The 72,089-nt window shown below is 34.7% G+C and overlaps 2 protein-coding genes across 2 annotated transcripts; one reads left to right on the forward strand and one right to left on the reverse strand.

Moving 5' to 3' along the window:
• Positions 1-37,302: 37,302 nt before the first annotated feature.
• LOC110925545 (protein DETOXIFICATION 14) lies at positions 37,303-40,619 on the reverse strand. Its single transcript, XM_022169478.2, has 7 exons — positions 40,343-40,619; positions 39,095-39,639; positions 38,910-38,996; positions 38,776-38,832; positions 38,442-38,680; positions 37,829-38,034; positions 37,303-37,747 (listed from the first exon to the last, which is right to left on the reverse strand). Exons 1-7 carry the CDS (start codon positions 40,535-40,537, stop codon positions 37,676-37,678), a joined length of 1,401 nt encoding a protein of 466 aa, XP_022025170.1. The 5' UTR covers positions 40,538-40,619; the 3' UTR covers positions 37,303-37,675.
• Positions 40,620-45,092: 4,473 nt separating this feature from the next.
• On the forward strand, positions 45,093-46,166 carry LOC110921042 (heavy metal-associated isoprenylated plant protein 21). Its single transcript, XM_022165306.2, has 3 exons — positions 45,093-45,426; positions 45,549-45,624; positions 45,730-46,166. The coding sequence occupies exons 1-3, from the start codon at positions 45,349-45,351 to the stop codon at positions 46,020-46,022; spliced, it is 447 nt and encodes a 148-aa protein (XP_022020998.1). The 5' UTR covers positions 45,093-45,348; the 3' UTR covers positions 46,023-46,166.
• The last annotated feature ends 25,923 nt before the right edge of the window (positions 46,167-72,089 follow it).

Genomic DNA, 72,089 nt, shown 5'->3' on the forward strand with positions numbered 1-72,089 from the left:
AAGTCTAGACATAATCGTAGTAGTATTCAATCCAAATGAGGTTTTTCAGGGTAATTATAGCATGTACAGTTAAAGGTTTGAAAACATAAATGGATAAAAAATCGTAATAATGGTGACGCATTAGAGACAACCCAATTTTGACCAGCAACGAATAGAAAAAAATATATTGAAAACAAACCAAGTTTGACCCATTAGAGAATGCAGAACACACCAAAATTTGTCATGTCAACATACAATTAGACTAAACTATATAACTATATATTATTTCTATTTTAAAATATCAAAACTGTTCAAACAAAGATCAACACAACAATAAGGAATAATCATATAAGTTAAACCATACACAAAGGAAACCCACAACAGTTCAAACAAAGATCAACACAACAATAAGGAAGTAACAAACAAAACAAAGATGAAAAGGGTTGCAACAAATAAGATACCTTTTATGGTAAAGGTCGAAAACCAGCAACCACAAGAAATAACACAACTATAATCTGCAAAAACATAATATGAAAAACAAAAGATTCAGTTTTGACTAAAAAAAGATGAGACTTTAAATTCTTGCATACAATAACCATAAATGACAAATCTTAGGCTAAAAAGTCCTAACAAAATTGAATTATCATGGTGAAGATTAAAAACTAAACATACCAACAAAAACTTCAATTTTGGTTAAAACTCACATAAAAGAACCGGTAATTCAATACATACACCAAAAACTCCATTACCTTTCATTACAGAATTCTTTGAGCGTTCATTTGTAATAGTCAATAACCTCACAATCACCTTGTAAACTCTGTTTCTCCAAAGTGATATATATACTTGAAAATTCTGTAAGTTGTGTTTCTTGAAAGTTTGATTTCTGGTTCTGCACAATATTTCCATACTTGTTGAAATCAATTGCCATACTTAGTCAAAGAGCAACTTATCTGGGATCAACAATTGTAAACATCAGATTTGTTGGCCGGTTATATAAAAAATCCACATGTAATGAGAATAATGATCAACACAACAAAACATATTAATGACCATTAGAAGGTAAAATAGGGGCATGGCCCATACATCACTACAAGATCAAATGGTTATATGCTACGAAACTAGAGACAAGTACATGCATTTTTGTTAATTTGCCTAAGGGTTAAGCGGTACATGACATGGAACTAGATGTCTTAGGTACAGGTAAAAAACAATTAGAAAGCACAGATATGAAGAGACTCGTGTTTAATGCCAGGAATGAGAAGATGCGAAGGTGAAGTGTGTAGAGGCCATTCACACTACGCCCGTGAGGAGGGTAGTGCATGTAGATTTGTCTTTTATAATGAAAAAAGAAGAGTGAAATTCAAATAAAACATTGTTGTCTAAGAAAAACTATTGGACATGATAGAAGTTGCTTGTCAATTTAATGAACATATAATATTAGAAATGTTAAATGATTTGTTTAAGGAATGAATTTCTTTTGAACCAACATGAAGGATAGGAAAATCGTTCCCATTACCACCATGAAGGAATTCATTACCATGATATACCTTAGAATTGTCCAAACTTGCCAAGTCTTGGGTGACATGTTTGGTGGCTCTTGTGTCATGATATCGTGTATTATGACCAGGCGAGCTTGTTTGTGACTGCATATTAGAAAGGTTGCCATTTGGATGATTACAGAAAGTAGATGGATCATGATAAGGGCAGTTAAGGGACGTAATGAGGAGTTATGGTGGCAACAAAGGTCATGGCTGAAGTTGGTGGTGAGGGCATTGTAATCATATAGTCATGATTGGTGAGTAAATTCGTTGAAAGCCAAAGGGGTATTGAACAGGTATGCACATTGGATTTAAGATTGTTGTATTCCTTCCGTAGACCAGATATCACATACAACACAGGGTCCATGTTTTTGATCGGTTCACCAATGTTAGCAAGTGAAGATGCATATACTTATGCCTGGCTGAGATAAGCAAGAGGTGTTTAATCCTCTTTCATTTGTAGCATAAGGATTTAGGCCTCAATTGTAAATTCTCTTTGATGAAGTGTTGGGAGCATAAGCTCGAGCAAGGGAGTCCCGTAATTCACTGCCAATAGTTCCTTGGGCATGAGAAAAAGAGGCTTCAGATAGAATTGAGATAATGATCATGAAAATGTGTGCATGATTAGCAATCCAAGCCTGAAAGTTCGGATTAACAGTGATAACAATCTTAGAGTCAGAAGCAGTAGAAACAGTAGGATTTGGGCGTGGAACGAAACCGTTATTATAGCCAAATGACTTGTTTGTTATCAATCGTTGTTTTCTAGTACACCTAGTTTGTTGGAGAGAGGGTAAATTTTTTTTTTTGAATTTTCGGATGCTTTCTCCTATGGAGTTAACATGGTAATTGTGATAATTTTGTTAACTGTCGTTTCTGAACTGGGTCTGTCGTTCGAGATTCCCGCCAAGCAACAAAGAGTGTCGTAGACAATTAGGATGATCACCTGAGAGTGTCGCTGAGCAAATGTTGCTAAGGTTGGACATTCAATCAGAGAGAATCACAAATTGTGAAGTGTCCCACTGTTTGTAGATTGTCGCACTCTTTATGTAGTGTCGAACGACCGATGATGGCGGCGCTGCGATGGTCATGGTGACTTGGCCCTCATGGCAAGTAAAACACATTTAGTATGTGTAATTGTGATTTATATCAAAATGTTGAATGAAATGAGGATACAAAGGATTTGTATTTATATAACCCATGCTTATATAATATGACATCTATTATTTATGTAATGAATCTCTAACTATCCATATACTCTCTTGTCTAAAAAGAGGCTAAGTCTCAAGGAGCACCATATATGGGTAGATCTAAGGTTCAATCCTAGGCAAGTGTAATATATTTAAATTGTAGTTTAATTAGGAGTATGAGTAAGATAGATTGCCACTTAACCATAACAATAATCGGATAATAAGTGTTATAGAATAATACCAATGGGGTGGTGGTCCATTGGGAGGAGAGGGGGGAGTCTTGGGTTCAAGTCCCACTGATAACAGAGATTAAAAGAATTTTGTCGCTACAAAAATATAATAGAATAATACCATAATAATAAGCCAATAAAAGTGGTATGAGCTATTATTAAAGAGTAAATTGCCATTTTAGTCACTGAGGTTTGTCCAAATTTGTTATTTTAGTCAAAATATATATTTTTTTCTTCCCTGTGTCCCTGACTTTTCCCTTTTATTGCCATTTTGATCACATTGTCTAACTCCGTCCAAAAACTCAATTTTTAACTAGAGGTATTTTGAGGATTTTCAATTTAAATCTTTCAAATTCCCATTTTAATCCATTCTTTTTTTTTATATTGAAAAAATAAAAGAAAAATATTTAATTACTGGGACCCACCCCTCCCTCCCCTTCTTCATCAAACCCGCTCTCTCTCTCTCTCTCTCTCTCTCTCTCTCTCTCTCTCTCTCTACCTTCACTTCACTTTACATCTCCCACCCATCACCACCATAAATGTTAGATTAGGACTCTTGTCTGTTACTGTGTGATTGTTGATGACAATTGTATGGACATAGGATGCGTATTGGATGCAGTAAATGATTATACCTTCATTTTAGTACATGAGTTTAGTGGCAGATCGAAGATTTTTAGATAGTTTGGTCACTGTAATCTTAAGTGTGTACTTGGAAGGGTATGTTGATGAAACAAATTAAAGTTTTCTCTTCAATGGTGGTGGCTGGTGTTGATGGTGGTGGTGGCTGGTGTTTATGGTGATGATGGGTGGGAGATGTAGAGAGAGAGAGAGAGAGAGAGAGAGAGAGAGAGAGAGAGAGAGAGAGAGAGAGCAGGTTTGATGAAGAAGGGGGAGGGTAGGGGTGGGTCCCACTAATTAGCTATTTTTCTTTTATTTTTTCAATATAAAAAAAGAGTGGATCAGAATGGAAATTTGAAAATGTAATTAAAATGGCAATAAAAAGGAAAAGTCGGGGACATAAAGGTGAAAAAAAACTATTTGGACTAAATGGCACTAAAATAACAATTGACTCCTTAGTAAAAGATACCGAAGAGAATCTTAGAGACGACATACCTTTGCACGTAAAAGAACAATTAATTAAGGGCATGTTTGGCTAAGCCTTTTGAAACCAGCTTATTGATTTATTGACTTTTTGAAAAGTCACGATGGAGTGACTTTTTGGAAAAGTCACTTTTCCCTCTCACATACACTCTCATTGCCAAACACCATTTTAGAGCTTATGACTTTTCGAAAAGCCAATAAGTCAATAAGTTGTTTCAAAAAGCTTTGCCAAACATGCCCTAAATAACTATACTAACCAATAATCTCTAGATCAAGTGGTGGAACACTTGTATTTCTCTTGTGAGATGCAGCTTCAACTCTCACTTGGTGCAGAGCGAAATACTGGTGAGCAATGATTTGAGATCAATGCAAACTTGGGTTCGATCCTTGAGGCAACTGGTTTTACCGGTAATTTCACCGTCGTGCTTATGGGCGGGTGGGTTACCCGGTTTTCCCCGGAATTTGGCGGTGGACTCGGGTTACTCTCGGAATATTCCATTTGGTCCAGTGGGTGACCCGAGAGTGCTCGGGATTGATTCTGTTGGCCATTAAAAAAATAACTATACTAAAACGTTAATTATGTATTTAGTGGGAAAATAGGTTCCTTCAATAAAAATTTAAGAAACAAAACCGTTTTATTTGATAATCTGAAACTTATTATGTAAGTTGATTAGACTGTCTTCAACGCAATATCCGTAATCCGGTCCGAGATGATGTGGAATTTATCCAAGTTTCCAGGCGCATTGGAGCAGATTCGAAGGCGAGAGATCCGAAGGGAATATCCGACGGCAAGGGCACCCTTTTGTTTCGGTTCTTGTGCCAAACTAAAAAAAAATTATTTAAATGTTGTATACGCACACACACTCATACTTGCATTTTCTTATTACTGGAAGAGAAAGATGAGATGTGAAGTGGTGGAGTTGTTGGTAGTGCTATACGCTGATGGTGGTGTTGGCCGATAACCGTCGTTGCTTCTTGTCGGAAGAGAAGGATGCTTGATGGTTTCAAAGTGATAATATATACTATGGGGATGTGAGCTATTATGGAGATATATCAATTAAAAAATTACGAATATATCATATTTAAGTAGTTATATTAGTTAAATAGTTATATTAAATACATTTTAACAATTGAAGTAATTAAATTAAAATAAAAATAGAGGAAGATTTGGAAAATGTAAGGATGTTTGTAGGGTTAGAGGTAAAATTGAGTGTTTTAAGGATTTGTAAGGATTTATAAGAATTTGTAAGGATATGATGTGGCAGCTGAGTAGGCAGTTAAGGGTGCCTAAGGGCGTCCTTAGCATTGAAGATAGTCTTATAACAGTTAGTCACATTTAAGTTATGGGTCTATAAACGAATATATATGATTAATATGATCCATCATATATTCTATGGCTAGGTGCGAAACAGAACTAATTCTATTGTTGAGATTCTAGATATGTTCGGGGTGGTCACTAACACATCTATTGGTAATATTCATTGGATATGAGAATTGAATGACGCATGTCATTATAGCGTCACAAATAGTAATATGAGCCAAAACTTTCCCTAACCATTAGATCTAGCTTCTAACCCATGATCCAGTGGTCTGGTGAGATTGTGGGTTCAAATCCGTGTAAGTACAAGATAAAGATGGAATTAAGGTGTTTAAAGAAAAAAAAAGTTATTGGTTTACAATTAGTAGTAAAACTAGAAAATATCTGCTCTATAAATAGAGGATACATGTTATCTTCCTATTCATTAGGAAACTTCACCTATTCATCCCTTACTGTTCTCTGAGATGCTAGTAGTCATGAAGATATGGTGGTGGCTGACGAGAAAGAGTAACATGCTTCTAAATTGTTTGTGTTCTTGCCTCTTTTATTTGTTGCATAATTAAGTTTAGACCATTTATTACAATCATATATGCCTAGCACATGTAACACACACATGTGATATGTACATATTTCTTCTTTTGAACAAGTGAGCATAGGTTTAGTTGGGGTCTTCAAGCTAGATACACAACCCATGACTATGAACGAAACTAGAAACTCTTGTAAACTGAATTATTACTTTTATTTTCTATTTTATCATTTCATCCTTCTCATTCTAAACTTTTTGGTATATTGTTGGCCACTTGAAAGCAGTGTTTGCATTCATCCCTATGTAGTTAGTTAAGAGTAAGAGATAAGGATGGATGTTGACAGAAGATAGAGAGCACAGAGAAGAACGAATTGCATCATGGATATCGCATTTCACTCCTTCGTGCTTTCTATTCTTCTGTCATTACCATGTTCCCCTCTTACTCGCTCTTTGTGCTTCTATGCATTACAAAAGCTTCAAAGTTCATATACATACACATGGCTGTCCTAAGATGTCGGAGGCTAAGTGCGAAAAGTAAAAATTGACACCTTAAAATAGAAACTTGTATATATTAACAAAAATTATTGGTAGATGTTTATTGACTTATCGACCCTTCTCTAGAAAGCGTATATTTTTTTTTTCATGGTGATAATAGACCTATGTTACCTAGATGAGAAAACAAAATTTTTTGGGCACCTCTAGAACACGGCTTTCATCTTACACACCCTCTAATTATGATGTCCATGTACATACATGAATTTTATGCGCTTCTGTTGAGTTCTGATCTTTATTTTGTTTTGTATATCTTTATTTAATATTCTATCATGACAGGATACTCGGGAAAAGAAATTGAGAAGTAAATTCATGTATGTTTGACTTAAATAGTAGACTTTGCAACACCCTTGAACTTTAAAAATCATCATATTGGGAACACAAGTTATACTGCTTGATTTTTATGAGAATCAAGATAGCAAGCAAAAGTGCTGTAAACGAACCGAACGTTCAGCGAACAGTTCGTGAACCGTTCGACGGGAGGTTCGTTTATGTTCGTTCGTTTAATAAACGAACGAACATCAACAAGAAATTTCGTTCGATTAGTTAAATGAACGAACATGAATAGAGGTCTCGTTCGTTCGATTGTGTTCGTGAACGTTCGGTAAGATGTTTGTGAACATGTTCGTTAACATTCGTTGATTTGCGTTCGTTTATGTTCGTATGTTTGTGTTTAAATTGAAGATCTTTTTACTTTCTTATATTTTATTTGTACTTTTTATATTGTTAAACTTTTATTTATTTTATTTCTCTAACAATTAAACTAGGAAACTCACTTTCCCCTTGTTTATATCATTTCCCTTTCATTTGTCATTATTTACATCCACGAATACGATCAACCTCCGTTCCACAATAAAGGATTCAAGTTCGAGTGCTACTCTCTGGGCCATCTATCTTTATCCTTCGTTGCATTCGCCAAATTTATTTGTGTTCGTTTGTGTTCGTGAACCGTTCGCGAACACGCATATTTCCTTAATGAACGAACACGAACATAAAATCTCGTTCGATAAGTGTTCATGAACCGTTCGTGAACACATTTATTTCCTTAACGAACGAACACGAACAAGGCCTTATTCGTGTTCGTTCGGTTCATTTACAGCCCTAAGCAAAACCATACCCAAAGATTGGCAAATCAATATAACAGTGACGTGCTAAGTTAATTAAGTATAACCCTAGGGAATTAACTTGCTTAGAGAAACCCTAACAAGAACATATGGCAGACATAGTTTTTATATTAAAAGTTTACAACCGAACAATGGTGGATGAAAAGAAACACTAATCTTGTAAGTTCTAACACTCCATTCCATGTACCTGTATATAAGCGTGTGTAGTGTTGATACATGATTGTGGACGCGACTCGAAGCGACTTGATTCGATCAAGAACACGATTTTCCTCCTTCGTGTATAAGAAGATCTCAAGTGGGCCTGAAGACTTAAAAGGACTTGAATTAGTCCTTGAGCTGAATAAAGAACAAGAAACAAGTACTGGGCTTAACAATTGGCGAAAGAGACTTGGGCCTAAGCCCAAATTGGCGAAACAAGTGGATCTTGGCGAAACAAGTCAGTTTCATCAAGCATGATTCAGTTTCGTCGACCATGTTTGTGTTTCGCCAATGATCTTGTGATTCGCCAAGCTTTGATACGCCAAGTATTCGTTGTGTGCTGTGACTATAAATAGACTGCCTGTGGATAAGAAAAACATAGAACACATAGAGAGAACACATTGTAGAGAGCACACACACACACGAGAGTTAGAGAGAGTTTGCAAAATACATTTGTAAACATTGAGCTTGTAACCGAACCTTTCATACGTATTAATACAGTGGTGTTAATCGGTGAATATTGCGTGTCGTGTTTGTGCGTGTTCTATCTCGGTTTGCCTTTCCGGTTGGATTCCGCACAACCGGGTTGGTTAGTATACAAGGATTAGGCGACTAGATCCTCCTAGCCGGACCTACAATTGGTATCAGAGCCTTGGCTCTTCTCCTTGTTAAAACCGAGTGTGTTCTTGTTGTTTTTCGGGTTTGAAAAGTTTATATTTTTCTGAAACATTGTTATTTTGGTTTAAATCCTGTTGTTTTGCTGGAAGTTCTTATAAAAATCACTTTTTCTTTCATGTTCACATATTAGAAGTTGATTTTTAGTGAAGTTTCAAGCAAAACCGGGTTTTCGGAAGTTTGTGAGTTCACCGGAAAACTCATATTTCTGGGTTGTGTTCTTCATACCTTCAAGTTTTTCTTCATAAAAACAACTTTTTGATCCTTAAAAAGTATTTGTGTAAGTTGTTTGTGTGTTGGAAACTGGTAATTGATTATAATATTTGCAACCATACTTGTTTGGTGAAACAAGTATGCTTTAGCCGAAAGGGTGTCTGCTGTGTGTCAGAACAGGATAAGGGTTAAAAAGTTTACCAACCCACTGACAACTTTTTGACGAAACAAAAACTCAACGAAACAGAGAAACAGAATCTTTGGCGAAACAAAATTTTATCAATATTTTTGGCGAAACAGGAAACTCTTTCATAGTTGACGAAACACTTGATTTAAGTTTCTCTTTCGTCAAACTAGTGGGCTTGTCAGTTTCGTCAAAGCCCATTAGCTCCTTAATCAGTTTCGTCAAATTGAGTTGTGGCCTAAGTTTCGCCAAACTTAAAAAGTAAAACTTGCCATTTCCATTTCGTCAAATCAAAGCCGATAAACCTTTAAGATTCTATTTCGTCAATATTAAAAAAAAAATTGGGTTTCTTTTAAGTCTTGGGCCAAAAATTCATTTCGTCAACTGGAAGGCCCACAACACCTTCTGTTTCGTAAACAGTAAATTGTATCAAATTGTGTTTCGCCAATTGTCTATTTGGGCTTGTAAAATTGGGCCTTGTTTCGTTGATCACTAAAAGTAAAGATAAAGATAAGCCCATTTCGTCAATCAAGTTTACATAACCTGTTTCGTAAAGCTTAAATTTGTTTAAAATCTGTTTAGTAAAAATAACCAAGTTTGTTTCGTAGAAACTTGTTTCGTCGAAACACTTGTTTATTTTTAATAGAAGATTTGCCAAAGAAGTTTTGCCAAAGAAGTTTAACTTTTGATTTGAGTGTGTTTTTCAGGAATTTATTCTCACGTATAAAACATGAATCCGAACTGGTGGGGTACTCCGTCTGTAGATCAAGGAAATCCGAGTTGGTGGGGAACTCCGGCTCCGGATGAGGGAAAGTACAGGAATACAAGTTTATCGCCTTCATGGGCCGAATCTCCCACACGACCTCGAATTACGGCAGAAATGTGGGCATCGGTTACTAATCAAAAGCAAAGTGAACCGAAAATGACAACAGATTTATATGGAAATCCGATACAAGCTCCTGTAAAGCCAGCTCCAACCACAGACTTGTATGGAAATCCATTATCACCAGTTGCCTCACAATGTCATCTTTCTACTGAAGCACCATCATCTCCTGATCCAAGGAACAGTAGTCAGACAAAAACGGCGTTGTATGCTGAAATTGTCAAAGATGTCAGCAATGGTGAATCCTCGGGATGTAATGACAGTTCTGAACATAGCAGTAGTTCAGATGAAGATGTTTCAACTTCAGTTGAGGGTGATACAACTTCAAGTTCAAGCGAGGATGGATCTGAATGTGAATCATCAAGGGAGGTTATTAATTCTGATGCAGAAAGGCCAACACCTGTGAGTGATTCCAGTCAGGTATGTGTCGATGAACCCACTGTTGTAGATTGTGATAATTGTGCTAGATTAAGAGTTAAGTGTGCTGATTTAGAAGCAAACATGTCTGAGTTGCAAGGGAAACATGATGCTTTACAAGCTAGTTTGTTTGACTTGCAAGACAAACATGTTTCTTTGAAGGATAAGTGGTGTGAATTGCAAAGCAAACACGAGGCTTTGCAAGAGAAATATGATGTGACATTCATCCACAATCAGAAGTTGACCGTGGATCTTTCAAAGTGCACTGAAGCCAACATGTTTTATGAGAACCATGAAAAAGAGTTTAAATCGGTAATTGAGAACTTGAAGAAAGATAAAACCGAATTAACAAAAATGGTTTCCAGAAAACAAACTGACATTAATTTGTATATAACTCGCCTTGAGATTATGCAAAAAGGGATGGCTTGTGTCAAAACTGAAAGTGAGGCGATCCAGCTTAAGCTAGACAGTTATTTGAGCTCTAGCTATGTGTTGGATCACATCATTGATGTTCAGAAAGAGAAACAGGATGTCACATGCATAGGCTACAAGAAATGTCCACCACCAGTGAGACACAATTATGGTGCTATGCCTGACGAAGAGGATAGAACTTTCTTTGAACCATCTGTTCCTCTAGATGTGAAGGAATTTGCTACAGGACTCGGATACAAGAAAGAAGTATCATCAGATTCAGATGTATCAGCAGATACGTGTGAGTCTTCTGCTGAACTGAATTAGGATCCTCCAGTTATCATTGAGGATGCTGATTCTTCTGATGATGAATCCGATGATACTATACCAGCAAAGTCTGATGCGGAAATCAAAGAACAGGACATACCTCTTGAGAATCATATTCTATGTGATCCTCCTGCAAAACCCGCTAAGACTGTTGCAATCCAGTCCACGTCTGCAAAAGAGTCGGAGAGTGTGAATTTGCTGTACACTCTTGTTGGTGATGATAAAATCTACTCTGACAAAGATTTTCCTATTAAGAATGTTAATCAATCTTTAATAAGTAAAGTCTTTGAAAATTCGACAAGTAAGTTTTTGGGAAAGACAGGATCACATGTTACTGTAACACAGTGCCCTCCTATTCCAAAGGACGAAGTTCGAAAACAATACGGCAATCAGAAGCTACCAACGGTGCAAAAACAGCAAAATCATACCAAACTCACAGGAAAATCAACGACTCAAACTCAAAGGAAGCCGAATCAAAAGAAAAACAAGAATGTGAACTTTGTGAAATCTAAGGGAACGGACAAAATCGAAACTTTTGAGAACAAATCTAACTTAGATTTTGTTAAACAAGCAACATTGTTGAAAAGAAATGAACCAGACTGTTCAAAACCTAGTACCTCGGGATCACAAAGTTCATCATCGGCAAAACGATCACATGATACTTCGGGGATTGTTGAACGAAGATCATGTTTTGAATGTGGTACAATTGGACATATAATTCGAAATTGTCCATATCTTCATAAGTTGAAAGCAAAGGTTGATGATCCCCGTGAACAAAATCATGCCGCCCAAGAGAATGGAAAAGGCAAACAGGGCGAAAACAAAAAAAAGGTTCGGAAGATAAACTTCGTGAAATCAAGAGGGATTGATAAAATTGATACTTTCGAAAACAAATCCAACAAGGATTCTGTTAAACAAAGTAAAATTTTGAAAAGAAACAGTCAAAACAACTATACACAACAAATAAACGGTTGTGATGTAGGATCAAGTACCTCAAGATCACGAAGTTCATCATCCAGCTATTACAGTTATGATACTCCAAGGTTTGTTGAGCGGAGATCATGCTTTGAATGCTGTGAGTATGGCCACATCATTAAGAATTGTCCATATCTCACCAAGGGAAAGTCAAAAGTTGATGCCCCCCATGATAACAATTACCATAAAAGATCTATTTCACCAAAACAGGACCCTCGTCTTGTTAAACAACGAGAAAAGAAACAGAAAAAGAAACAAAGAAAAGAAGTTGAAAAGGTTTTAAAACCGGAGGTCATCCAAACAAAATCTGTTAAATCGGATGTTAAACATGAAAAACAGAAACAAATTTGGATACCAAAACCGGTAACTGTTTCAGGGGGAGCTACATCAATTCCGAATCATCAGGAAATGGATGTTACAATTCTCGATGATGACGGACGACCCAAGTCTGTGAAGGCTTGGGTCCCCCTCTCCAACTAATCTCTAAATGAGTGTGCAGGATGTTCCAGGAGGAACTATTGATAGTCTTAGGATTGTTGATAGTGGAGCGTCCATGCACAAGTTCGGCGACATAAGGCTCCGAAATATTGTTACATCTAGGAGAATGTTGTTGCCATTGATGGAGAGAAAGGAAAAAAGAAAAGAAGACAAAAATGTCTGATGAAAGAATGTGGTTGAATGAAGTCGCAAAATTCGACCAGATGAAAAATGTACCAAAATTTGGTTGTTATGGTTTTTGATCGGGTCCTCAGGAAAGATTCCAATGAAATGTGTGCGGATGCCTTGGCATGGATTGAACAACCGCACACTACTTCTCAAGAGGAAGACAAAGACCTTCGCTGGTGCAATGTGGAAGACCAGTCGGAACCAAAGGTTTTTGATCGTGTTGCTGTGAAGAGATTTTTCAGTAGCTACAAAATCGACTTTGAAGTCCACACCGGGTGGATATCCAGCTTGGGAGAGTGCTCAGATTCCTTGCAATGCACGAAGCAGTTGCAGGATACGGTTTTTAAATTTCTAATCTCTCCTATACTTGTTGATTTTTAAGCTGCTTTATGAATTATTATCATTTCATACAACACTCTTTGACCTGACACGTTGAACTTTAATATCACCTCACACGTGATCGTTTCAATATGAAACTCATCAATGTTGTCATGGTCCACACCGATGACCAACGTGCCGACCTTTTTACCAAAGCATTGGACAAATCAAGATTTGACTTTTTATTATTGGTAAACGGCATTAAGCTCAAGCAAGAGTAAAACCAACATCGGAAAATCATTTTTGTAAATACCTTTGTGTTTTAAATTTGTCTTAGTTTATTGATTTTAGGGGGAGTAAATCCAACATTTGAAAAATCCAAAAACATCGAAAAATTTCAAAAACACAAAAACAATAGAAAATCAAAAATGAGTTTCCTGGCGAGCAAAAGAGAAAATGATAGTACATCAGTGGTCTATCCAAACCTCTTTAAACCCTAAACTGAAAAACGATAAGCAGCTCTATATAAGATGTATCGGTAGGCTCACAATCATTTTAAAGTGTGCAGGGTGATATAAATCTTAAATCGACTGTAGACCAGGTGGGAACCATTCATTGGCATATGGTCTTAGTACCGAAATTTTGTTTGATAGATTGCCGAGGTTCTGAGATATTCGGTCTTTATGCTGCTTATCATCTGGGTATCATGGTTGTATCTTTTTCCGAAAAATAACGGGGACGCAAGTCTAGATCTTCCATGATACTATACATACGTGTACATATTGCATTCGACCTCAATAAGTGATAAACAATCACATGTCCAAACAAATAAGTGATAATATATCACATTTATCCGGGAGTCAAGTTCGTCTCTCTGCTGTACGAAAGTATTGACCTGTTCACGGACTTGCTCCTGTGCCCTCATGCATATGAAAACCAAGTTCCTCATCAATAAGTGATTATATCACAAAGGGCTTGTTTTCAAATTAAAATAAGTGAGAATCTCACATCATATACGGTCAAACATATGATAATCGGTATACTCACCGGTAAGATGAACCCTCGTGCATACCTTGATACGGGAATGTGTCGTGATGTGGATGAACACCGGTCGGTAAGTATAAATCATACCTTAACGTATCCCCTCGCCATGATTACATCTGATAAGTTGAGCTTAAGTGGACAACAATACCGATAATTGTTATAGGATGCTTATCTTAATGTTAACTAATTGAACAAGAAGAGCGTTTTGGCATGACCGTACACTGATATGATTCTCTTACCCTCGAAACTCACAAAAAGAATGTCTGTATATATTTGTTTACCGCTTTCAGTCTTTATATTTCAAAATATTCAAAAAATACCAAAAAGATTTTAGGTGTGTTTTAATGTAAACTTTATAAAAGCCAAAAAGATTTTATTTCTACTTTATTTTCGATCGTACGATGTTGGAACTTGAGTCTTCGTTGCCTGAAACCTGAACGAAAACCGAATTGACTAAACCTTCATAAACGGTCGAAATTTGCAAGTTTTTGAAAGTTAAATCTAAAATTGACAAATTTATTAAACTTTCAAACTGTCGGACGGTGTTCGATTGTGACATGGTCATTCGTGTGTCATTTGTTTATATTAACTATATTCCAAGCAGTTGTTCTCATTACGCGTTTAGATTTCTTGCATGTGCAGATTCTAAAGGCAAGGAGAACATGGTCGATGACAAGCTTCGGAATGAAGACACGACGTGAAAGGCACTCAAGTGATGAAGATGATCGAGTTGCCGCTGACCATCATCAATACCACAAGGATCTCAAGCTATAAAGATCAAGTCTTTCACGAGCATAACTCAAGGGGGATCTTATGTTAAGGGGGAGTTTGTCAACACACTTCCTACATGAAACGGGTAGTTTGTTGATACACTTTCTGCTTTCAAGACGTGAAGACTTTGGAGATCCTCCGACATAGAAGACATCAAAGGCAAATCTCGCGAGTAGCGTCCAAGGGGGAGTTTGTTGATACATGATTGTGGACGCGACTCGAAGCGACTTGATTCGATCAAGAACACGATTTTCCTCCTTCGTGTATAAGAAGATCTCAAGTGGGCCTGAAGACTTAAAAGGACTTGAATTAGTCCTTGAGCTGAATAAAGAACAAGAAACAAGTATTGGGCTTAACAATTGGCGAAAGAGACTTGGGCCTAAGCCCAAATTGGCGAAACAAGTGGATCTTGGCGAAACAAGTCAGTTTCGTCAAGCATGATTCAGTTTCGTCGACCATGTTTGTGTTTCGCCAATGATCTTGTGATTCGCCAAGCTTTGATACGCCAAGATCTGATTCGTTGTGTGCTGTGACTATAAATAGACTGCCTGTGGATAAGAAAAACATAGAACACATAGAGAGAACACATTGTAGAGAGCACAAACACACGAGAGTTAGAGAGAGTTTGCAAAATACATTGTAAACATTGAGCTTGTAACCGAACCTTTCATACGTATTAATACAGTGGTGTTAATCGGTGAATATTGCGTGTCGTGTTTGTGCGTGTTCTATCTCGGTTTGCCTTTCCGGTTGGATTCCGCACAACCGGGTTGGTTAGTATACAAGGATTAGGCGACTAGATCCTCCTAGCCGGACCTACATGTAGCAACTAATGATTGTTTGTAGTGTAGGTGTTGTGTCATTCAATTTTTGGTGCTTGTCGCTGATTACCATTCAAGAGAAGGATTGTTGAAGGTTTTAGTAGTTGAGATTTTGACTTAGATCGATGTTCGGTTAGCGATCTAGCCCAGTTCAAGATTTAAGGTAGATTCAGGAATTTTTTCTACCGGGTTCCTTTTGTTAGATTTTAACTAATTCTCACTATCTTTTTTTAAATCATATAAAATTTCCTCTATTTTATCATTTTTTTTCCAAACCGAGGGGGTTCCCGGGAACCCCCAAAACACCCCTGGATCCGCCATTGAATGAAAAGTCTTATATTTGTTTGAACAGTACACATTTTTGTTAAGAATGTCTTTAAAATCTGATATAATCCAATCAAATTATAAATTTGATGACATGAACTAGAAAGAGAAACCGTTTATAGAAATACCGTTATGATATATCAATTTGGGTTGACACAAATGGAACCGACTATATTAGATACAAAGATTTCTATTTTTACATTTCAAAAGTTGCAAGTCACTCTTCGTCCTTGTAAGAGAATATTAGACACAAGCCCATAGATGAGGATAGAAATTCTAAATGTAACTTGTATATAATACCCACTTGTAACTCCAGTTTGATAACAATAATACAAAAAGCATTCCGTTACCTCAAGTTTCTCTCAATTGGTTATGCTGCCTGTGATTATCATAGGTTTGCCTTAAAAGTATATCTGGGTTCAATAAACACATCATAAAATTTTAGCTGTGCAATTAGAACTCTATTTGCAAAAAATCTACGAAAGTTGAGTGGTACAATATCATTTCACACACTCGAACCATTAGGTGTTGCTCGGCCCATAACATCACTGACGGAATGAATATGTCAAATACATAAAAGCAAGAACTAAATTATTTTTGTATGTCCGTCACAGATTTCAAACAAACGGTTTAACGCGTGTTGCGACGGGGGCGTAAAACCGTGCCAAATAACACCAATGTCACACCACCGCCAGCGACCACCAAAACTGAAGTTGAGGCGTGTTAATGCGAAGAAATTAGACCGAAACGTAAAACAGCTTGCCCTGTTCCACGACCTGATCAGTGAGGCGGTGAGCTAAACGAATGACTTGCTGAATCGTGATGAGATTGGCTGAAGTCACCAAACTCTGAATCTCAGGGACTAAACCCTTGATGTACAACTCGATTCTTCGATAAGCAGGCTGAGACATGTTGAGACAGAGAGCAACATAGTCGATGGATCGCTTGGTGTATGTCTCGATTTCTGACCCAATCATCTTGAGCTCGTAGTACTCGTTCTCGAGCTTGTGGATGTCATCCCTGTGACAATACTCCTCTTTGATCAGATTCTTGAAATCTTCCTAAGCAGCAGCGTTGGCATTCTCCAATCCAAGCATTTGAACTTGTGCTTTCCACCATGAAAGCGCGTTCCCTTCAAGCGTACCGGTAGCAAACTTCACCCAATTACAGTGGGACATTCGCATACAGCAAACACAAATTTGACCTTCTCAATCCAGTGCACAAGGCCTATGGCACCTTCGGTGCCATTGAAAGGGAGAGGTTGCAATCCATTAAGGTTTTGAATGTGCAGACACGTGGTTGCACAGGTGCAGGTTGGCCTATTGCGGAAAACGAAGGGAACAAATTTAAGAACGATGAGACGATGCGGGAGTAGAATCTGAACATCCTAGAATGACGAGTTTTACATCCAGGGTGGGCTGCAAAAGCCGCAGCCACGGTGTTGATCAGGTTTGTGAACTAATCCTGTGTCATGTTAACGTTTCCTCTTCCGCGTCCACTCATTATCTTCATATCCAGAAAACACAGTATGATTGTGACGTCGTGGTGTCGTAAGAATAAGTAGGAGGAGGAATGTATATATTCATGTATATATAACTAGTCACACTAGTACGTGTAGTATCACATAAGCACTAAACAAGTAAACACATGTCCGAGCTACGAGGTCTAATATGTTGAGCCTTGCACTTGGAGTGTAGTGTCGTCGGGAGTCACGGGTTACGGTCTGGTTTCTCTCAAAAGACTTTTCATTTTAAAACCGAGTTCACTATAACCAATGGCTCTCATACCAATCTGTCACACCCTCAAATTCCACATGCGAAGTACTACCGCAAGGCGTGTGACTGACCAGGATCCAGCCACCAATCACAATGAACAATTAGGATAATAATATAGTTCACCAACCAAAATGATTAGCGACTACTAAAGTTTAAGTTCAAAAGTTTTCAAGTTCAAAGCAACAGTTTAAGAAAGCAGGGAAAGCATAAGGAAAATAGTTTAAACATAGGTTCATAATCCATTATTAAAGAACCCAACACACGGGTTAAGACGTCCACTACACTTCCCCAAGCTGCCAGCTCCTAAGTCACTGGGTACCTACAAAGCATGCAGTAGGGTGTCAACATAAAGTTGGCGAGTTCACGAGTTTGTCCAGTTTTAATTCCAAAAACTTGTTTAAGTAGTTAAGTTACTCATTTATATCATGCCATGGGGAGCTACCCCATATGTAAGCTACTAAACTGCGTTATACAGAATCCTTGCGACTGTACGTTTCCGTAGTATGCCCCGTTTGTCAATGTCTATCATCATAGACGGTTTGCCAGAGTCTATTAGTTCACGTCCGATCCTATCCAGGCACGGTGTGAGGCTGGTGAGACCTAAATAGCGCTATCAACTAATAACCCGTTCACCAGGCCCCGACGACTAATCGGTATATGTAAGTAGGGACTTCCGTGATAGAGTTTCGTTTAGTACACTTGTTGCATCTAATATAAATAGTGATTAACTGTACGTCCTGCACCAGGGGAGAAAAGTATGTTTGTACCCCACACAAGGAGGTAGCGTTGTTTGTTCCGTTTCCCAACCACCGGGAACGCATGCTTGTAGAAAAAGTTGTGAACTCACCTCAGTTTGCTCGGCAGACAGTTTACTTGGTCAGGTGTGCTTCTCAACCACGCTCTATTATGGTTACCAGTATGGGTCAGGTTTTGGGTACAAATAGTTCACGTATACCCTACATGTATCTAACACATAGCATGCATGTCATATTAACATCATATATGTTATAGGCCATGTCCCATCACATGTATCCTACAACTGCTTCGTGCATTTCTTCGCTGGTGCAATGTGGAAGTCCAGCCGGACCCGGAGGATCGAGTAAAACCTCTATTCCTATTTTCTGACAAACCCGAGAGTGCGGAATCCAAACGGGTAAGTTAAACCAAGTTACGAACACGTAAATCACAAGATTCACCGATTAACACTCCAATGTATTAATCAAGAAAACGGTTACAAAGCAATGTTTACAAGATGCTCTCATAAGCTCTCAGTGTGTGTGTGTTTACAGTGTGTTCGCTCAATGAAATCTATTCAGACTTCACTAAGTGTTTCTGTCTGTTGTCTTGGTATTTATACAAACAACATGACGAAATCCAGTCCTGGACGAAATCCCTCGGCGAAATCCAAGAACTCGACGAAATCCCTTGGGTTTCGTCACATGTAGTGTTTTCGTCCCATTTGGTCTTCGTCACATGAGGTGTTTTCGTCACTTGTGTTTGGGCTTGGGCTCCAAGGGGACTTGTCTCTTGGGCTTCTTCAATGTTGGGCCAAACATAAGCAGACAACATCTAAACATAATATAACATGTATACTGCACACACGCAGTTACATGTATATTTACAATACAAAGTAAATAGCATACCGAGTCAAGAAAGGAGGTTGTCTTGACTACGGCCTTCACTTCGTAGCCGAGTCGAACCGAGCCGAGCCGTATCCACATAATATGTATCAACAAACTCCCCCTTGGATGCTACTCGTGAGGTTCGTAATCTCGTTCTCCATCTCTTGATGGTTCTTTTTCTCGGAAAGGATCTTCAAAGTCTTCACGTGTTGTAAGTAGAAAGTTTATTAAAAAACTCCCGCTTTCATTTAGGAAGTGTATCAATAACTCTCCCTTTGATTATGCTTGTGAATCTTTTGATTTTCGATACTTTAGATCCTTGTGGTGTTGATGATTGATCAGCGGCAACTCGATCATCTTTATCATTTGAGTGCCTTCACGTCATGTCTTCATTCCGCAGCTTGTCATCGAACATGTTCTCCTTGCCTTTAGCATCTGCACATGCAAGAAAGCTAAACGCGTAATGAGAACAATTGCTTGGAATATAGTTAACATAAACAAATAACACATATGTGACCATGTTTTCAACTACCGTCCGACAGTTTGTTTGTTTGAAAAGTTAACAGATTTTTCAATTTTGATTATTAACTTTCAAAACTTGCAAACTTTGATCGTTTATGAAGATTCAGTCGTTTTGGGTTTTCATCAGATTTCAGGCAACGAAGACTTGAGTTCCAACATCGGTTAATCAAAACTAAAGCAGAAATAAAATCTTTTTGACTTTTATTAAGTTTAAATTAAAACACACCGAAAATCTTTTTGGCATTTTGAATATTTCAAACTTAAAGACTGAAAGCAGTAAATAAATATATATATACAGAGTTGCAGAAACTAAGAAAAGTAAATATATACAAACATTCTTTTTGTGAGTTTCGAGGGTAAGAGAATCATATCAGTGTACGGTCATGCCAAAACGCTCTTGTTGTTCTTTTTGTTAACATATATATAAGCATCTTATAACAATCATCCGTATTGTTATCCACATAAGCTCAACTTATCAGATGTAATCATGGCGAGGGGATACGTTAAGGTATGATTTATACTTACCGACCGGTGTTCATCCACATCACGACACATTCCCGTATCAAGGTATGCATGAGAGTTCATCTTACTGGTGAGTATACCATTTATCATCTGTTTTGACGTATATGAAAATGTGAGATACTCACTTATTTTGATTGAAAACAAGCCCAATGTGATAGAATCACTTATTGATGAGGAACTTGATTTTCAGATGCATGAGGGGCACAGGAGCAAGTCCGTGAACAGGTTAGTACTTTCGTACAACAAAGAGACGAACTTGACTCCCGGATAAATGTGATATATTATCACTTGTTTTTGTGGACATGTGATCGTTGATCACTTATTGAGGTCGTATGCAGTATGTACACGTATGTATGGTATCATGGAAGATCTAAACTTCGTCTCCGTTTGTTTTGGTAAAAGAAACAACCATGATACCTAGATGATAAACAGCATGAAGACCACATATCTCAAAACCTCGGCAATCTCTCAAACGAAATTTCGGTACTAAGACCATATGCCAATGAGTGGTTCCCACCTGGTATTTGGTCGATTTAAGTTTATATCACCCTGCACAATTTAAGATGATTGTGAGCCTACCGATACATCTTATATAGAGCTGCTTAACATTTTTTGTTTTGCATTTCAGTTTAAAGAGTTTAGACAGACCACTGATGTACTATCATTTTCTCTTTTGCTCGCCAGGAAACTCATTTTTGTTTTTCTATTGTTTTTGAGTTTTTGAAATTTTTCGATGTTTTTCAATTTTCAAATTTTGGATTTACTGCCCCTAAAATCAACAAACTTACAATAATTTTAAAAACACAAAGATATATACAAAAACGATTTTCCGATGTCGGTTAACTCATGTTTTACCTCAATGTCGTTTACCAAAATTAAGTTAATCAGAAATGATTTATCGAATTTTGGAAGAATCAGTTGGCATGTCGGTAATCGGTGTGGACCAAAACAACATTGACTAGTTTCATATTGAAACAATCACGTGTGAAATGATATTCGAAATCAATGTGTCTGGTCAAGAAGTGCTTATATGAGATGATAATAATTCATAAAGCAGCTTAAATATCGACAAAGATAAGAGAGATTGGAAATTTAAAACCGTATCCTGCAACTGCTTCATGCATTGCCTGGAATCTGAGTGCTCTCCCAAACTAAATATCCACATGGTGTGGATTTCAAGGTCGATTTTGCAGCTACTTCAATGAATCGAGAATTCTCTTTACAGCAACAAGATGATAAACCTTTGAGTCCTGTTGGTAAGTGTCAAATGGAGCATGTGGGAAAGCTTGTACACATCATCATTGGTCGATCCATGCATGATGTATTCCACATGTTTTTGCACCAGCAAAGGTCTTCGTATTTCTCCTTTATAAGTAGTGTGCGGTTGTTCACTCCACTCCAAGGCATCCGCACACCCGGTGTGGTTTGATCAACCAACACATTTTCTTCAATCACACCGTAGAGAAAAGTACCCTACATGTTCATCTTGTGGACTTTGAACTTCTTGTGGAAGAAAAATCCATGAATCTTCGAAAAGGCTTCAGACGTGCTGCAGGCGCGTACTTTTCATTGAATCTATCCTGGGGACCCGATCAAAAAACATAACAACCAAATTTTGGCACATTTTTCATGTTGTCGAATTCTTCAACTTCCTTCAACCACATTCTTTCATCATCATTCCTTCATCGGAATTTTTGTCTTCTTTTCTTTTTCCTTTCTCTCCATCAATGGCAACTATATTCTCCTAGATATAACAATATTTCGGAGCCTTATGTCGTCGATCTTGTGCATGGACGCTCCACTATCAACAATCCTAAGACTATCAATAGTTCCTCCTGGAACATCCTGCACACTCATTCAGAGATTAGTTGTAGAGGGGGACCCAAGCCTTCATAGACTTGGGTCATCCGTCATCATCGAGAATTGTAACATCCATTTCCCGATGATTCGGAAATGATGTAGCTCTCCCTGAAACAATTTCCAATTTTGGTTTCCAAATCTGTTTTTGTTTCTCATTTTTAACATCTGATTTAACAGATTTTGTTTGGACAACCTCCGATTTTAAAACCTTCTCAACATTTTTCCGTTGTTTCTTTATATGTTTCACTTCTTGTTGTTTAACAAGACGAGGGTCCTATCTTGGTGAAACAGATCTTTTATGGTAATTGTTACCATGGGGGGCATCAACCTTTGCCTTTCCTTTAGTGAGATATGGACAGTTTCTGACAATCTGCCCATACTCACAGCATTCAAAGCATGATCTCCGCTCAACAAACCTCAGAGTATCATAACTGTAAGAGCTTAATGATGAACTTCGTGATATTGAGGTACTTGGTCCTACATCACAACCGTTTGTGTGTTGTGTGTAATTGTTTTGACTGTTTCTTTTCAAAATTTTACTTTGTTTAACAAAATCCGTGTTGGATTTGTTTTCAAAAGATTCAATTTTATCAGTCTCTCTGGATTTCACGAAGTTCACCTTTTGTATCGTCTTCTTGTTTTGGCTTTGTTTGCCTTTTCCCTTTCCTTGGTGAACGTGACCTTGCTTTCGTTGATTGTGTTGTGGTTGCAATTTTTGATTCCCATATTTCTTTCTAACTTCGGATTTTGGGATAGAAGCACACTGAGTTACTACAAATCCTGGGCTCAACTTTCCCAAAAACTTACTGGTAGAATCTTCGAAAACTTTATCAATCAAAGATTGATTGACATTTTTGATTGGAAAATCATTGTCTAAATATATTTTATCAGATCCAATCAACGTGTAAAGCAAGCTCACGCTTTCACAGCTTCCAGATGAGGATTCAACAGACTTGGCTGTAGCAGTCACAAACGGTTTTGCATGTGGATCACAAAGAATGTAATTTTCGAGAGGTATGTTTTCCTCTTTTGTTACCATTTCTACTGTTCATAGTTAGTATCCTCGGATTCATCATCTGACGAATCAGCATCCTCAACAATGACTGGAGGATCCTGATTTCGTTCAGCTGTTGACACTTTCGCATCTGCTGATTCATCCGAATCTGAGGATACTTCCTTTTTGTAACCTAGCCCAAATGTGAATTCCTAAAGGCTCAATGAAACTGAGGGCTCAAAATGAGGTTTATTTTCCTCATCAGGCATCGAAGACTAATCGTGTTTAATAGGTGGTGGACATTTCTTATAACCTATGCACATGACATCATTTTTCTTTTTCTAAACATCAATGATGTGATCCAGCACATAGCTAGAGCTTAAATAGCTGTCTAACTTGAGTCGGATCACCTCACTTTCAGTTCTAACACAAGCCATTTCTTTTTGCATTAACTCGAGCCTATCGATGTAAAGGTTTATTTCAGTTTGTTTTCTTGAATACATTTTCGTTAGCTCGGTCTTATCCTTTTTTAATGTTTCAATTATCTTTTTAAGTTCCTTTTCATAATTTTCACGAAACATGTTGGCCTCTGTGCATTTTGAAAGATCCACGATCAAATGTTGATTGTGGATATTTGTCACTTCATATTTGTTTTGCAAAGCCTCATGTTTGCTTTGCAAATCACACCACTTAGCATCAAAAGAAACATGTTTGTTTTGCAAGTCAGACAATTCAACATTTAAAGCATCATGTTTGCTTTGCAATTCAGACATATTAGCATTTAATCCAACACACCTATCACATCTATCACAACTATCAGATTTTGATTCATGGAAACGTACCTGACTGGAATCACTCTCAGATGTTGACCTATCTGCATCAGAATCAACAACCTCCCTTGATGATTTACATTCAGATCCATCCTCGCTTGAACTTGAACTTGAAGTTGTAACATCTTCAACTGAAGTTGAAACGTCTTCAACTGAACTACTGTCATGTTCAGAACTGTCATCGTTTCGTGATGATTCACCATTGCTGGCATCTTTAACAATTTTAGCATAAAACGTCGTTTTTGTTTGACTACAGTTCCTTAGATCAAGAGATGATGGTGCAACAGTTGAACGATGGCGCTGTGAAGCAACTGGTGGTAATGGATTTCCATACAAGTCTGTGGTTGGAGCTGGCTTTACAGGAACTTGTATCGGATTGCCATAAAAATTTGTGCTTGTGACAAACGCCGTTTGAAGTGGAGCGTGTGAAGCAACTGGTGGTAATAGATTTCCATACAAATCGGTTGCTAAGTCCTTTATCGTATACGTTTTATTTGACGGTGTGGGAGATTCGGCCCATGATGGAGATAAACGCGTGTTTATATACTTGCTTTCTGCAGTTGACGGAGTACCCCAAGCCGGATTCATTTTGAATGTATAATGACGAATACCTGCTTAAAACGCTCAAATCAAACAGTTAACAATGAAATAAAAGTCTTCTGTTAGAAATGTTTAAATGTATAGGACGAAATCTAAAGGAGTTCGTCCAAAACAATAATGACGAAAACAAGAGAGTTTGTCAAGATCAAATGTGATTAAATCAGGGTGATTTCGTCGCTGAACTGTAAGTGATTTCGTCGCTGAACTGTAAGTGATTCCGTCGCTGATTTGTGATGACAAAATCAGGAGTGATTCCGTTACTGAAATGTTGGTGATTTCGTCGCTGATGTGTGATGACGAAATCAGGATTGTTTTCGTCGCTGATGTGTGATGAAATCAGAATTGTTTTCGTTGCTGAAATATTTCACGAAAATAGGGTGTTCGTCGAGCTGGGATGTTTGACGAAAATAGGGTGTTTTCGTCCAGTAGGATTTCGTTGACAATTGTGAGACCAGACAAAAAGATATTTTCAACAAATAATATTTTATCCTTTATCAGATCTTATCCTGACACAAACTCTCTCTTTTTTTATTGACAATTGTGAGAAGCAAGTTGCAAGATATTTTCACCACTTGATATCTTATCCTAATCTTTTATCCTTTATCCTACTGACACAAAATGGTCACTTTTGTCAAACACTCAAACACCCAACCTTATCTTGTGTACCTGTTATTCAACTTGTCATCATTTCAATGGTCAAATTTGTCAAACAATAATAAACAATCAATATCAACAATAATTTAGCAAACTCAAATCTTTAAACATTCAAATAAGAAACCCAGAACGTGAAGAACAATAAGAACATTATGAAGATTCTGGCCAAACTTATCAACAGATAAAATTTTTGAGACCCAAATTTTTGCTAAAACTTTCAATAAAAACCCACAATAACATACAAGCATGTAATATAACAAGGTTTCCACTAAAACAAGAAGCAAAACATAATGATTTTCAAGGTTTTGAAAAGAAGTTTTTCAGAAAAATGATTTTCAACATGAGCATAAACTGAAATACACTTTCAAAATCTATCAAAACACGAGAAAATCGACTTGGTTTAAACAAGGAATCGAGCCAATGCTCTGATACCAATTGTAGGTCCACCCGGAGGATCGAGTAAAACCTCTATTCCTGTTTTCCGACAAACCCGAGAGAGCGGAATCCAAACGGGTAAGTTAAACCAAGTTACGAACACATAAAACACAAGATTCACCGATTAACACTCCAATGTATTAATCTAGAAAATGGTTACAAAGCAATGTTTACAAGATGCTCTCACAAACTCTCAGTGTGTGTGTGTTTACAGTGTGTTCGCTCAATGAAATCTATTCAGACTTCTCTAAGTGTTTCTGTCTGTTGTCTTGGTATTTATACTAACAACATGACGAAATCCAGTCCTGGACGAAATCCCTCGGCGAAATCCAAGAACTCGATGAAATCCCTTGGATTTCGTCACATGTGGTGTTTTCGTCTCATTTGGTCTTCGTTACATGAGGTGTTTTCGTCACTTGTGTTTGGGCTTGGGCTCCAAGGGGACTTGTCTCTTGGGCTTCTTCAATGTTGGGCCAAACATAAACAGACAACATCTAAACACAATATAACATGTATACAATGACATCACATTGTATGGCCCAATAACTAAGTTGATCAGCCTAGTCGAAACACCGTGGTCTCGACTCGAGAACAAGAGATCTCGAGTCGCAACCATGAGATTTCGAGTTGCAAACAGAAGGTCTCGAGTAGTGCCTTTTTGAGTCGCAACCATGGAGGTCTCGAGATAGGCTTTGAGTCAAGATCAGGAGATCACGAGTTGCAACCTAGCTGGTCTCGAGTCTCCTGATGTGCGCATCCTGGTTTCGAGTGGTCATTAAGTGCTCTTGAGTCAAAACCACATGATCTCGACTCGCAACCACAGATGGAATCTTTCTAGAACCCTTATCCAAATTGTACGAACCAATAAGATTTCCTTAACATGTTTTCTTGTACGGTACACTCACCAAATCAAATCAAAACATCTAATTTCAAATATTCATAACATATTCAACCAGTTCTTCACTGTTTCATCCATTTATATCTACCAGGTTTATTATTCATCAAAATAGACCAAATCCTTATATTCTTTCACTACAATAAATCGACACATTCATATACATCATCATCACTGTTTTTTAACATTCACCCTAGCTTCGTTTGTCAGCCTATACATATTCGATAGCATACATTCCTGTCAAGATTCACTCTACTCAATCAAACACATGTTCCTATTTCTAGCAAGATACACATAACTATTGCACTAAAACATCATCAAGTTGTCATTTTATCACACGTTGTTATCACACCTTGTCATTATCATTCACAAGCAACATTCATAATGCATATCATCATCAAACAGTCGAAATATAACATACTAACCAGAGGTTGTCTGAGTGCGAGTGTGTGCGAGGATGGATGATGAATCGGGCTCCTAAATCTTCGCCTTCCAGCCGGTTTCTCTGAGAAGGGTGTAGGGTGTTTGGTGGGATTTAGGGTTTTCTAGAGAGGGGAAATGGATGAGAGAGAGAGAGAGAGAGAGAGAGAGAGGAGAGAATGAGGGAATGTTTGGGATTTGTGTGATGTGATCGATGCTCACAACCAAAGGAATGTCGGCTGGATTTTTGGGGTTTTATACCCATCATCAGGTGCCGCTCCACATCGGGCTTGTGGAGGGTTTCGAGTGGGCCGAAGGAGTATTGGGCCAGACCAAGTAGATTTTGCAGCCCAATTGTTTGCGGTTCAGTAGGTCCTGAGTCGAGACCAGGTGGTCTCGAGTCTGAACCGTTGGTTTCGACTCACTTATATTTTGCATATAAGTTTTACATAATACACATAACACAATAAGAAATCACAAAATGCACAGAATTAAATCACCGACTTTTATTTAATAACTTATATATAACGGTATTATACAATACGTGTTAGGCCACCAGTACAGAGTTTTGAGGTCATGATTATTTTATAATACCATTATATATAAGTAATTATATAAAAGTCGGTGATTTAATTCTATGCATTTTGTGATTCTGTGCATTAATTATTTGATTTCTTATTGTGTTATGTGTATTATGTAAAACTTATGTGCAAAATATAAGTGAGTTGAAACCAACGGTTCAAACTCAAGACCACCTGGTCTCGACTCGGGACCTACTGAACCGCAAACAATTGGGCTGCAAAATCCACTTGGTCTGGCCCAATACCCCTTCGGCCCACTCGAAACCCTCCCCAAGCCCTATGTGGAGCGGCACCTGATGACGGGTATAAAACCCCAAAAATCCAGCCGACATTCCTTTGGTTGTGAGCATCAATCACATCACACAAATCCCAAACATTCCCTCATTCCCTCCTTTCTCTCTCTCTCTCTCTCATCCATTTCCCCTCTCTAGAAAACCCTAAATCCCAACAAACACCTTACACCCTTTGTTGGTGCATATTTGTGACAACAGCTTAGATTTGGTCTTTGGATATCTTGTAATTAGTTAGTCGATAAACGGTTAGCGGGTTTAGCTTTGTATTAGTGAGATAATTGAGTTTGGGCTAAACTAAACCCAGTTTGGGTCATAGGGGACGAATTGGGCTTTGCCCATGTTGCAAACCCTAGCCCAAATAGTAAACCTTGTGTTATATAAACAAGGTTAGGCTTTAGGGTTTAGGTTGATCAGTTAGTCAGTCAATTAGCCAAAACAGTATTTTGTGAGAGAGAATTCGTGAGAGCCTTTACAGCTTGGACGAATTTGTGAGAGAGGATTAGGGTTTTGGATTGATTGTAATACTTTGGTTTGATAATCAATAGAAAACCCGGATTGAAAGTGATTGCTGTTTCAGTTTCTACACGTTTTCTGCTAATTCTGATCAAGAGGATTCCGCACTCTTGATTGGAAAGACGATTCTGTGAAGATCCATAACATCAAGGGGACCTACAATTGGTATCAGAGCGTTAGGCTCTTGAAAGCTCGGTTCAGAATTTGTTGCTGCAGAATTCGGGTGGATTGGCTTAAAATTTTCGAAAATTTTTAAAACCTGAATTAGGGTTTCGAAAATTTTTGGGTTTTGAGTTATTTTCGAAAGTTGTTTTTAATCAAAATTGGTTGTTTTGATATTTTGATTTGTTTGTTTGTTTATTTGAAGGTTTGCAGGACAATTTCTGGTTGACTGTTTGAAGGATTTTGGCTAAAAAGGCTTGAAGATTCGAAGATTGTTCTTCGTGTTCTTCGCGTTCTTCGTTCTGTTTCTTGTTGATTTTCAAGAAATCACTTATATTTTGCTGTTTTGATTTTGCAGATTTGTGTTGGAGAGGAGATAAGATCTTCAAAATTTCGAAAAGATTGGATTTCCATACTGTTTTGGCGAATTTGATTAAATTTGCTGACTGACCAGCGAAATTAATAAACCAGCGAATTTGGGGTTTCATATCTCGATCATCGGCGAAATTAAATCCAAAGGCGACTTTGGTAACCGTGTAAATTTTCCACAGCGAAATTAACACGGTTTCGGCGACTTTACAAGTCGTCGTAATCGCGAACTTGTCAGAAAATTTAACATATCAGCGAAATTGAAGAAAGACTGGTCCAACGAATTTAAATACTGGCCCAGCGAATTTAAGACATAAGCAGCGAAATTAACTGGGTAATTAGACTCTGGAAAATCCCGAATTCGGTTTTTGACATTATATATCATTGGACTCGTCTTTTCGAGACGATTCTAACGGTGTAATTTGGAAATCACTGTTTTTCGGAAAATTTTGTACGGATTTACCAGTCTGTTACGTTTAAAATGTCGAACATGGCCAACTTGAATGCTCCTAAGATGATGAAGGTGGAGAACTATCTTACTTGGAAAAACAGCTTCACATCCTTCATTAAATCTCAGGATGCAAGGATGTGGACTTGTATGATAGATGGATATGTTGCTCCTACACGTCATGTTGAAGGACGAGTGAAAGTGATCTCTTATGACAAGATGGATGAATCTGAGAAAGGAGTGGTTAATGCTGAAAAGAGAGCTTTAGCTGCTATAAAGACATCCTTACCTGATAGCATCAAACATACCTTTACAAAGTACACAAATTCAAAGGATATGTGGGATGCATTACAAAAGAGATATCAGGGAAATGAGAGTGTCACTCAGGCATTCATGGCAGAGATAGTGCCAGTTGATGAGGCTGAAACTAGTGTGAGTGATGTTGAATCTCAAGTGGAGAATGCTGAAGCAAAAGTGGATGCTGAAGTAGAGAAAGAGAGTGAAGCTGAACAGGTTGTTGCTGATCAAACCACAGAAGTTCATGAGAAAGAGGTACAATCTAATTCTGTGTGTTTGAGGTGTTGTGAACTACAGGGTGAGGTTGACAGATTGTCAGCTCAAAATCAAAGTCTGGTGAGCGAGATGTCTAGCATAAAAGAGTCAAATTTTTTTGCTAAAAGAAATGAATCTCTATACTTGAAGAAGATAAAAGGTTATGAAAGTGAAATCGAAGCTTTAACATGCAAATTAAACAAAAAACTTCAAGTAATAGACTTAGCTCACGAAATGATGGCTGAGAAAACAAAAGAGATTTCTGAAAAATGCAAAGAGTTGTCAGATGCACAACTCAAAATTATTGAACTTGAACAGAAATTAAGTCAATTCAGAGATTCGTCTTTTGTTATGAAACACATGATGGGTGGGTTAAAGAAGAGTAATGACAAGACTAGTGTGGGATATAATGAAGTCCCACCTCCTCTTAGTCATGACTATTCTTTCCTCCCGGATGAAAATGAGCTAGCAGCCTATATGTCAACTGCACCAAGTAGTTTCGGATCGACATCAAGTCAAGGTGAAGGGTCTGAGAGTGGTGATGCCAGGAAGAACAATAACAGGGAATCTTTGAAAAAGAAATATTCACCTCCTAAGAGCAAAAATCAAACTTTTGTTAAAAAGATTAATTTTGTTCAAGGTAGTGATATGAAAAATGAAACCGCTGTTATTGAAAAAGAATCAAATGTAGAGTTTGCTAAAAATAAAAACAAAGAAAAATCTGAATCAAAGCAAACTGAACAAAATTCTTCCAAGGCATCATCACCATCTGATAAGGGATCTACCTCAGAGACTCCAGCTAAGAAGTCTTTGAAAAGGAGATCGTGCTTCTGGTGTCACATAAAGGGACATGTAGCTAGCTGCTGTCCTAACAAAAATAGTGAAGCACAAATGAGTGACAAACAGAGAGGGAAATTACCACAGAAGGAAGGTGATAGTGAGGAGAAAGGGTCAAATTCTCCTAAGAAATCTGCTCCTAAGCAACCACAGAATATTGTTGTTGGTGTAGATAAGGCTGAAAATGGAACTCCACAAGTTCCACGTTTTCAAAGAAATCAACCTAGATTTCAGCCTAGATCTCCACCAGGCAGATATCAGAGACCTAGAAGCAGTTCACCTAGAATGAACAATTATAATTCAAATAATTTCAGAAGTAAAAGTCAATATCAAAATCGATACCAAAATTATGGTGGTCGAAATTTTTATAACAATGGCTTTAGAAATTACAACAATAATGCTTCTTGGAATCAAAATTCAAGGTTTGAAAATCAAAATTTCCAAAGGTCAAATTGTCCAAATGTATATAGGAACTCTCAGGACCAAAGGCCTAGTGGAAATCAAAATCAAATTCCATCAACAGGTCTAAGATCCAAGACTCCAGTTAGGAGTAATGGATATTGGATGGATGTTCCGGTAGTTGGTGAATTTGGACGACCCAAGACCATTAAGGCTTGGGTCCCCCAATCTAACTAATTTTTTAAGTTAGTGTGTGTAGGAGCTGCTAAGGAGGATTATCAACTTATGTTGATAGTGGCTGCTTCAGGCACAGGACGGGGGATGTGAGATTGTTGATATGTATATATTTTAAATAATTTAAATTGAAGTTCAAAGTGCTGAGTCGACACAGAAGATAACCTGGCAGATCTTTATACTAAAGCATTTGACAGGGCTCGCTTTGAACACTTAGTCGAACTCAACGGGATGAGGAATCCTGAATAACTGGTTTTTCATAAGAATTTTTGTAAATAGTTTACTGCTTTTCTTAAAAATCAAAAACATAAAAAAAAATTGAAAAATCAAAAACAAAAAAAAAATAGAAAATCAAAAATGAGATTTCACTGTGTGAAAAAGGAAAAATGATAGTACATCAGCAAGTTAGACTGTCACACTGAAACTGAATCATAAATTGCTTAAGTGTGATAGCAGCTTCATCATATGATGTACCAGTAGGCAAAAGCATGAAATAATCAACTTACCAATGTGATATAAACTTAAATGAACTGAATATGAGTGGGGAACATATCAGTGATGTATGGTTTAATGACCTTAATTCTTGCGTTGATAGATTGCCAAAATCTGAAGTTTTGGGTCTTTATACTGTTGTTTCATCTAGGGATATCTTGATTGTCTGTTTGTTAGAACTAAAATTGTACATGACCCCAGGAAAGATAGTCACTTGGAATTAGCTCATTTCTATTTGAATGTCTGTATATTTCCCGATACACACAATTTTGATCTGCTTCTGAAATCTTCTCTGAAAAAAAAAGTCGTGTACCTCCTCTGCTGCATCCAGATATATGCTGACCTGGAGGTGCTAGGCAACGACAGCTTCTGCTGCATCCAGATACATGCTGACCTAGCTGTACGTTGTCGCGCTATAGATCTAATACACCCGAAAGAGGCCCTCAAGTGCCCAAAAGAAACCCAAGAAACCTATATCAAACTGAGTAAAAACTCATTTGATCTGTATATTATACCATCTCTACTAAAGATCTATTCTGTTCTCTTCTCCACCTATTCCCAGTTAAGATTTCAGAAATCTGGATTGGACTTGTGAAATATGTGGTAGGGAAGATACTTGCATGATAGAGTGTGCTGTTTATATTTCCAGGATTTGATTAGCATTTATTTGGGTGTTCATCGTTAAGCAATTAAAACATGATAAAACAGTTTATATGCAGAACTAGACACAGTCAGGATATCTTAAAGGATGAATTCAGTATACTCACCTACTACGATGAATCTTTGTGCATACCTTGATCGCGGGGGTATATCCTGAAGTGGGACACGCTCGTATTTCAGAAAATAAAATTACCTTAACGTATCATATGGTAATGGTACTTGAAATGTTCATGCATTTTGTTTAAGTGGACAAACATACTGGTAATCGTCTTGAACTGCTTTTCACGAAAAATTAAATAAAGAATTATCTAATTGTGTGAAACAGTTTGATTGTGCTGATATGATCTTCTTACCAGTGATTCTCACAAAAATAGAGTGTTTATTGGTTTTGTATTTACTTGCTTTCAGAAAATATAAAAATCCAAAAATAGTGTCTTTTTCTGTTTAAAATTCTTAACGTACGGAAAACTGTTATTCTTGGAGGAATTGTTACTGATAGGGGGAGACCGTGTTAGAAAGTGAGTTCAAAATTTTTAACTTCTGCAGGTTCTTATGTGTTGAACAAAAAGTTTTGCGTGTTGGTGATGAAGTTGAAAAAGCTTAATCTGTTATACAGTTTAACTATCTCTTGAAAAATAATAATTTATTTAACTTATGTTGAAAAATTCTTATGGTTTCTCGAGATGTTTGTTTTATAGTATACAGATTGAAGCGGTTTGTTGCTGTGAAGTTGCTGTGATGAGAGTTTGATTGGATGCATGGTAGAACCTCCTTTCTATATTGCAGACAAGATTGAAGAGTTTGAAGATTGCTGTGCAAATGCTAAACTGGAGTTTACTCAAGTGCTAACGTGGTGAAGATTTGGTGATTGGATGCATCAGCTTAGGGGGAGTCTGTTGCTGACAGAAGCTATTGAAGCTGAAGCTATCCAAAGACCAAAGACAGTGCAAGATTACTTGAAGATTGCAAGAAGACCGAAGACAAAGTTTTGACTGAAGACAAAGTTTTTATGAAGCTATTGTCAAGGGGGAGTTTGTTGGTGCATATTTGTGACAACAGCTTAGATTTGGTCTTTGGATATCTTGTAATTAGTTAGTCGATAAACGGTTAGCGGGTTTAGCTTTGTATTAGTGAGATAATTGAGTTTGGGCTAAACTAAACCCAGTTTGGGTCATAGGGGACGAATTGGGCTTTGCCCATGTTGCAAACCCTAGCCCAAATAGTAAACCTTGTGTTATATAAACAAGGTTAGGCTTTAGGGTTTAGGTTGATCAGTTAGTCAGTCAATTAGCCAAAACAGTATTTTGTGAGAGAGAATTCGTGAGAGCCTTTACAGTTTGGACGAATTTGTGAGAGAGGATTAGGGTTTTGGATTGATTGTAATACTTTGGTTTGATAATCAATAGAAAACCCGGATTGAAAGTGATTGCCGTTTCAGTTTCTACACGTTTTCTGCTAATTCTGATCAAGAGGATTCCGCACTCTTGATTGGAAAGACGATTCTGTGAAGATCCATAACATCAAGGGGACCTACACCCTTCTCGGAGAAACCGCCTGGAAAGCGAAGATTTAGGAGCTCGATCCATCATCCATCCTCGCACACATTCGCACTTAGACAACCTTCTGTTAGTATGTTATATTTCGACTGTTTGATGATGATATGTATTATCAATGTTGCTTGTGAATGATAATGACAAGGTGTGATAACAACGTGTGATAAAATGACAACTTGATGACGTTTTAGTGCAATAGTTATGTGTATCTTGCTAGAAATAGGAACATGTGTTTGATTGAGTAGAGTTTATCTTGACAAGAATGTATGCTATCGAATATGTATAGGCTGACAAACGAAGCTAGGGTGAATGTTATAAAACAGTGATGATGATGTACATGAATGTGTCGATTTATTGTAGTGAAAGAATATAAGGATTTGGTCTATTTTGATGAATAATAAACCTGGTAGATATAAATGGATGAAACAGTGAAGAACTGGTTGAATATGTTATAAATATTTGAAATTTGATGTTTTGATTTGATTTGGTGAGTGTACGGTACAAGAAAACATGTTAAGGAAATCTTATGGGTTCGTACAATTTGGATAAGGGTTCTAGAAAGATTCCATCTGTGGTTGCGAGTCGAGATCATGTGGTACCGACTCAAGACCACTTAGTGACCACTCGAAACCAGGATGCGCACATCAGGAGACTCGAGACCAGCTAGGTTGCGACTCGAGATCTCCTGATCTCGACTCAAAGCCTGACTCGAGACCTCCATGGTTGCGACTCAAAAAGGCACTACTCGAGACCTTCTGTTTGCAACTCGAAATCTCATGGTTGCGACTCGAGATCTCTTGTTCTCGAGTCGAGACCACGGTGTTTCGACTAGGCTGATCAACTTAGTTATTGGGTCATACAATGTGATGTCATCTTTCTGGACTGTGTGTCACTGTTACTGTTACTGTTTAACTATTCATGTGATGGGACATGCCCAATAACATATATGATGCTAATATGACATGCATACTATGTGTTAGATACGTGTAGGGTATACGTGAACTATTTGTACCCAAAAGCTGACCCATACTGGTAACCATAATAGGGCGTGGTTGACCAGTGCACCTGACCAAGTAAACTGTCTGCGAGCAAACGGAGGTGAGTTCACAACTTTTTCTAAAAGCGTGCGTTTCTGGTGGTTGGGAAACGGTTCAAACAACGCTACCTCTTTATGTGGGGTACAAACATACTTTTCTCCCCTTGTGCAGGACATAAAGTTAATTACTATTTATATTAGATGCAACAAGTTTACTAAACGAAACTCTATCACGGAAGTCCCCACTTACATATACTGATTAGTCGACGGGACCTGGCGAATGGGTTATTAGTTGATAGTGCTATTTAGGTCTCACCAGCCTCACATCGTGCCCGGATAGGATCGGTCGTGAACTAATAGACTCTTGCAAACCGTCAATGATGATAGACATTGACAAACAGGGCACACTACGGAAACGTACGGTCGCAAGGATTCGGTATAACGCTGTTTAGTAGCTTACATATGGGGTAGCTCCCCATGGCATGATATAAATGAGTAACTTAAGTAATTAAACAAGTTTTTGGAACTAAAACTGGACAAACTCGTGAACTCGCCAACTTTATATCGTAGGATGAGTAGGTATCGGCTCAGCAGATGATCCGTCCTCAGGGTTTGGGTTAGTGTTTGGATGAGGGCCATGGATACTGGTAGAGGATTGAGGGGCCAGTATATTATGAAGCGCAGAATGAAAGTTGGAAGATTGGGCCGAAGAAGGTGAGGGGTGCGAGTTGGGCTGAGGAGATGTGGGCGGTGATGGAGTAGAGTCGGCCGAAATGGTTTCTGGGTGAGTGTGGGCTGAAGTGTTGGATGGAACGGTTTGGGCCGAGGCCGGGGAAGGGAAAATGGGTTGGGTGAAGCACATAGGACATAGGATGTGGTTAGGTGTATGATGGCTAGTGGGAACAGTAGGTTTGGGAAGGATTGGTAGGTTGGGTAAGGGATTTATTTGCAAAGTTTCATCAAAGTTTAAGAAGACTAATTTAGCCGTATCAACAGGTGAAACATTAGCATTGAAAGGAAAATTATCCTCATCGAATTGTGCATGACGAGTAGTGTAAACTTGTTGAGTAGTAGGATCCAAGCACCGATAACCCTTATATTTAGCATCGTAGCCAATAAAGATGCATTCAGCACTGCGAGGTGAGAGTTTGTGATTGGCATAATCCCGTAAGTAGGGAAAGACACGGCAACCAAAAACGCGAAGGTTGGAGTACGTTGGACAACAGTCGTATAAGACTTCATAAGGAGATTTGAATGGAGTACCGAGGAAGGTAGATGATTGATGATGAAGGTGGCGGATGCAAAAGCATCTGACCACAGGGTGGCGGGAGCATGAGAGTTAAAAAGCATAGCAAAACCTGTTTCGGTTATGTGTCGATGTTTTCGTTCAGCACGGCCATTTTGTTCAGGGGTGTGAGGACAAGACATTTGATGATGAATGCCTTGTTCATGGAAAAATTTTTGCACACGATTGTTAGTAAACTCAGTTCCACCATCACTTTGAAACACCTTAATTTTACATGATAATTGATTTTGAACAAACGGCACAAAAATTAACAATGCTTCATAAAAATCTGATTTGTGCTTAAGTGGATAAAAATATGTAAAGTGAGAGTGATCATCAACGAAAATGACATAAAATCGATAACCACTAGATGAGGTAACAGGTGATGGACCCCATAAATCACAATGCACTAAATCTAAAGCACGCATAGATCGTTTAGAGTTTAAAGTAAATTGCACACGATGAGATTTAGACAATTGACAAGAAGAGCAAGCATTAGGTTTTGGCAATAATGAAGTAACAAACAAAAAACCATGTTTATGAAGTCTAGAAATAATATCAAAAGACACGTGTCCAAGGCGGTCGTGCAACTTTTCATAGGAGGCTTTTGGATAAGGAGTCGAGTAGGAAGCAATGAAGGCATGATTTCCTTCTCGAAGAACATAGAGACCATTTTCACATGTGCCCTTTGCTAGGATCGCCTTGGTTTTTCGATCCTGAATATGAAAAGAATTATTAGAAAACAAAACATCGCTAGGAGAATCATGTGTAAGTTTGCTGATGGATAAAAGGCGTTTGGTGAGATGTGGTACAACGCGAACATTTTTTAAATGAATATTATTTGAAAATGATTTAAAAAAAGTGAAAGTGTAAAATATAATATTGCTTAACTTGTATACTGTGAATTACGAACGTTGTAAAACTCAAAATCTTAATCATGCACACGTGTTATAAAAATGTAACGAAACATGTTATAATTATGTAATGAAGCATATTATGGTTTCAACATTCGAGATTTTGTCTTTACAACATGTGTGATTATGGTTTTTCAACATGCGTGATTAGAATTTTGAGTTTTACAACATGGGTAATTTCACAACTTACGCTCATACGTTAAGGAATACTATACGTTAACCGGCCTCTAAAAAAACAAAAATAACAACTCTTGGCTCATTAAATCTTCAAATGGCTCTCTTCAACGTTCAATATTTAAAAAACCTTAACAACCAAGGCCATGGTAAGCCAACTGCCGATCTTGAATGTCCCGTGACAAATTCTTTCTCCCTTTCTAGGTGACTCTAAAACCAACAACATTAATGAAAAATACATGCATTTATAGATATGTGGAACTCATTGTATAACGTCTACATCCTTGTCTATGTATAATGTCACTTTCGACATTCGTTCCTTCACTTCGTTTGCCTGCAGAGCCATCATTGTAATCATATTCGTCACATGAGCTAGAAAACGCTATATAAAAATTAAAACAACTTAAAACCGAACCTGTTTTCGCCAGTCAGTGAGTCCCACTATCAGGGACAAGCATGTAGATTGAATAGCTGATCCAATCACGATCCCAATCCAAAGTCCCTTTGCTTTGAGATGTAAAGGGAACCCTAGTAAAACAGCTGCTGGGATCCCAAACAAATAAAATGCTCCAAGATTTACATAAGCTCCTATATGTTGCCACCCACTTCCCCTAGCGATTCCTAAACACAAACCGAATGTTGACATTTTAGTACCTTAAAAAAATTACAAGCAATGGGGAGTACAAAATTTTTGATAATGGGGCAAAATAGGGGTCAGGTAAAAATCAACAAATGCTAATAAAATAACATTAAAGCGTTAAATATAACACACAAAACATAGTCCATTATATAAAATTGAAACAAAATACATTTTAAATAGTCCGCCGCGTGTTTTGTGTGCATGCAACATTGAATTCTATGTGGGGATGCAGCATTGAATATGGGCTAAACACATAGAGGACGATTGTAAAATGTGTTTTTTTTTTTTTATTATTCTATTATATATATTAAATTGATGTATGATTTTTGGGTTATATTGAACAATTTAATGTTATTTTATATACCGGACCCATATTCTGTTTTTGTACCAGAAATCGTTCCCTGTAGGCTATCTGTAATGATCGAGAGGGATATATAAGGACCCATTGCTGCAACATAACTCACAACATGCTTTTCATTGCTGTAAGCCTTTCCAAGAAAATGACGGCAACTGAATACTGTCATGCTAACTATTATGGCTTCAATGATGGTTAAAAACATCACGGTGGAGACTGCTAGCCGAGCTGCTTGTGGGTTCCCAGCACCTAACTCGTTTGAAACTCGAGTGCTATGTAAAAAGATATCAGTTAGTATAAGAATTTGCTTTATAATGATGGAACAGAACTGGTGTCTTGGTGTGCTTTAATATTGCTAAAATGTTACCTTGCGGCAGCTCCAAATCCATATGGTATGGTGAAATGTAATGACGTGATTGTTAGGCTGCTCAAAACAATAATTTCGCTAAATACATTATTTTGACTACGCACGGAGAGTGGGGGTGATTAACGAAAATGTACCATATCGTAATAACCGATGTTTCAAGCTTTGGATTTGGTAACAAGCCTGAGATTAAGACAAGCACTTCAATTGACCACCATTTGAGACTGAAAACATATAAATTACCATCAGAAATGCAGGTCAACAAAGATGGACACAATAAAAACACATTTTCCCCTGTATATATGCCACATGTTGGGCTTACCAAACCATTACAGCTGATGGAATAGCAAGCCTAAAGAATTCTTTGACACCAATGAGCGCGTCTGAGGAGATAGTCACACGCGTATTTTCACACGATGACGAGAAACTGACATAAAAGACAATTAAGACAAGATAAATCAAGTTTGACAAACTAAATGCAACCGCAGCACCAATGCTTCCCATCTTCAGCTTGAACACAAAAGCCCAACAAAGGGGGACATGGAGACATAAAACAAGCATAGAGCTCACGAGCAATGGCAAAGTCAAGCTTTGGGATTGAAGCAATCTCACTAGAGGCTTAACGATCGCACCTCCAAACAAGGCTGGAATGAGGTAGATCGAGTATTTTCGGGCTTCAAGTGCGATCAAAGTGTCCTGGCCTATTAGAATTAAAAATGTGTCCAGGAAAAGCCAGGAGATGCAGACTGGGATGCATACTATTAGCAGTGAAATTATGGCACTGCAAGTATATATACCAATTTTGTTGTATTGTTTGGCTCCGTAAGCTTGGCCACAAAGGGTCTCTAGTCCTCCCACAAGCCCTGACTATTTGTTAACCATATGAGAAGAATCATGTTACAATTATTTAATTAATACAAAATCTGGATAGTATACAATATCAACAAAAAAATGACAATATCATTAACTGAATAAAAAATGATAATATCAAAGTTTGATTCACAAGATCTTCTTATTAAATAATAGTATACCACTACATTGGATAATTGCGACCCAAAACAAGGGTGGCAAAATTAGCGACGGTTTAGCGACCAAAATCATAGTGATTGCAAAAGAGTCCATCGCAACCCAGTCGCAACCCGTTTTGCAAAAATTAGCGACCGTTTGGCCCCTGGAATGAAAGGTTGTCGTAAAAGACCATATACGACCACTTTGCGATTGAAAAGATGGTCTCAATGCGCAGTTATATTTTCTTTAGAATAGCAAACTCACACACGTTCTAAGTCTACTGTTACGTCCACACCAACGACCACTATGAAACTACAATCCTCAACCACCTAGAGAGTAACACACTTAGAACAGACCTTGATACCAGAAGGTTATAACACCTTCACTAAATGTCCAGTTATCTTGTAGATTTAATTTACCTTTGAAATAACAAAATCATGACATTATCTATTGCCAAAGATAAGATTATAAGAGTTAGAGTTAGACATGTTTATATGAGTAAACATGTTTGAATATTATTTTATATAAGGAAAGATTTAAGTTTGAAGTAGAATGCACTTACAAGAAGGCTGAAACCAGTGACATTGGTGAGAGAGGTAGCTATGGCGACGCTAGACAGAGATAGTTCATCAATATGCCCCACCATCACTACCACCACCATTTGCATCAAATACTGTGCCACCGCCACCACCATCATCGGTGCCGCGATTACACTAACTCGCTTCACCTCATGACCAAACTCTCCCCACCTCCTCATCTTCCTGCCTACTTCCGTCACTCTCTCTCTTTATCTGTATTATATATACATCTATAATTAGTATATCTATGATACAAAAATTTATCAATATTATATGTACATCTACATTTCAGTATATCTACCAACATTATTATAAATATATATAACACCGAGGAGACAAAATAGAGGTGCGCAGATGGAGCATATTTCAATATATTATATTCATATACTTGAAACTTGCGTAGCTACCAAGTTGCACTTGGAAGACGACACATAAATCGGATCTCATCAATCGGCTTAAACTAACCATCTAACTTATATAATGTATCATGACAACGTTTATGTATTGATATAAATGTATTTTATTAAATATATAAATTAGTAAGTTAGAACCGGTGTATTACACAAATTAAATAAATATAATTTTATATATTAAATTATAAAATAATATAACTTTAAAAATCTTATTTATTACACAGGTTAAATAAATATAATTTTATATATTAAATTATTAAAAAAAAAGTTATAACTTTAAGAACCCCGTGTATTGTATGAGTTAAATAATTGCATCAAATAAAACAAAGTACATTTTTTGTCCTTATGGTTTACATTCGTTCTCACATACAGACCCTATTTGAAAAATACGGTCATTCCAGTGCTTGTGGTTATCAATTGAAAAAATAACGCCTTTGTTTGAAACGTCCGTTAGTTGAACGTTAGTATCATGGTTAAATGACCATAATACCCTTAAAGGACTGAATTGCAATATAAAAAAGTCATCTCTCCTTTGAAAGGTTATGCAACACCATCATTCACTCTTTCCTCGTTCTAGACTAAATCACCACAAGCCACTAGAGCTGTAAACGAACCGAACGAACACGAACAACTTGTTCGTTTGTTAAGGATATATTGTGTTCATGAACACTTACCGAACAAGATTAAGAAAAGGAACGTTTTCACGAACACATATAAAATCATCAAGGACGACGGTGGCTAGAGGTGGATAGTGAAAAGGAGTGGCGCTAGACCTTGAAACCCTTATCATTGTACAAAGGTCGATAATATATTTCGATATGAATAATGAGAATGAAAGTGTAACGGGGCATAAAGAAGGTAGATTTAAGGTTTCCTTATATTATTTCTTTGGGTAATGAGATTAATAAGAATTACATTATATAAAAAGTTTAGATAAATTAAATAATGCTAAATAATGAACAACATAAACAAACGAACATGAACGAATGTTCACGAACACATTACCGAACGTTCATCAACAGAATTGAACGAATGAGACATTTGTTCGTGTTCGTTCATTTAACTAACCGAACATAATTTCTTGTTCATGTTCGTTTATTAAGTAAACGAACTTTCCGCCGAACAGTTCACGAATTATTTGTTAAACGTTCGGTTCATTTACAGCCCTACCAGCTACCATGTTCCAGATCAATCACTCATCCACGCTGTAACAACCTTGATTCCACCACATCCATTTCTAGCTTACACATCTCATTATCCTCACATGAAAACAATTAAACTCTTCTAAGATTTTTTTTCCTAAAACAAACAATGGGTCCATTTCTAGATACACTTCCGACGAGTGAATCTTTACCGTCACACCTTGCTTTCTCGGTGGGCTCGGATGTGGGGTTTGAGCGTGATGATTGTATACCAGTTTCATAGTGCAGCGAAATAGGGAGTAATGTAATAGTAAAATACAAGTATTTAAAATTCCAAAACTGGTATTAAAACTCTAGGTATCAAATATTTGATACAAAGTATCCCAAAGGTAGGATCAAAATAAAATGGACCTTGAGACATCATAGGTCTTGGCCATTGGGGTGGCAAATTCCAAAGCTATAGACCGATTCTTATCCAGCTTAATGTGTAGGTCCGTCACCGGTAACTCAATCTTTAAAAATACGTCAGCTTTCGCTGGAAAATACAGTTAACCGACTCAATTTTAAAATATTTTAAAATTTTTAAGTTTTCTTTCATTGGGACAGGTATCCTTGTTATCAGATTTACATGCTTGTCACGTTCGGGGACTAGGATGGAAGCAAGTACTCCATTGATATACAGACCATATTTCGGGATTGTCAGGTGTATGTCTACACCCTGCACTTACGCCCAATATAATAATAAATCATGGAACCCGGATATGGTACTCTCAGCCACCCATTGTTTTTGTTATCAAACAATAACAATACAGATTAAATCGGATTATTGCATTATGAAGACATTTAGCTTGTTACCATACCTGAACCAAGGGATTATATACTATATCCCAAGTTTTGATAAAAAAGGTTAAAAAGTATTTACCTGTACTAGTTTAGGACAAAGCGTATACAGTTCGTAGTACAACTGGACTCAAAGTTTATTGTTTACGGTGAGATAACTGGAGGGCTCAATAGTCCAGAGTGAATGGAAATAATATCCATAAGAATTGTTTACGGGTCTTTATAAGTCATTTAGACTTGGATGGTTAACATGGATTTAAGCACGGTTCTGCTAGATTAAGCGTTGACCGGATAGAATGTTGGTTGTAACCATATGAGTGAGGAGTCTCGTGTATTATGGTTGGTTAACCTTACATTCTAATTTGAAAGTGTTTTGAAATGGTTTTGACCCGTTACGACTTATTTATATGGCTTACTCCATTTTAACGAGTCGTATGCGTAAATACAAGTTCAGACGGGAAAACGGGTTCGCGACAAGTCAAATATATTATAACATATTTTTGTTATGTTGTACAAACTATTTTGATGTTAAATATTACATTACATATGTTTAAAACTTCAATCTTTGGTAATTACATAGAGTTTGACTTTTTAGAAATACATGTTTGACTTGCCATGTTGACCCATTTAGATGTGATAATCATGATATACAAATGTAAGGTTTTATTCCATACGTTATATAGACTATTTGGGTGAAATTGATTTGAAATTGGTTAATCAAAGTGGCCAGAATTGAACTGAACGTCAAATAGTTTGATAAAACTGTTTAAAATTCTCGAAGCTCGGACTAATTTAAGCTATGAAACTAATTGCTATACAAATGGCTTAAGGAAAAGGACTTATCAACTTCAGTAGACTTTCTCAAAAGGCCAAGAGAAGCTTGTAAAGAAGAAGTAGAGGAACTCTCACAACACTTTCTAAGTGAAGTGTTGTGTTTTTGAGTTTGGGATGAAGATTGTGAAGCTTAGGAGTGTTAGTTATAGCCAAGAAAGGTTCGTAATGTTAGGACAGGTGTCCATGGAGGCTGTAGAAGCTGATTAGTGTCCATTAAGGTGTCACACTCGAAAGAAATGATGGCAATTGTGAAGAAATGTGGCATTTTTGTAACAAACTGCTGTTGCCAGCGAGCTTTTGGTTGTACGGGTACCCCTTGCGGACCGCAAAGGGTTTCCCATATAGTCCGCAAGGACCTTCAGCGTAGGAATCTTTGAATTTTGACAGTTTCAGCCACTCAACTTAATGTTTTGCCTTTTTTGGCAGTTCAAATCCCCCGACTTCAACCAAGTTAAGTGTGGGGATGTTTTCTAAACACCTACGTGAATTAAAATAGGTTTATCTCGTTTTCTATTTGAAGTAAAATAGGTTTTTATGTTTTAGTCCGCAAGTAATTTACGTATTCAAAGGGTCATAGAGTCTTGTCATTATTCATTCAAGTAATAGAACCTACGTGAATTTCTTTGGACGTTTTGCTCTTTGGTTATCATACCAAGTTAACAAAACAAAACGAGCGTCTCCGTACAAAGGCGTGAATACTGAGTTTAATATTACTAAAACATTGTTGAACCTTTTCTTCTACATAATTTTATGTGGGTATAAAACTAAATGACGCGGTTTCTAAATTATTTTTCTAATCTTAACGGTGACATATTGAAATAATATTTCTATAGAAATTAATAATATATGGTACATCCATCAAATGAAAATGAAAGCCAACAGAAACGCACTTTACAACATTTTTTGTGATTAAACAAGTAAAGAATATCACATAAAGGAGTCTAGAACACTCATGAGTTTATGCCACTTCTGATTTCAACATGAGGTTTCCTATCTAAAAGTGGTCCAAATTCCACCCTTTAAAATTCTTCAAGAATTGCCTTCCTATATGCCTATGTAATACTTGATTTTCGGTTATGTCACTAGATTTTAAAAGGGTGATTTGCACTTGACATGAATCATTTTTACCACAAAAGAATGATGACCAGTTGTTCTCTTGTATTAAAACATAAATGAAATCAAATTTAATTATAGTCTTGAAACAATGGGCCGTCACTATGGAACAAAGAGTTTTCCAATCAATATTCCATTTTTAATATGAATGAAATTAGGATTGTTGTTAGCCATGAGATATACACATTTACAATATTTTGATAGAATGGGTGATATTATTTTTTCCAAATCTTAGAAAATAGTAAAAATCATATAAAAGGAATTTATGCCTAACAAGCTACATAGAAATAAAGAATTTTTCCTCTAAAACATGTACACAGTTTTCTTCTGTCTTTCAGTCTTGCTTTTATGTTTAAAATGAAAATCGGAATCGTGTATATTCATAATCTAGCATGCTTGAAAAGATGACCAAAAAGCATAGTATTATATTATACCTTTATAATTATATGATATTAATTACATTTTAAGGGTCCAACATCCAGTATGGTTGATTAGCTTTTGTATGTATATATATACCATAATACCAAGTCATTAGCACATACCAATATAGACTACCCCCCCCCCCCCTCCCTCCCTCCCTCCCTCTCTCTCTCTCTCTCTCTCTCTCCACAGCATATATTTTTTTCAAAGTGAAGCAGTTAGCAAATAATGGGAGCACTTGATTACCTCTCCAACTTTTGTACTGTCACAAGCACCAGCATCAGAAGTAGAAGAAAACCAATGCAGGCACACACACACACTTTTCTTCCTTTCTTTCTCTCTATATATCTATCCATATGTACAGTACTATATGTATATACAAAGTTTCAATCTGACAATCAAAAGATGGATTGTGGTTTCTTTTCCAGACAGTTGAAATCAAAGTCAAAATGGACTGTGATGGATGTGAAAGAAGAGTCAAGAATGCTGTTAAGCACATGAAAGGTATATATATGTCATATTTCCTCTTACATATGTATGATAGGAGAGCTTCATTACAAAATCTCTATATGCTGTTCTAATGATGTTGAATTCCGGTATGTTTATAAGGTGTAAAGACTGTGGAGGTTAACCGAAAGCAAAGCCGAGTAATTGTTAGTGGATATGTGGAGCCAAACCAAGTGTTAAAAAGAATAAAGAGTACAGGCAAACGAGCCGAATTCTGGCCATACGTACCGTATAATTTGGTCAGTTATCCCTATGTGAACCAAGCCTACGACAAACGGGCTCCTGCGGGTTTTGTCAAGAACGTTGTTCAGGCTGTTTCGGCCCCAAACGCTACAGATGAGCGGATCACATATATGTTTAGTGACGATAACCCTAATGCTTGTTCAATCATGTAATATACTATATTTAGTAATATATAAGTTTGATGTCTTTTTCACTAGTTTGTTTGCTTTTAGTGTTATGAGAAGTGTCACTATGATTTGATGAATTGTACGTCTTATACAGTTTGTCATACTTCGTAAGAAAGATATAGTTTTTGAGAGGCTCATGTAACTAAAATTACCAATTATGATAACACCATGACGTATTTGGAAAGTTCCCCATTTAGATCAGGGATGAAAATTGGACGAATTTTGGAAAACTATGGTTAATCTTAATATCATACCCGATTATAAAATATTGTCTAATAGCCGGGTGAATAACCTCATGATTTCGATATACATTTTCCTTACCATTCTAATTTGGGATATTTGCTTCTAGTAAGGCCAACTAGACGTCATTAGTCATTGGCAGACCCACCTTTTTTTATTCCCCTTGACAGTCTCATCTTTCAACTATTTTTCCTCCACTAGTCCTCAGTTAAAAAAACTAAACTCCGTTAAGTTTTTTTTCGAATTACAAACTGACGTTTTAGGGCTTTTGATCAAAACGAGGATGCGAGTTTATTGATGTAAAACTTACCTCGAAACGGTGCTCCAAACGACTTGATTTTTGTTAATTGGAAGTTTAAGCACCCGAATTGAAGCACCGTTTTCATCGTTTGGAGCACAATTTCAAGGTAAGTTTTACATCAATAGACTCGTATCCTTGTTTTGATCAAAAGTTCTAAAACGTCAGTTTGTAATTTAAAGAAACTTAACGGACTTAAGTTTTTTTAACTGGACGCCAGTAGATGAAAAATAGTTGAAAGTTGGGACTGTCAGGGGCAATAAAAAGGGTGGGACTGTCAATTGTCAATGACGTCTAGTTAGGATTATTAGAGGTCAATATCCCTTCTAATTTTAATACAATTTATGTTTTTCACAACAGTTTGAAATATCTAAGATACTAGGTTATAACCCCGTGTATTACACGGGTTAAATGAATGAATTTTATATATTAAATAATAAAAAGTTATATATATATATATAGGAACCATATTCTACGGGTTGAATAAATGCAACTTTATATACCAAATAATAAGAAAGTTATACATTTAAAACCACGTGTATTACACGGGTTGAATAAAATAATATTGTTACCAAATAATAAAACAAAAATTATGTTTTTAAAAACCATCGTGTATCACACGTCTTGAATAAATATAATTTTATATACCAAATAATAAGAAATTTATATTTAAAAAAAACTAATGGATATACTCGGTACGCGATAGATATGGTGATTGCGAAGATGATTATTGAAAAGAAGATATATTGGTCAAACATGTTATTCAAGAAGCAAATAAGCAATCATTTGAGTGATAAAATATAAATTATATTTAAAAACCCCGTAATAAATCTAATTTAAAAAAAAATAAGACTTTGCTATTATTAGTAAAATCAATGATTTTATATTTGTAATTTTGTTTGGCATATTTTATTAAAAAGTGCATATTATACATATAGTTATATTATGTCTTAAGTTATTGATGCTTTCCAAAATATTTTTTGATTTTATGTCTAGCATTATATATACTATGGTAAAAGTTTAAAGTTTATTAGAGATAATTACATCATCGAAAACAAAAAGAGTAAATTTGTATATTACAAATAGAAAGTAGGTGTCTATCATATAATATAGAAAATCATATAAATAATTTTATAAATGAGAAGTATACATTAAATTTAAACTAAATAGTAATTATCTATAGTTAAGTAGAAGAGATTAAACAAAATAAAATTTAGTATGAGAGTTATCTATAATTAAATAGAAGAGATTAAACAAAATAAAATATTAAACTAAATAATATTTAGTAAGAATGTTATCTATAATTAATTAGAAGAGATTAAACTAAAATAATAATTATCTATAAGACATGACCTAATACGATGACCAATGTCCTACAAATAGTTTCTTTTATTATATAGTATAGATATAGATATGAAATCGTGATGATATAATTCTTAAAAGATAAGTTAACACTACGTAACATAAAAATTATATATAATATTATTAAATAAATGTTCTAAAAGAAAAAAAATTCATATTTCAAACAATAAACTAATCGAATTAAGTGTTAGTACACTAATGAAAATAAAAACTAGATAGTTTTGGATGCATCAAGTATATGATTTGAGTTATGTTTTCGGATAATCATCACCAAATCTCATTTACATTTATTGTAAGGATTTTTTTACGGTGGTGTAAATAAACAAAACTTTTTTTGGACGAATTGTTTTTTAATATTTTTGGTAAAATTAAAAAAAAAATTGAAAAAACATTTGCTTAAGCCGAGTTCTTTCAGTTTTCATTTTATATATATAGCCGAATTGCAAACCTAAATAACAATTTTGAACAACACATTTTTTCGTAAGCAGTATAAGTGTCTGTCTGTCTATATATATATATATATATAGGGTAGGGTTCTGGAGTGAACACTAGGTTGAGAGTGAACTGTGTGAACTAATCTGGGCCAGTGGATTACATCATCTAGAGATTTTTAAACAATGGCAAGATTGTAATTATAATATTGTAACTTCCCTTTAAAATAGTTGATAGAAGGGTATTTGCTCTTTTGTAAATTGCATTTATTAAACAATATACAAGATACCTAAAATCTTGCTAGTTTCCGTATATATACAAGATACACAGCTGTTAGTGCATACACGTGTGTACAGTCTCGCTAGTATCAGTTTATACAAGATACACAGATGTTAGTTTATACACATGTGTACAGTCTCGCTAACTATCAGTTTATACAAGATACACATCTGTTAGTTTACACACATGTGTACCTACTTTTATACATCTGTGTATTATATATGTATATTAACAAAATATAGTATATTATGCATGCACACAAGTAGATTTATATAAAAATTAAGCAATTAATGAAAATGAAACAAGTCACGTGTATGCAAAAATAAATAACTTTATCACATATTCAAAAAAAAGTTAATGCCCAAAAATAGATACAATTTCAATCTCAGAGAAATTTTTCGGTATTTATTGAAAATTATAAAAAGTTAAAAACAATATATTATGATATCTATATATACAGATAATAAAGGAAAAAAAATATTCAAGTTAAATTAAAACAAAATCTATGGATAAGAAATGGGTGCTACAAATATTTGGAAATTAAATGATTTGTAAACAGAATATTTCCAAAAAAAATTCAAAAAAATAATAGTTTTGTCTTTATCATCTTCTTGAGTGATAAGAATACTTGCAATATTCATTAGTCAACTTCAACATATGAGCTAAAGATGTAAAATGACAATTTCGAATCCATGATGGTCTATCAAATTTAAAAGCCTTCAATCTCTTATAATTAAAATAATGGAGAAATAATTAAAAATGAGAGAGAAAGAGAGAGAGAGAGAGTTAACAGGTGAGAAAATTAGGGGATTTTAATTAAAAATACTTACCTATTGTCAATCTTACCCTTTTAATCTAAAAACTGATCAACGACCAAGATTAGTTTACTCTGTTCACTCTTGAACCTAATCCTATATATATATATATTTTTTAAATTTTTTATTATTATACTCAGAAATATAAACATAAATACAAACATGGATATGTAAAACTAAATATAAACAGAAATAACAGAAATATATAAAAAATATTTTAAAAGAAAGAACAGTAAAAAGTAAAAATATAACAGTAAAAAGTAAATAAGGGGGGTAATAAAAATTTCTTACAGTGGGTAATAAGAAAATGGCTCCTGAATGGGAAGGCAGAAGCTTGAGTAAAACTTGAGATTTATGCACAGCGGAGTGAACAAGGGGTAACAAAAGGTAAAAAAGACTTTTTTTTTTTTTTTTTTTTGGAATATAATATGAAGAACAATGAACGAAACTAAGGGGCTAGGAGGTTAGGCTAAGGAGTGACGGAGAGGATTTTAGTGTGCCATAAGGGTGAATGAGAATGCAAGAAATTTCTATTGAATTCTGGGATGATTTTTACAACTGCATTCTATGCCTTTTATAGGCAAAAAGAAAAGCTATCCTACAAACAAAATACTGTACATATTGCTCTAGTGTCAGAAAAATAAACGGATACAAATAAAAGAAAGAAAAAGACAATAAGCACTATCTACAATAATGGATTCTTTTTCAGATGCATGTGCTGGGCAATAATCTGTCTAGAAATGCTGTCTCTTTAGGTCAATGTTTTCATCATGTCTTTTTAGAAATCTCTGTGTGTTGAGTCTATGGATTGTGGACTAGAACAGTCTTCCAAGTCATTGCCCTCTTCGTCTTCTAAATTGATAATGTGTTGTAATTGCAGGGTGTCTCCTTCCCCTGCAAAGGGTAGAAGCATTCTCCAGACTGGCTTTGTATAGATTTGTATATAATGTCCCTCACCTACCAAGTGATAATTTCTCCATGGATAATAATCAGGAAGTTCTGGGGTTTCCTGATATTTTTTGATAAATTGTGTAAAATTATTTGGACTTTTTTCATCTGAATGACTTAACCAAGGTAGAGTTGAAAACTCTATATTAGTTGTTGTCATTGATGTCTGTAGATGATTTTGAAGGCCGATTCTACTTTTATGTTCAATGAAAATCCTTTTTCTTGCTGGCCTATATGTGTATGCATCTGTATAAGGGAATGAGGAAATTATTTTGCAACCAATGATCGAAGTCGTTGATCTAATTGCCATATTTCCTGCAATTAGAATGAACTTTTCTCCAAGCTGGTTGAGAAGATCTTCTGTTTTTCTGTCTAACTTTATTTCCAAATAATCGATCATACCATGATGATAAAATTGAATTATCTGCTCATTTGTCAATTTTGTAGGATGATATATTTGAAGTAATAGAAGACCAGTTCCATCTCCTTTTTCATCTGTTCTTTCTACCACTTTGAACCCTTGCTGTTCGCTATCAAATTTGAATGCCATGTCTATCAGCTGTTGTTGCAAATTGTACAAAATTAAAGGAAATTCTGCACAAACTTTCTGTGAAACAAGATTCTCAAATTCTGGGAATCTTTCTATAATTGGTTTTAGGCTTTGCTGCCAAGGTGTATCAAGAATTCTGGTCCTGAAACACTCAAACGTCCTGTGTAAATCTGTTTTGTCTTTATCTTTTTTCTCAAGCTTTTGTAATAACTGTGTATTTTTTGCTTCCAATAAACTTATTTTTTGTTTTAACAGACTATTTTCAATCTTTTCTTGTATAGAGTGTGTATTTTTTCCTTGTTGTACAAGCTGATCTTGTAACTCAGTGATCAACTCTTCTTGATTTTTAATTATTTGTTCTGGCTTAATTTTAGCCATGTTTGCAAATGTTTGAACATCTTCAGGTTCTATGTAAAAGCCACTTACCCCAAAATGTTCTCTTGCTGTTTCTATAGCTTTTTGGAAATCTGTAAAGCCTTTGTAAATTGGATTGGGGCATTGGATATGTTTAGCCACAGTTTCCCATTTATTAAAAATACCAATTTTTGTGCCTCGAAATATGACATAATGGGTAAACTTGGGCCTCTGTGGTTTCTCAGGTGTTTTACTGCTTTGTTCATAAAAATAAATGCTTAATGCATTTAACACCTGGACTTTAAAGGTTGAGGCTTGAGGCATAGTTTGAATATGCCACAGGTTATCTAGTAAACATTGTTGTTTTTCTGTTAACTGCATCCCAATAATTGGACGAAACTTTGTATTGGGATCATCACATCTTTGTAATGCATAATTACCAAAGGTAATAACCGCATTTTGTGTATTCTGTGATTGAGAGCTTGCCCTTTGTGTAAAATGCCTGTTTTTTGGCGGACGAACATTTGTAGCCTTTGATTGACTCGGGTTGTAAAACTGTGTAATATTGTTGAGATCTGTAAGTGTTGCAGGCAGTTGTCTAAAATTCTGTGTTTTTGCTGCTTGTATTGACTGGCTCATGAGTTTCTCTGTTTTCTCCTCTTCAGATGATGTATTCATTGGAGAGGATTTTGTAGGCTTTGTAGGATGTATAAGTATTGCCTTTCCTTTATCTTTTTTCCTGTCCATCTAAAAGCAACAATCTGTTAATATTACGAGATAACATATCGGCTATCCCATTATTTTTCCCTTTAATATGTTCAAAATTTATTTGATATCCACTTCCTTGGATAATGTTTTGTAAATTAACCCATCGGGTTCTGTTTATTTTTTTACTTTGATCGTTTTTTATAAATTTTACAATAGCTTCACAATCAGTTCTTACTGTAAATTCTTTGTGAAGAAATAGTTTGAATTTTTCTAATGCATATATCAATGCCTGTATTTCAAAATCGATACTAGTCCAACTTGTTTTGTTTTGAAAATTACCGCTTGCATAAGCACAAATTTTCTCTTCTTGCTTAGGACTATATTTACTTGGTTTGCAGAGGAGAACTGCTCCCCATCCTTCTTTGCATCCATCTGTCTCAATAATTATGTAATCTGTAACAAGTGGTAATTCTAATGGTTTAATATTTTTAATTGCCATTTTAATTTCTTTAACTAGTTTTATGTCTTCTGAATTAAAGTACCTTTGGCCATTTTTTGTTGTTTTACTGTATAAAGGCCCTACTAACTTTGATAAATTTGGAACAAATTTTCTGGCATAATTGACCAGTCCCAGAAAGGCTTGTATTTGTTTTAAGTTTTCAAATTTCTCTGGGAAATCAAGTATCTTTGTAGAGATATGTGACTGTAATTCTATTTTTCCATTTCCTATTTCTAATCCTAAGAAAGATATTTTTCTTTTAAATAGTTCCATTTTTCGTTTGGAAATTACTATTCCATTCTTTTTTATTTCTTCAAACACCTGTTGTAAATGTTTTTCATGTTCCTGTACTGTTTGGCTTGCTACAAGTATATCATCAATATATACTAAACAAAAGTCGTATTTTAAGAAAATACTATCCATAAATCTTTGAAAAATTGAAGGAGCATTCTTTAGCCCAAAGCTAAGGACATTCCATTCAAACTGTCCTTCTGAGCATGTAAAAGCTGTCCATGGCTTAAAACTTTCTTCAAGTTTTAACTGATTATATCCTGATTTTAAATCAAATTTTGAAAAAACCTTCTTTTTCTGTATAAGATTTAATAAAGTGTCTTTATTAGGAATATTGTATCCATCATCTACTGTGTTATCGTTTAGTCTTTTGTAATTGTATACTATTCTTGCTTTACCTCTTTTTATTTCACTATGGTTTCTTACTATAAAGGCTGCTGATCTATGAGGACTTTCTGATTTTTTAATTAATCCTTGGCTAATCATTTCAGGGATCTGTTTTTTAAATTCTTCTTTGTCTAAAGGACTGTATTCTACATTAGCAGTTCTTATAGTAATATCTGGATTTTTTAGTTTAAATTTGCATATGTATTCTATATGTGATTTTGTAATATCTTCTCCTATAAGACCAAGTTTTTCTAAATGTAAAATCATAGGGTGATTTATACTTTTTGTAATATCTTTTCCTTTTTCTACTTCATGACTTAGAAAGTCTGTTAGCAGTTTTATAGTTTCATTTTCTATTGGATTATTTCTTTTTTGTTGTCTTAAAAATTCTAAACTTCCTTGACCACCACGTTTCTGTGCAATCTTTGACATATTAATATACCTTGTTGTTGGGACTGTATAGATTTGTTTACTAAGTGTAATAAAGTTTCTATTTGCTGTAATAGAACCATTTAAAGCAAATATAAAATTTAATCCTAGAATAAAGTCTTTTGACTTTATATATGCTGGGTTTATATTTACCTGTGGTATATCGTACTTTATGCTATAATTGTTTGAAAAATCTAAAAACTGTATTCCTACCGGCTCTAAGTAGTGTGTTATTGCAACTAATCTGTTTTCAATTGTTCTGCTTTCAACTTTATATTTTAATTCTTTATGGTATTGTTCTGGTACTAGACTATGTGATATTAGACTTTTTGATGCTCCTGTATCAACTAATGCTGTTAAGTCTAAAAATTTATTATTATCAAGCCATAAACGACATTGTATATTGATCATATTTATAGATCCTTGAGTTTGTATAAACACTTGTTCTTCAGGTACTTCTACCGACATTTGGCTTAATTCTTCTACTTTGTTAGCTCCTATCTTCCTTTCTAGTTCTATAATTCTATTGTCTATATCTCTTAATTTTAAACTGTATAATTCAGTTGCTAATTCTAACTTATTTATCCTTTCTATAATCATGTTGGTACTTGTATCTATAGTTTTTGATGTAGTACATACATCTATATTGTGTAATTTCTTTATACAAATGCAACATATTTCTTGGAAGCATATATTACATTGTGACCTTTTCTCTATGCTAGGATAATATCCACAATTAGAGCATTTTATATAATTATTACCTCTTTGATGTACCCAGTCATGTTGACATTCCTCTATATTCATGTATGTGTAAGTGACCTTAGTTATTGGCTTTTCGTCTTCACTGTATATACTATAGACTGACTCATTATCTGATTCGTCTGTTTTAATAGCTTCTATTTCATAATCGTGTAGCTGTTCTATTAAACTAGCCCTTTCTATGTTTTTATTTTTATTAGGACATTTGTTTGCTAAATGTTGCTCTTCTCCGCATATAAAACATTTACATCTTCTTGTTTGAGGTTTTCTAACATATTTATTTTTGTTATAATTCGTTCTGTAATTTTTGTTATAAGTAGTGCTTTTTCTTATATTTTTCTTTTTATCATAAAACCCGTAGGCCTGGGGTGTGTAGATTGCTGTTTTACAAAATGCATATGCATTTCTTTTTAATTGTTCTTGTAGAGCTACTTCTTTGCATTTATCTTCTAGTATTCCGAATGTATAAGTTATTCTAGGTCCTATTCCAAGATTGTGGTGTTCTCCATATATTGTCTTCCATGACTCATGTATATTTTTTCCTAAATCTCCTGGTAGTTTTATAAAATATTTATCACATAGATCATCATCCATTGCTTTTCCTGTTTGTGATAGCAATCTTGTAAAATCTAGTGTAAATTCATTTATATATTTCATGTCAGCTATACTTAATTGTTCTAGATTTCTAATAGCTGTATCTTGTATTAGGCTATTATTTTTTGCTGGATCAACCCCTAATATTAGTGTTCTGATTTGTGATGTGAAATTATAGGGATTATCTCCTAAAGCTTTTAAATTGTTAATTTCTGTCGAGTCTTGTGCTTTTTTACTTTGCCAGATTCCTAGGGCTATTGGTCCTAGTGTAGTTTCTAGATAGGAAAACATGTCCATACTATCTTTTTTATTTGTTTCCCACATTCTAACTACTGTTTGTTCCCATGTTAACACTTCATCTATCCATAGTTGGGGTTTTTGCCGTTCTAATAACAACATATTCCCACTGTATGTTTGTCCTATTGGTAACCTGCTTCCTCTTCCTCTTAATGTTGATTCTTGACTATAATCTATTGATGGTTGTGTCCAGGGTTCTCTTCCTAGGGTTTCATGTGAAGTTCTATTACTAGAATCTCCACTCCATTCCATTCTAGGTCTTTTTCCTTGTACTTCTTCTTTTGCAGCCATATAGGCTTGTTCATATTTATAAAAATCTGTTAACATTGTTTTTCCCTGTAAAATGCTTTCTACTAATGGTAAATTATAGAATTCTTGTAATTTTTTATAGCTTTCCTCGTAGGTCATGCCTAGGTCTGTTATACATTCTATTATCATGTTATCTACTTCTTCTTGTATATTTAATTCTGTAAATTTTCTATCTATTATTTGTTCTATTGTTTTGTTAGTTTCTTCTGTTTTAAAACCTGTTAACTCCTCGTCTTCATAATCTATTAGAGTGTAATCCATATATTCCTCTTTAAATTTTAAGAAATCTGTGTTTATTTCGTCTTCATTTTCTGTATCATATATTGGGTTTATTTCATCTTCTTCTAGTTGTTGTATATTCATAAAACTATATTCCATAGTATTTTCATTATTTTCTTCATTTGTAGTTTCTTTAAAATCTGTAAATCTTAGACTTTGTTTACCATCTGATCCTTCATATATAAAACTCCTTTTTGGAATTAAAACTGTTTTTTCATTTTCTTGAAGATCGTTTATATTCCATTCTAAACCTGTTAATTGTTCGGGATCTATTTTAATCGGTTCTATCATTTGTATAGATTTTGATGCTACTGCCTTAACTATCCCATCTATGTTTACCTTGTATTTCATTCCTGAACTGTTACTAGCCTTTCCTAGTACTCCTACACTTATAACTATATTGTTTCCATCGTAATTTTCATATCCTTTCGTTTGTAAAGCTATTTTTATATTTTGTAAATCTCTTATGTCTTTTAATATTCCTGGTGTACAATAGAATAAGGCTGTATTTTGGCTTAAGTCAACTTCCATTCCTGATATTATGGCTTTTTTCATTTCTGTTTTCCAACTTTTATCTAATATTAATGCCAATAGTTTAGTTCCTAAATTCTTTCGTCCTAAAGCTTTAATGCCTATGACGATTAACCCTGTATGTACAAAGTGTTTACCAGAGTGTTTAATTCTTTGTATAGTTTCAGGTGATAATAAATCTATCGTTACTGTTTTATCTAGAACTCTGAGACTTTCTTCTCTAGTACTTCTTATTAACGTTGTATTTACATTAAATATACCTGTTTGATATAATATTTTTGGGTTTAATATGTCTAATTGGTGTTGATTGTACAAATCCATATTTCTGTCTACATCTATTTCTTCTTCTATCTGTATTATCTGTTTATTACTATTAGACCCTGATCCTCGTCTAAGTATCCGATTTAAAAATGTTTCAGATGTAATTATATCTTGTATACTACTTGTTGAATTTCTAGCTTCTTGTATAGATCTACTTCTTCTTGAAATTTGGTTGTTCATTTTCGAGGTTGCCAATGTTTATATGGTGTTGGTTTTTTAATAATTTTTATATCTTCAATGTTAAGCTTGTTTATAGCGTCTGTGATTTTATCTACTTCTATTTGTATATTATTATTATGTATATTTTCTGTTTGTTTTTCTAAACAACTTCTCTTTAGTTCTTTAAGTATTTGGTTATTTTGATCTTTTATATAATCTAAATTTTGAGAATATTTTTTAAATTCCTCTGTATATACCGAGATCTTTTCAAGTAACTGTTTATTAATTATGGAATCCTTCTGTAGATTATAACCGAGATTTATTACTAGATCTGTTAAAGCGTTTAAATGTGGGTTATCTGTATGTAGACTATGTTTACAATTATCTTTAATTCTACAAATAAAACTATAATTTTCTGTATTAATGTTTTTAAGGCTGGGTTTTTCAGTAAACTCTAGATTCAAGAATTCAAATTTTTTGAATGGCGAAGATGATTGAGAGTTCTCTATGGTTTAATAAATTCCGTCTCCTTAGCTTTAATTCCTACCCTTAGTTTCTTGTTAGATATTCTTATATTCCAGTTTTTTAAGATTATTATGAATCTAACTCTATTATACAAAACTACAGAACCTCATCCAATTTGTTACCAAAGCAGTAAACATTTCCCATAATCTTCACCTGAGAGAGTTCTCCACAAAAAGTTTTGGGCATTTATAGCCAGTAAAAATATGGAGCTTGTCTCAGTCTTTTAGATTTTAGGAAAGCCTTTGCTCTGATACCATATCAGAGGGGGTATATACTAATTTTTTAAATTTTTTAAATTTTTTATTATTATACTCAGAAATATAAACATAAATACAAACATGGATATGTAAAACTAAATATAAACATGGATATGTAGTATCCATGTTTATATTTAGTTTTACATATCCATGTTTGTATTTATGTTTATATTTCTGAGTATAATAATAAAAAATTTAAAAAGTTAGTATATACCCCCTCTGATATGGTATCAGAGCAAAGGCTTTCCTAAAATCTAAAAGACTGAGACAAGCTCCATATTTTTACTGGCTATAAATGCCCAAAACTTTTTGTGGAGAACTCTCTCAGGTGAAGATTATGGGAAATGTTTACTGCTTTGGTAACAAATTGGATGAGGTTCTGTAGTTTTGTATAATAGAGTTAGATTCATAATAATCTTAAAAAACTGGAATATAAGAATATCTAACAAGAAACTAAGGGTAGGAATTAAAGCTAAGGAGACGGAATTTATTAAACCATAGAGAACTCTCAATCATCTTCGCCATTCAAAAAATTTGAATTCTTGAATCTAGAGTTTACTGAAAAACCCAGCCTTAAAAACATTAATACAGAAAATTATAGTTTTATTTGTAGAATTAAAGATAATTGTAAACATAGTCTACATACAGATAACCCACATTTAAACGCTTTAACAGATCTAGTAATAAATCTCGGTTATAATCTACAGAAGGATTCCATAATTAATAAACAGTTACTTGAAAAGATCTCGGTATATACAGAGGAATTTAAAAAATATTCTCAAAATTTAGATTATATAAAAGATCAAAATAACCAAATACTTAAAGAACTAAAGAGAAGTTGTTTAGAAAAACAAACAGAAAATATACATAATAATAATATACAAATAGAAGTAGATAAAATCACAGACGCTATAAACAAGCTTAACATTGAAGATATAAAAATTATTAAAAAACCAACACCATATAAACATTGGCAACCTCGAAAATGAACAACCAAATTTCAAGAAGAAGTAGATCTATACAAGAAGCTAGAAATTCAACAAGTAGTATACAAGATATAATTACATCTGAAACATTTTTAAATCGGATACTTAGACGAGGATCAGGGTCTAATAGTAATAAACAGATAATACAGATAGAAGAAGAAATAGATGTAGACAGAAATATGGATTTGTACAATCAACACCAATTAGACATATTAAACCCAAAAATATTATATCAAACAGGTATATTTAATGTAAATACAACGTTAATAAGAAGTACTAGAGAAGAAAGTCTCAGAGTTCTAGATAAAACAGTAACGATAGATTTATTATCACCTGAAACTATACAAAGAATTAAACACTCTGGTAAACACTTTGTACATACAGGGTTAATCGTCATAGGCATTAAAGCTTTAGGACGAAAGAATTTAGGAACTAAACTATTGGCATTAATATTAGATAAAAGTTGGAAAACAGAAATGAAAAAAGCCATAATATCAGGAATGGAAGTTGACTTAAGCCAAAATACAGCCTTATTCTATTGTACACCAGGAATATTAAAAGACATAAGAGATTTACAAAATATAAAAATAGCTTTACAAACGAAAGGATATGAAAATTACGATGGAAACAATATAGTTATAAGTGTAGGAGTACTAGGAAAGGCTAGTAACAGTTCAGGAATGAAATACAAGGTAAACATAGATGGGATAGTTAAGGCAGTAGCATCAAAATCTATACAAATGATAGAACCGATTAAAATAGATCCCGAACAATTAACAGGTTTAGAATGGAATATAAACGATCTTCAAGAAAATGAAAAAACAGTTTTAATTCCAAAAAGGAGTTTTATATATGAAGGATCAGATGGTAAACAAAGTCTAAGATTTACAGATTTTAAAGAAACTACAAATGAAGAAAATAATGAAAATACTATGGAATATAGTTTTATGAATATACAACAACTAGAAGAAGATGAAATAAACCCAATATATGATACAGAAAATGAAGACGAAATAAACACAGATTTCTTAAAATTTAAAGAGGAATATATGGATTACACTCTAATAGATTATGAAGACGAGGAGTTAACAGGTTTTAAAACAGAAGAAACTAACAAAACAATAGAACAAATAATAGATAGAAAATTTACAGAATTAAATATACAAGAAGAAGTAGATAACATGATAATAGAATGTATAACAGACCTAGGCATGACCTACGAGGAAAGCTATAAAAAATTACAAGAATTCTATAATTTACCATTAGTAGAAAGCATTTTACAGGGAAAAACAATGTTAACAGATTTTTATAAATATGAACAAGCCTATATGGCTGCAAAAGAAGAAGTACAAGGAAAAAGACCTAGAATGGAATGGAGTGGAGATTCTAGTAATAGAACTTCACATGAAACCCTAGGAAGAGAACCCTGGACACAACCATCAATAGATTATAGTCAAGAATCAACATTAAGAGGAAGAGGAAGCAGGTTACCAATAGGACAAACATACAGTGGGAATATGTTGTTATTAGAACGGCAAAAACCCCAACTATGGATAGATGAAGTGTTAACATGGGAACAAACAGTAGTTAGAATGTGGGAAACAAATAAAAAAGATAGTATGGACATGTTTTCCTATCTAGAAACTACACTAGGACCAATAGCCCTAGGAATCTGGCAAAGTAAAAAAGCACAAGACTCGACAGAAATTAACAATTTAAAAGCTTTAGGAGATAATCCCTATAATTTCACATCACAAATCAGAACACTAATATTAGGGGTTGATCCAGCAAAAAATAATAGCCTAATACAAGATACAGCTATTAGAAATCTAGAACAATTAAGTATAGCTGACATGAAATATATAAATGAATTTACACTAGATTTTACAAGATTGCTATCACAAACAGGAAAAGCAATGGATGATGATCTATGTGATAAATATTTTATAAAACTACCAGGAGATTTAGGAAAAAATATACATGAGTCATGGAAGACAATATATGGAGAACACCACAATCTTGGAATAGGACCTAGAATAACTTATACATTCGGAATACTAGAAGATAAATGCAAAGAAGTAGCTCTACAAGAACAATTAAAAAGAAATGCATATGCATTTTGTAAAACAGCAATCTACACACCCCAGGCCTACGGGTTTTATGATAAAAAGAAAAATATAAGAAAAAGCACTACTTATAACAAAAATTACAGAACGAATTATAACAAAAACAAATATGTTAGAAAACCTCAAACAAGAAGATGTAAATGTTTTATATGCGGAGAAGAGCAACATTTAGCAAACAAATGTCCTAATAAAAATAAAAAACATAGAAAGGGCTAGTTTAATAGAACAGCTACACGATTATGAAATAGAAGCTATTAAAACAGACGAATCAGATAATGAGTCAGTCTATAGTATATACAGTGAAGACGAAAAGCCAATAACTAAGGTCACTTACACATACATGAATATAGAGGAATGTCAACATGACTGGGTACATCAAAGAGGTAATAATTATATAAAATGCTCTAATTGTGGATATTATCCTAGCATAGAGAAAAGGTCACAATGTAATATATGCTTCCAAGAAATATGTTGCATTTGTATAAAGAAATTACACAATATAGATGTATGTACTACATCAAAAACTATAGATACAAGTACCAACATGATTATAGAAAGGATAAATAAGTTAGAATTAGCAACTGAATTATACAGTTTAAAATTAAGAGATATAGACAATAGAATTATAGAACTAGAAAGGAAGATAGGAGCTAACAAAGTAGAAGAATTAAGCCAAATGTCGGTAGAAGTACCTGAAGAACAAGTGTTTATACAAACTCAAGGATCTATAAATATGATCAATATACAATGTCGTTTATGGCTTGATAATAATAAATTTTTAGACTTAACAGCATTAGTTGATACAGGAGCATCAAAAAGTCTAATATCACATAGTCTAGTACCAGAACAATACCATAAAGAATTAAAATATAAAGTTGAAAGCAGAACAATTGAAAACAGATTAGTTGCAATAACACACTACTTAGAGCCGGTAGGAATACAGTTTTTAGATTTTTCAAACAATTATAGCATAAAGTACGATATACCACAGGTAAATATAAACCCAGCATATATAAAGTCAAAAGACTTTATTCTAGGATTAAATTTTATATTTGCTTTAAATGGTTCTATTACAGCAAATAGAAACTTTATTACACTCAGTAAACAAATCTATACAGTCCCAACAACAAGGTATATTAATATGTCAAAGATTGCACAGAAACGTGGTGGTCAAGGAAGTTTAGAATTTTTAAGACAACAAAAAAGAAATAATCCAATAGAAAATGAAACTATAAAACTGCTAACAGACTTTCTAAGTCATGAAGTAGAAAAAGGAAAAGATATTACAAAAAGTATAAATCACCCTATGATTTTACATTTAGAAAAACTTGGTCTTATAGGAGAAGATATTACAAAATCACATATAGAATACATATGCAAATTTAAACTAAAAAATCCAGATATTACTATAAGAACTGCTAATGTAGAATACAGTCCTTTAGACAAAGAAGAATTTAAAAAACAGATCCCTGAAATGATTAGCCAAGGATTAATTAAAAAATCAGAAAGTCCTCATAGATCAGCAGCCTTTATAGTAAGAAACCATAGTGAAATAAAAAGAGGTAAAGCAAGAATAGTATACAATTACAAAAGACTAAACGATAACACAGTAGATGATGGATACAATATTCCTAATAAAGACACTTTATTAAATCTTATACAGAAAAAGAAGGTTTTTTCAAAATTTGATTTAAAATTAGGATATAATCAGTTAAAACTTGAAGAAAGTTTTAAGCCATGGACAGCTTTTACATGCTCAGAAGGACAGTTTGAATGGAATGTCCTTAGCTTTGGGCTAAAGAATGCTCCTTCAATTTTTCAAAGATTTATGGATAGTATTTTCTTAAAATACGACTTTTGTTTAGTATATATTGATGATATACTTGTAGCAAGCCAAACAGTACAGGAACATGAAAAACATTTACAACAGGTGTTTGAAGAAATAAAAAAGAATGGAATAGTAATTTCCAAACGAAAAATGGAACTATTTAAAAGAAAAATATCTTTCTTAGGATTAGAAATAGGAAATGGAAAAATAGAATTACAGTCACATATCTCTACAAAGATACTTGATTTCCCAGAGAAATTTGAAAACTTAAAACAAATACAAGCCTTTCTGGGACTGGTCAATTATGCCAGAAAATTTGTTCCAAATTTATCAAAGTTAGTAGGGCCTTTATACAGTAAAACAACAAAAAATGGCCAAAGGTACTTTAATTCAGAAGACATAAAACTAGTTAAAGAAATTAAAATGGCAATTAAAAATATTAAACCATTAGAATTACCACTTGTTACAGATTACATAATTATTGAGACAGATGGATGCAAAGAAGGATGGGGAGCAGTTCTCCTCTGCAAACCAAGTAAATATAGTCCTAAGCAAGAAGAGAAAATTTGTGCTTATGCAAGCGGTAATTTTCAAAACAAAACAAGTTGGACTAGTATCGATTTTGAAATACAGGCATTGATATATGCATTAGAAAAATTCAAACTATTTCTTCACAAAGAATTTACAGTAAGAACTGATTGTGAAGCTATTGTAAAATTTATAAAAAACGATCAAAGTAAAAAAATAAACAGAACCCGATGGGTTAATTTACAAAACATTATCCAAGGAAGTGGATATCAAATAAATTTTGAACATATTAAAGGGAAAAATAATGGGATAGCCGATATGTTATCTCGTAATATTAACAGATTGTTGCTTTTAGATGGACAGGAAAAAAGATAAAGGAAAGGCAATACTTATACATCCTACAAAGCCTACAAAATCCTCTCCAATGAATACATCATCTGAAGAGGAGAAAACAGAGAAACTCATGAGCCAGTCAATACAAGCAGCAAAAACACAGAATTTTAGACAACTGCCTGCAACACTTACAGATCTCAACAATATTACACAGTTTTACAACCCGAGTCAATCAAAGGCTACAAATGTTCGTCCGCCAAAAAACAGGCATTTTACACAAAGGGCAAGCTCTCAATCACAGAATACACAAAATGCGGTTATTACCTTTGGTAATTATGCATTACAAAGATGTGATGATCCCAATACAAAGTTTCGTCCAATTATTGGGATGCAGTTAACAGAAAAACAACAATGTTTACTAGATAACCTGTGGCATATTCAAACTATGCCTCAAGCCTCAACCTTTAAAGTCCAGGTGTTAAATGCATTAAGCATTTATTTTTATGAACAAAGCAGTAAAACACCTGAGAAACCACAGAGGCCCAAGTTTACCCATTATGTCATATTTCGAGGCACAAAAATTGGTATTTTTAATAAATGGGAAACTGTGGCTAAACATATCCAATGCCCCAATCCAATTTACAAAGGCTTTACAGATTTCCAAAAAGCTATAGAAACAGCAAGAGAACATTTTGGGGTAAGTGGCTTTTACATAGAACCTGAAGAGGTTCAAACATTTGCAAACATGGCTAAAATTAAGCCAGAACAAATAATTAAAAATCAAGAAGAGTTGATCACTGAGTTACAAGATCAGCTTGTACAACAAGGAAAAAATACACACTCTATACAAGAAAAGATTGAAAATAGTCTGTTAAAACAAAAAATAAGTTTATTGGAAGCAAAAAATACACAGTTATTACAAAAGCTTGAGAAAAAAGATAAAGACAAAACAGATTTACACAGGACGTTTGAGTGTTTCAGGACCAGAATTCTTGATACACCTTGGCAGCAAAGCCTAAAACCAATTATAGAAAGATTCCCAGAATTTGAGAATCTTGTTTCACAGAAAGTTTGTGCAGAATTTCCTTTAATTTTGTACAATTTGCAACAACAGCTGATAGACATGGCATTCAAATTTGATAGCGAACAGCAAGGGTTCAAAGTGGTAGAAAGAACAGATGAAAAAGGAGATGGAACTGGTCTTCTATTACTTCAAATATATCATCCTACAAAATTGACAAATGAGCAGATAATTCAATTTTATCATCATGGTATGATCGATTATTTGGAAATAAAGTTAGACAGAAAAACAGAAGATCTTCTCAACCAGCTTGGAGAAAAGTTCATTCTAATTGCAGGAAATATGGCAATTAGATCAACGACTTCGATCATTGGTTGCAAAATAATTTCCTCATTCCCTTATACAGATGCATACACATATAGGCCAGCAAGAAAAAGGATTTTCATTGAACATAAAAGTAGAATCGGCCTTCAAAATCATCTACAGACATCAATGACAACAACTAATATAGAGTTTTCAACTCTACCTTGGTTAAGTCATTCAGATGAAAAAAGTCCAAATAATTTTACACAATTTATCAAAAAATATCAGGAAACCCCAGAACTTCCTGATTATTATCCATGGAGAAATTATCACTTGGTAGGTGAGGGACATTATATACAAATCTATACAAAGCCAGTCTGGAGAATGCTTCTACCCTTTGCAGGGGAAGGAGACACCCTGCAATTACAACACATTATCAATTTAGAAGACGAAGAGGGCAATGACTTGGAAGACTGTTCTAGTCCACAATCCATAGACTCAACACACAGAGATTTCTAAAAAGACATGATGAAAACATTGACCTAAAGAGACAGCATTTCTAGACAGATTATTGCCTAGCACATGCATCTGAAAAAGAATCCATTATTGTAGATAGTGCTTATTGTCTTTTTCTTTCTTTTATTTGTATCCGTTTATTTTTCTGACACTAGAGCAATATGTACAGTATTTTGTTTGTAGGATAGCTTTTCTTTTTGCCTATAAAAGGCATAGAATGCAGTTGTAAAAATCATCCCAGAATTCAATAGAAATTTCTTGCATTCTCATTCACCCTTATGGCACACTAAAATCCTCTCCGTCACTCCTTAGCCTAACCTCCTAGCCCCTTAGTTTCGTTCATTGTTCTTCATATTATATTCCAAAAAAAAAAAAAAAAAAAAAAAAAAGAGTCTTTTTTACCTTTTGTTACCCCTTGTTCACTCCGCTGTGCATAAATCTCAAGTTTTACTCAAGCTTCTGCCTTCCCATTCAGGAGCCATTTTCTTATTACCCACTGTAAGAAATTTTTATTACCCCCCTTATTTACTTTTTACTGTTATATTTTTACTTTTTACTGTTCTTTCTTTTAAAATATTTTTTTATATATTTCTGTTATTTCTGTTTATATTTAGTTTTACATATCCATGTTTGTATTTATGTTTATATTTCTGAGTATAATAATAAAAAATTTAAAAAATTTAAAAAATTAGTATATACCCCCTCTGATATGGTATCAAATTTTAAAAAAAATAGCCAGTAAAGATTCCCATATATATATATATATATGGGAGGGATTATTGGGGAACACTAAAAAAGTGAAAAAACGGGGAACACTCTTAAAAATTCAATTTAACATGTTAAAAATCAACCTTTTCTAATTTTTTTCGGCGTTTTTCCTTATAAATACATGTAGAAACACTTTTAATAAAAAAAATTAAAAAACGAAAAAATATAAAAAAAATGTTTAAAAACAGTTAAAATATATCTTATAAAATTAACTTAACATGTTAAAAATTAATTTTTTAAAATTTTTTTCAGTGGTTTTGCTTATAAAAATGGATAGAAACTATTCCAATAAAAAATCATTTTTGTAAAAAAAAATTAAGCCTTTTATTAACTGTTTATTTATATTTTTAGTTTTTGATTTTTTTTTATTAAAATTACTTCTACAAGTATTTATAAGGAAAAATGCCGAAATTTTTTTTTAAAAAATTGATTTTGAATATGTTAAGTTAAATCTTTAAGAGTGTTCCCCGGTTCCCCACTATTTTAGTGTTCCACAATGAAAGTCACACTATATATATATATATATATATATATATATATATATATATAGGAACAAGATCATGAGAGAACGCCTTAAAATGTGAGAACGGTGAAAACGATTCTCATCCACAAGATCTTAGTGGTTTGTGGTTGAGATTGATGCGGTGGCATTTTTGTAAATAATAGGGGTCTTGGAACTTACAGGAGGGGTAAAATAAGAAGATCCAAACAAATGTGCACATGCTAATCACGTGCCATTTTCCCCATCATATTTAAACGACAATAACTTTTTTATACGTGATTATTTTTCGAAAAAAATTACACCATAAAACTCAGATTTTTTTTAGCTTTTCAACGAGTATACTATTGATATACTTTTCGAAAAAAACTTAACCGGGTTTTATGGTGTGTTTCAGAACTGGGTGTTTTATAGCGTTTTAGACTAGGTATTTTAATGGCGTTTTTCTTAACTAGGTGTTTTTTTGAGCTGTTGTAATTTATAGCTCAAAAAAATAACTTTTTTTGTTATGGCGTTTTAACTTAACTGGGGCTAAAAAATGGCTTTTTTTGAGCTGTTGTAAATTATAGCTCAAAAAAATAGCTTTTGAGTATTTATGGCGTTAAAGAATGGTTTTTTTGAGCTGTTGTATATAGCTAAAAAATAGTTTTTGAGTATTTATGGCATTAAAGAATGGTTTTTTTGAGCTATTGTAAATTATTGCTCAAAAAATAGATTTTGAGTGTTTTATGGCGTTAAAAATAGTTTTTTTGAGCTGTTGTAAATTATAGCTCAAAAAAATAGCTTTTAAGTGTTTTATGGCGTTCAAAAAATGGTTTTTTTAGCTGTAAATTATAGCTCAAAAAAATAGTGTTATGGCGTTTTAACTGAAAGCCGGCTAAAAAATGGTTTTTTTTTTTTTTTTTTTTGAGTTGTTGTAATTTATAGCTCAAAATAATAGTTTTTTTTTGTTATGGTGTTTTAACTTAACTGGGGCTAAAAAATGGTTTTTTTGAGCTGTTGTAAATTATAGCTCAAAAAATAGCTTTTGAGTGTTTTATGGCGTTAAAAAATGGTTTTTTTGAGCTGTCGTAAATTATAGCTCAAAAAAATAGCTTTTTAGTGTTTTATGGCGTTCAAAAAATGGTTTTTTTGAGCTATTGTAAATTGTAGTTCAAAAAAAATAGCTTTTGTGTGTTTTATGGCGTTAAAAAAAATGGTTTTTTTTTTAGTTGTTGTAAATTATAGCTCAAAAAATAGCTTTTGAGTTATGGCGTTAAAAAATGGTTTTTTTAGCTGTTGTAAATTATAGCTCAAAAAAAGAGCTTTTGAGTGTTTTATGGCGTTTCATGGCGTTTTGAGTGTTTTATGGCGTTCAAAAAATGGTTTTTTTGAGCTATTGTAAATTATAGCTCAAAAAAATAGCTTTTGAGTGTTTTATGGGTTAAAAAATGGTTTTTTTGAGTTGTTGTAAATTATAGCTCAAAAAATAGATTTTGAGTGTTTTATGGCGTTTCATGGCGTTTTGAGTGTTTTATGGCGTTCAGAAAAATGTTTTTTTTGAGCTGTTGTAAATTATAGCTCAAAAAAAAAGCTTTTGAGTGTTTTTATGGCGTTTTATTTGAACACCCAGTTCATGCGAGTGAGTTTTTTGACAATATTACCCTTTAGTGTAATTTAACATCAATGCCACATGTCACCTCCAAAATCGTTCTCACCGTTCTCATTTTTTTCACCGTTCTCTCTAAATCCTGACCCTATATATATATATATATATATATATATATATATATATATATAGGGGATCGCTAAAATGAAAAACACCTCTAGTTGTAAAAACCATGAGAACCACTTTATGGCCCTTAGATCAACTAGATGAATGGATGTGATTAAAAGTAGTTAATATTAATATTAAAAGTTTTTTGTCTTATTATGTCTTTAATATTATAATCCAAAAGGGTATTTAAGTAAAATAACTCTATTTTGTCTTTTTATATATATTATTTTTAAATTACCTTTTTTGTCCTATTCATTAATTACTTTTTATTACTTTTATTTTTTAAACATAATTTCTTTATTAAAAACATTTTTAAACTCAGATTTTTTTTAAAAGATTTTTATACTTTTTACAATTTAAGTTTTACGTTAAACTTTTTACTTTTTTTTGATGCGCCGTTTTTAACGCCGTTTTTTAACGCGCCGTTTTTCAAGCGTAACGCGCCGTTTTAACGCTGTTTTTAACGGCCCGTTTTTTAACGCATCGATTTTTTAACGCGCCGTTTTTTAACGCGCCGTTTTTTAGCGCCGTTTTTACGCGCCGTTTTTCACGCGCCGTTTTTCACGCGCCGTTTTTTGCGCCGTTTTAACGCGCCGTTTTTTAAAGGCGTCGTTTTTCTCAATCGGCGTTTTTTTAACGCGCCGTTTTTTTAAGTCGTCGTTTTTCTCAATCGGCGGTTTTTTTAACGCGCGGTTTTTTACACGTTTTTTACGCGCCGTTTTCCGAAGTTTTTTAACGCGCCGTTTTTTTCAAGCGTCGTTTTTTTAAACGCGCCGTTTTTCCACTTTTTTAACGCGCCAAATTTTTTACACGCCGTTTTAACGCGCCGTTTTCCGAAGTTTTTTAATGCGCCGTTTTTTTGAAGTTTTTTAACGCGCCGTTTTTCCGAAGTTTTTTAACGCGCCGTTTTTTACGCGTTTTTACGCGCCGTTTTTTCAAGCGTCGTTTTTTTAAAACGCGCCGTTTCTCCACGTTTTTTAATGCGTCGTTTTTTACACGCCGTTTTAAACGCGCCGTTTTTTCACTTTTTTTAACGCGCCCATTTTTGTACCATTTTTACGTTTTGCGTTAAAAATTTAAACTTTTTACGTTTTACGTAAAAGTTTTTACGTTTTACGTTAAACTTTTTACGTTTTACGTTTTACGTAAAACTTTTTACGTTTTACGTTAAACTTTTTACGTTTTACGTAAAACTTTTTACGTTTTACGTTAAAATTTAAACTTTTTACGTTTTACGTTTTACGTAAAACTTTTTACGTTTTACGAAAAACTTATGAAAAAGTTAACGTAAAACTTACGAAAAAAATTTACGAAAAACTTACGAAAAAGTTTACGTAAAACTTACGAAAAAGTTTACGTAAAACTTACGAAAAACTTTTTACGTTTTACGTAAAACTTACGAAAAAATTTACGTAACACTTTTTACGCTTCACGTTTTTACGTTTAACGATAAAAAGTTTACGGTTTACGTTAACAAGTTTACGGTTTTATTTTTTTTTTTACAAAAACGTTTTTACGCAAAACCGAACGCAAAAGAAAATCGCCGTTTTTTTACGTTAAATTTTTTACGTTTTAACGCGCCGTTTTTTTACGTAAAACGTTAAAATTTTTACGCCCCGTTGTCGCGCGTCGGTTTACGTTTTACATAGAAGTTTACGGTTTACGTTTTACGTTTTACGTTTTACGTTTAAAGTTTACGTTCTACAAGGTACATCAATTTTTTTTTTACGTTTTACGTTAAAAAGTTTTTACATAAAAGTTTTCGTTTTACGTTTTACGTTAAAAAGGTTAGATTTTACGTTTTACTTTAAAAAGTTTACGGTTTACGTTTTACGTCAAAAAGTTTACGTTTTACGTTTTACGTTTTACGTTTTACGTAAAAACTTTTTACGTTTTACGTTTTTACGTTAACTTTTTACGTTTTACGTTAAAAAGTTTACAGTTTAACTTTTTTTTTACAATAACTTTTTTACGCAAAACGAACGCACCCAGAAATCACAAACTCGGTAGGTGTCTCAGGTAGATTGTTATCGTCATCGACTCGGGAAAAATAACAAAAACCACCAACATCAAAACAAAGTGCATCTAAAAAAACAGGGTTTGGCTCAGATTTTCCGATAATCAAAAGGCTGCAAAGTAGGGTTGCAGGTTTAAAAACCTACCCTCCACCATCGTTGCCGCGCCATCGTCATCAAAATGTAGTTTTTTTTTCCATCATCGCCACCCAAATCCAACCGATCAAACCCCACATAGTTCACTTATAAAAAAAATCACCAGAAAATCAAGATCAAGTGGGCACCACCGGCACCAAACGGGTACCACGAGATCCCTCTAAATCACAGTATCATCGGGTAAAATCACATCCAATCCCAAATTCTATAATCATAAAAGAATGCCCCTTTAGTAACCTCAAGAACCCTACAATCGAACTAACAACAACAACAAAAGGGCAAACAGTAGGTAAAGTAAAAAAAACCCACAAATTTATCAACTTTTTACAAAAATTCCCAAAAAGGGACCTCAAAAAGCCACAAACTAATAAAAAAATGAACTCTTTTCAAGATTCCCATCAACAATTTCAAGATTTCCATTCAGCAATTTCAAGATTCAAAGTTTTGAATAACTATTAATAATAAACAACAATGGAAAACTCTGACCTTATCATTAACACTTCAAAAATTGAGATTCAAAAACTGAAATCTTTAATTTCACAATCTGAAATTGGTGTCGTCGCACTTATGTTTTTCCGGCTTATTTTGTGTTAGTGTCGCCAGAATTAGACACCGGGGAGGCCTCTTTGTATCTCTTTGATCTCCTCTTTCACCCACCCCTTCACCCATCATTCACCGCCACCACCGCCTTCGACACACCGCCGCCCCTAACCCACCACAACAACCACCCTTTCACCCATCCTTCACCGCCACCAACATACAGATCGTTCATCAACTCTGTGAACGTTTGGGGGTCGCCGGAGAAACGAGGGGGCGCTTCTGCCGGAAAAACAACGGGGGCGCAGAGATAACAGAGTTTGTGGGTGTGGTGTTGGGGGGTCGCCGGAGAAACGATGGGGCCACTTCTGCCGTGAAGATGATGAAGATTTGGGTTTTCCATTAGGATGAAGATGGTTAAGATGAGAGGAAAGAGACAATGAGGAGAGAGAGAGACAAAAATGAACTCTGAAAAGTCTGGATGAGACTTTAAAGCAAATGACAAAGAGATTAGACATTTTAGTTAAATGACTAAAGTACCCTTTAGTTTGATTGGTTGAGAGTGGTTCTCACGGTTCTTATAACTGGGGGTGGTTCCTATTTTAGCGGCTCCCTATATATATATATATATATATATATATATATATATAGGGAGCAGCTAAAATAGAAACCACCTCCAGTTGTAAGAACCGCGAGAACCCTTTTCAACTAATCATATTATGCCAACTAAAAGGGTGTTTTGGTCTTTTACCCCAAATGTCTAATCTATCACTCTCTCTCCTCATTAAATACCACCAGAAAAGTCATCCATCCATCTTTTACATCGTCTATTTCTTCTCTCTTCATTTCTCCTTCAAAGTCATCCATCCATCCATCATTTACTACCCAAACAACCCCCTTTCTTCTCCAATATCCGATCATGGCAACCAGGGGACCAGCAACCGGCGCCGGCCATATACCGGCCACCTGCTGTGTCCTCGTTTTACAGCTACAATCACACACCCGACCCCCCCGTCTCATGTTTCCGCTTCACACACCACACCCTCACCCTGGTTCC

Source organism: Helianthus annuus, chromosome 15, assembly GCF_002127325.2.
Source record: "Helianthus annuus cultivar XRQ/B chromosome 15, HanXRQr2.0-SUNRISE, whole genome shotgun sequence".
In the NCBI taxonomy this organism is placed as follows: domain Eukaryota; kingdom Viridiplantae; phylum Streptophyta; class Magnoliopsida; order Asterales; family Asteraceae; genus Helianthus; species Helianthus annuus.

Coding starts and splice junctions, on each gene's coding strand:
- LOC110921042 (XM_022165306.2), top strand. CDS start 45,349: ATGGGAGCACTTGATTACCTCTCCAACTTTTGTACTGTCACAAGCACC. Junction 45,427..45,548: donor GTAGAAGAAAACCAATGCAG/GCACACACACAC, acceptor TTTCTTTTCCAG/ACAGTTGAAATCAAAGTCAA. Junction 45,625..45,729: donor TGCTGTTAAGCACATGAAAG/GTATATATATGT, acceptor TATGTTTATAAG/GTGTAAAGACTGTGGAGGTT.
- LOC110925545 (XM_022169478.2), bottom strand. CDS start 40,537: ATGAGGAGGTGGGGAGAGTTTGGTCATGAGGTGAAGCGAGTTAGTGTA. Junction 39,640..40,342: donor TCACTGGTTTCAGCCTTCTT/GTAAGTGCATTC, acceptor GTTAACAAATAG/TCAGGGCTTGTGGGAGGACT. Junction 38,833..38,909: donor ACATCGGTTATTACGATATG/GTACATTTTCGT, acceptor TGTTTTGAGCAG/CCTAACAATCACGTCATTAC.